At 51.4% G+C, this 71524-nt stretch overlaps 3 protein-coding genes across 5 annotated transcripts in view; 2 read left to right on the top strand and 1 right to left on the bottom strand.

The window, feature by feature from the left end:
• Positions 1 to 15771, top strand: part of LOC101735078 (tonsoku-like protein) — a 26328-nt gene extending 10557 nt beyond the window's left edge. Inside the window, exons 10-13 of the mRNA XM_031904119.1 lie at positions 4894 to 4966; positions 5052 to 5215; positions 15035 to 15155; positions 15368 to 15771. Coding sequence (XP_031759979.1) covers positions 4894 to 4966; positions 5052 to 5215; positions 15035 to 15155; positions 15368 to 15387 — 378 coding nt within the window. The 3' untranslated portion in view covers positions 15388 to 15771. The remainder of the gene's footprint in view (positions 1 to 4893; positions 4967 to 5051; positions 5216 to 15034; positions 15156 to 15367) is intronic.
• Positions 15772 to 24598: 8827 nt separating this feature from the next.
• On the top strand, positions 24599 to 44738 carry tonsl (tonsoku like, DNA repair protein). Its single transcript, XM_031903754.1, has 26 exons — positions 24599 to 24942; positions 30595 to 30690; positions 31417 to 31559; positions 31697 to 31880; positions 32611 to 32740; positions 32894 to 33065; positions 34387 to 34501; positions 34580 to 34725; positions 34872 to 35024; positions 35306 to 35431; positions 35724 to 35904; positions 36220 to 36281; positions 36367 to 36456; positions 36594 to 36666; positions 37209 to 37372; positions 37631 to 37754; positions 38409 to 39343; positions 39788 to 39882; positions 39958 to 40114; positions 40189 to 40267; positions 40503 to 40804; positions 40878 to 41049; positions 41159 to 41334; positions 41444 to 41517; positions 43133 to 43266; positions 43949 to 44738. Exons 1-26 carry the CDS (start codon positions 24921 to 24923, stop codon positions 44128 to 44130), a joined length of 4287 nt encoding a protein of 1428 aa, XP_031759614.1. The 5' UTR covers positions 24599 to 24920; the 3' UTR covers positions 44131 to 44738.
• An 8419-nt stretch (positions 44739 to 53157) lies between these two features.
• foxh1 (forkhead box H1) lies at positions 53158 to 67972 on the bottom strand. 3 transcript variants are annotated; one of them, NM_001017084.1, is given in 5 exon segments: positions 53492 to 53912; positions 54069 to 56362; positions 56684 to 56788; positions 61387 to 61888; positions 67606 to 67699. In NM_001017084.1, coding segments are annotated over 3 exon segments (1548 nt in total). In that variant the 5' UTR covers positions 61792 to 61888; positions 67606 to 67699; the 3' UTR covers positions 53492 to 53912; positions 54069 to 55324.
• Between the last annotated feature and the right edge of the window lie 3552 nt (positions 67973 to 71524).

Raw genomic sequence — 71524 nt, 5'->3', positions numbered from 1 at the left:
GGGGATGAGCTTCTCCTTGAAACTGGGTGAAATAGAAAGCAATGAGAGGATGAACTTCTGCTTGAAAGTGGGTGAAATAGAAAGCAATGAGGGGATTAACTTCTCTTTGAAACTGGGTGAAATAGAAAGCAATGAGGGGATTAACTTCTCCTTGAAACTGGGTGAAATAGAAAGCAATGAGGGGATTAACTTCTCCTTGAAACTGGGTGAAATAGAAAGCAATGAGGGGATTAACTTCTCTTTGAAACTGGGTGAAATAGAAAGCAATGAGGGGATTAACTTCTCCTTGAAAGTGGGTGAAATAGAAAGCAATGAGGGGATTAACTTCTTGAAAGTGGGTGAAATAGAAAGCAATGAGGGGATTAATTTATCCTTGAAACTGGGTGAAATAGAAAGCAATGAGGGGATTAACTTCTCCTTGAAACTGGGTGAAATAGAAAGTAATGAGGGGATTAACTTCTTGAAAGTGGGTGAAATAGAAAGCAATGAGGGGATTAACTTCTTGAAAGTGGGTGAAATAGAAAGCAATGAGGGGATTAATTTATCCTTGAAACTGGGTGAAATAGAAAGCAATGAGGGGATTAACTTCTCCTTGAAACTGGGTGAAATAGAAAGCAATGAGGGGATTGACTACTCCTTGAAAGTGGGTGAAATAGAAAGCAATGAGGGGATTAACTTCTTGAAAGTGGGTGAAATAGAAAGCAATGAGGGGATTAACTTCTCCTTGAAACTGGGCGAAATAGAAAGCAATGAGGGGATTAACTTCTCCTTGAAACTGGGTGAAATAGAAAGCAATGAGGGGATTGACTACTCCTTGAAAGTGGGTGAAATAGAAAGCAATGAGGGGATTAACTTCTCCTTCAAACTGGGTGAAATAGAAAGCAATGAGGGGATTAACTTATCCTTGAAACTGGGCGAAATAGAAAACAATGAGGGGATTAACTTCTTAAAAGTGGGTGAAATAGAAAGCAATGAGGGGATTAACTTCTTGAAAGTGGGTGAAATAGAAAGCAATGAGGGGATTAACTTATCCTTGAAACTGGGCGAAATAGAAAGCAATGAGGGGATTAACTTCTCCTTGAAACTGGGTGAAATAGAAAGCAATGAGGGGATTAACTTCTCTTTGAAACTGGGTGAAATAGAAAGCAATGAGGGGATTAACTTCTCCTTGAAACTGGGCGAAATAGAAAGCAATGAGGGGATTGACTACTCCTTCAAACTGGGTGAAATAGAAAGCAATGAGGGGATTAACTTCTCCTTCAAACTGGGTGAAATAGAAAGCAATGAGGGGATTAACTTATCCTTGAAACTGGGCGAAATAGAAAGCAATGAGGGGATTAACTTCTCTTTGAAACTGGGTGAAATAGAAAGCAATGAGGGGATTAACTTCTCCTTGAAACTGGGTGAAATAGAAAGCAATGAGGGGATTAATTTATCCTTGAAACTGGGCGAAATAGAAAGCAATGAGGGGATTAACTTCTCCTTGAAACTGGGCGAAATAGAAAGCAATGCGGAGATTAACTTCTTAAAAGTGGGTGAAATAGAAAGCAATGAGGGGATTAACTTCTTGAAAGTGGGTAAAATAGAAAGCAATGAGGGGATTAATTTATCCGTGAAACTGTGTGAAATAGAAAGCAATGAGGGGATAAACTTCCCCTTTAACTGGGTGAAATAGAAAGCAATGAGGGGATTAACTTCTCCTTGAAACTGGGTGAAATAGAAAGCAATGAGGGGATTAACTTCTCCTTGAAACTGGGTGAAATAGAAAGCAATGAGGGGATTAACCTCTCCTTGAAACTGGGTGAAATAGAAAGCAATGAGGGGATTAACTTCTCCTTGAAACTGGGTGAAATAGAAAGCAATGAGGGGATTAACCTCTCCTTGAAACTGGGTGAAATAGAAAGCAATGAGGGGATTAACCTCTCCTTGAAAGTGGGTGAAATAGAAAGCAATGAGGGGATTAACTTCTCCTTGAAACTGGGTGAAATAGAAAGCAATGAGGGGATTAACCTCTCCTTGAAAGTGGGTGAAATAGAAAGCAATGAGGGGATTAACTTCTCCTTGAAACTGGGTGAAATAGAAAGCAATGAGGGGATTAACTTCTCCTTGAAACTGGGTGAAATAGAAAGCAATGAGGGGATTAACTTCTCTTTGAAACTGGGTGAAATAGAAAGCAATGAGGGGATTAACTTCTCCTTGAAACTGGGTGAAATAGAAAGCAATGAGGGGATTAACTTCTCCTTGAAACTGGGTGAAATAGAAAGCAATGAGGGGATTAACTTCTCCTTGAAACTGGGTGAAATAGAAAGCAATGAGGGGATTAACTTCTCCTTGAAAGTTGGTGAAATAGAAAGCAATGAGGGGATTAACTTCTCCTTGAAACTGGGTGAAATAGAAAGCAATGAGGGGATTAACCTCTCCTTGAAAGTGGGTGAAATAGAAAGCAATGAGGGGATAAACTTCTTGAAAGTGGGTGAAATAGAAAGCAATGAGGGGATTAACTTCTCCTTGAAACTGGGTGAAATAGAAAGCAATGAGGGGATTAACTTCTCCTTGAAACTGGGTGAAATAGAAAGCAATGAGGGGATAAACTTCTCCTTGAAACTGGGTGAAATAGAAAGCAATGAGGGGATTAACTTCTCCTTGAAAGTTGGTGAAATAGAAAGCAATGAGGGGATTAACTTCTCCTTGAAACTGGGTGAAATAGAAAGCAATGAGGGGATTAACCTCTCCTTGAAAGTGGGTGAAATAGAAAGCAATGAGGGGATAAACTTCTTGAAAGTGGGTGAAATAGAAAGCAATGAGGGGATTAACTTATCCTTGAAACTGGGTGAAATAGAAAGCAATGAGGGGATTAACTTCTCTTTGAAAGTGGGTGAAATAGAAAGCAATGAGGGGATTAACTTCTCCTTGAAACTGGGTGAAATAGAAAGCAATGAGGGGATTAACTTCTCCTTGAAACTGGGTGAAATAGAAAGCAATGAGGGGATTAACTTCTCCTTGAAACTGGGTGAAATAGAAAGCAATGAGGGGATTAACTTCTCTTTGAAACTGGGTGAAATAGAAAGCAATGGGGGGATTAACTTCTCCTTGAAACTGGGTGAAATAGAAAGCAATGAGGGGATTAACTTCTCCTTGAAACTGGGTGAAATAGAAAGCAATGAGGGGATTAACTTCTCCTTGAAACTGGGTGAAATAGAAAGCAATGAGGGGATTAACTTCTCCTTGAAACTGGGTGAAATAGAAAGCAATATGGGGATTATAACTTGAAAATGTGGCTGTCACTGACTATTCTATTCCTCTACTATTCTAAGGGGCTGATTTACTAATCCACGAATCCGAATCCCGAACGGGAAAAAATCGGATTGGAAACGAACATTTTGCGACTTTTTCGTCACCGTCGCGACTTTTTCGTAGCAGTTACGACTTGCGCGAATTGTCACGACTTTTTCATAGCCATTATGACTTTCGTGAATTGTCGCGACTTTTTCATAGCCATTCGCAAAATAGCGATCATTACGAAAAAAAACGCATTCGGGCGCTTTTCGGACATTCGTGGATTAGTAAATGTGCCCCTAAGTTTCCATAGGTACTTGACAGATCAAACCTGATGATTTTTTTTTTTTACAAAAAAAGTTAATTAAACATTAATAAATCACAAATTATGGGATTATTTTCAAAAAATTCTAATTTTTCAGGGTAAATTTAAAAAAAAAACCTCACATTTTTTGAGAAACAATATCAGAGAAATCGAGTACTGGCAAAAATCCATTCGTAAATCTCAAAAATATCTATAAAGAAAAAAAAACTCAACTTTTCCTTATAATTTCTTAGTAAATGTGCCCCTAAAGGTTTCTGCACTTTCTGTAAGTTCTCTGGAAGAGTCTCTTTATTGAGACCTTAAAAAGTAAGTGTTCCTTCTGCAGCAGTTACATCGTTATGAAGCCCTGGGATCATGGTGGGCTGGGAACAGAAATAGGAATGGGAATAGAATGGAATGGATAGAATTGTTGTAAGCAAGATCCACCATAGGTAAGAGATTCACCCAATCATCTTGCAGGAAACATTTTAACTAGATTGCCCCAACTTTGGTTTGTTCTTTCAGTCTGTGGGAACGATACCAACCAACCCCGGCCGGCCCAATGGGCTAAATCCAAGGTCTTGTGAAGACCAGAATAGCCAAGTAGAGGAGAATCAGGGCTGAAGGGACAAAAAGACTATTTTTGAAATTTTAGATCATAGAAAACAATTAGATAGAAGGATCTTGATATAGAATTGTCTTTGATCCTGGGTGGAAGATCTTTTGTAACTGGAAGAAATGTCCAACAAACCTGTCTGGGTCTTAATCTCCTAGACATATGGAAATATTCCAAGTTCCTTTGATTGGTATTTACCAGAATAGGATGAACTGTACCCTCCAAAAGATGTCTCCACTCCCCCAAAGCCAGTGTAAATTGGTGGGCCTTCCTCAGGCTGAAAGGTTGAACTTGATGGACTCATCTTGTTATTGTGCTACCCCTGAGGCCAAGCTGGCCAGTATGTCCCTAGGTGGGATCTCCCTAAATGTTACTGTGCTACCCCTGAGGCCAAGCTGGCCGGTATGTCCCTAGGTGGGATCTACCCCTGAGGCCAAGCTGGCCAGTATGTCCCTAGGTGGGATCTACCCCTGAGGCCAAGCTGGCCAGTATGTGCCTAGGTGGGATCTACCCCTGAGGCCAAGCTGGCCGGTATGTCCCTAGTGCCTACCAGGTGGGATCTCCCTAAACGTTGAGCGTTGAAGGGGGAGCGAGGAGAATGCAGATAGAAGAGACCTAATTACTGGAAATACAGAGTTTTGATCACTTTTGGTTCAATGTTTCCTTTGAATCCTGTTGTGTTGTTGCTCCCATACAGGGCCACCCCCTCATGAAAAGAGATAACTCTGGCTGGACCCCCCTCCACGAGGCTGCCAACCATGGCCACTTGGGTACGGTAAAGATAAGTCTAAGGAATGAAGGCAGAGAACATTAGGAACAGTTATAGTGACTCCTCCTGTCCCTTCCTCCCTCCAGATATTGTGCAGCTTCTCTTGGAAAAAGGCGCCAACATTAATGATCAAGGGGGGCACTTGTGTGGGGGGATCACCCCTCTCCATGACGCCCTGTTGAATGGCAGATTCTATGTGGCCCAACTGCTAATTCTTCAAGGCGCATCTGTGACCCTGAAGAATGCCAGGGTATGTGGGTTATTACATCACTTCCTGTGTTGTTACATCACTTCCCTCTCATCTTCTGATTATTGATGACTCTATCCAAAGCAAAAAGTGTAGTTAGTTACAGTACAGTACAACATATATATTTCCTTACTGCCCCTTATACATAGTGACCCCCCCCCTTAACTGCTCCTTCCCCAGTGTAACCAATCCCAACTGGGCCAGCCTTTCCCCATAACTGAGCCCATTCCCTTTATCAGCTTAGTCGCTCTTCCCTGTACTTTCTCTATTTCATTACTGCCCCCCCCTTATATATTTATATATAGTGACCCCCCCTTAACTGCCCCCCCCCCCAGTGTAACCAATCCCAACTGGGCCAGCCTTTCCCCATAACTGAGCCCATTCCCTTTATCAGCTTAGTCGCTCTTCCCTGTACTTTCTCTATTTCATTACTGTCCCCCCTTATATATTTATATATAGTGACCCCCCCCCTTAACTGCCCCCCCCCCCAGTGTAACCAATCCCAACTGGGCCAGCCTTTCCCCATAACTGAGCCCATTCCCTTTATCAGCTTAGTCGCTCTTCCCTGTACTTTCTCTATTTCATTACTGCCCCCCCCTTATATATTTATATATAGTGACCCCCCCTTAACTGCCCCTTCCCCCCCAGTGTAACCAATCCCAACTGGGCCAGCCTTTCCCCATAACTGAGCCCATTCCCTTTATCAGCTTAGTCGCTCTTCCCTGTACTTTCTCTATTTCATTACTGCCCCCCCTTATATATTTATATATAGTGACCCCCCCTTAACTGCCCCCCCCAGTGTAACCAATCCCAACTGGGCCAGCCTTTCCCCATAACTGAGCCCATTCCCTTTATCAGCTTAGTCGCTCTTCCCTGTACTTTCTCTATTTCATTACTGCCCCCCCCTTATATATTTATATATAGTGACCCCCCCTTAACTGCCCCTTCCCCCCCAGTGTAACCAATCCCAACTGGGCCAGCCTTTCCCCATAACTGAGCCCATTCCCTTTATCAGCTTAGTCGCTCTTCCCTGTACTTTCTCTATTTCATTACTGCCCCCCCTTATATATTTATATATAGTGACCCCCCCTTAACTGCCCCCCCCCAGTGTAACCAATCCCAACTGGGCCAGCCTTTCCCCATAACTGAGCCCATTCCCTTTATCAGCTTAGTCGCTCTTCCCTGTACTTTCTCTATTTCATTACTGCCCCCCCTTATATATTTATATATAGTGACCCCCCCTTAACTGCCCCCCCCAGTGTAACCAATCCCAACTGGGCCAGCCTTTCCCCATAACTGAGCCCATTCCCTTTATCAGCTTAGTCGCTCTTCCCTGTACTTTCTCTATTTCATTACTGCCCCCCTTATATATTTATATATAGTGACCCCCCCTTAACTGCCCCTTCCCCAGTGTAACCAATCCCAACTGGGCCAGCCTTCCCCATAACTGAGCCCATTCCCTTTATCAGCTTAGTCGCTCTTCCCTGTACTTTCTCTTTTCATTACTGCCCCCCCTTATATATTTATATATAGTGACCCCCCCCCTTAACTGCCCCCCCCCAGTGTAACCAATCCCAACTGGGCCAGCCTTTCCCATAACTGAGCCCATTCCCTTTATCAGCTTAGTCGCTCTTCCCTGTACTTTCTCTATTTCATTACTGCCCCCCCTTATATATTTATATATAGTGACCCCCCCCCTTAACTGCCCCCCCCCCCCCAGTGTAACCAATCCCAACTGGGCCAGCCTTTCCCCATAACTGAGCCCATTCCCTTTATCAGCTTAGTCGCTCTTCTCTGTACTTTCTCTATTTCATTACTGCCCCCCCTTATATATTTATATATAGTGACCCCCCCTTAACTGCCCCCCCCCCCCAGTGTAACCAATCCCAACTGGGCCAGCCTTTCCCCATAACTGAGCCCATTCCCTTTATCAGCTTAGTCGCTCTTCCCTGTACTTTCTCTATTTCATTACTGCCCCCCCTTATATATTTATATATAGTGACCCCCCCTTAACTGCCCCCCCCCAGTGTAACCAATCCCAACTGGGCCAGCCTTTCCCCATAACTGAGCCCATTCCCTTTATCAGCTTAGTCGCTCTTCCCTGTACTTTCTCTATTTCATTACTGCCCCCCTTATATATTTATATATAGTGACCCCCCCTTAACTGCCCCCCCCCCCCCAGTGTAACCAATCCCAACTGGGCCAGCCTTTCCCCATAACTGAGCCCATTCCCTTTATCAGCTTAGTCGCTCTTCCCTGTACTTTCTCTATTTCATTACTGCCCCCTTATATATTTATATATAGTGACCCCCCCTTAACTGCCCCCCCCCCCCCAGTGTAACCAATCCCAACTGGGCCAGCCTTTCCCCATAACTGAGCCCATTCCCTTTATCAGCTTAGTCGCTCTTCCCTGTACTTTCTCTATTTCATTACTGTCCCCCCTTATATATTTATATATAGTGACCCCCCCTTAACTGCCCCCCCCCCCCCAGTGTAACCAATCCCAACTGGGCCAGCCTTTCCCCATAACTGAGCCCATTCCCTTTATCAGCTTAGTCGCTCTTCCCTGTACTTTCTCTATTTCATTACTGCCCCCCCTTATATATTTATATATAGTGACCCCCCCCTTAACTGCCCCTTCCCCAGTGTAACCAATCCCAACTGGGCCAGCCTTTCCCCATAACTGAGCCCATTCCCTTTATCAGCTTAGTCGCTCTTCCCTGTACTTTCTCTATTTCATTACTGCCCCCCCCCCTTATATATTTATATATAGTGACCCCCCCTTAACTGCCCCCCCCCCAGTGTAACCAATCCCAACTGGGCCAGCCTTTCCCCATAACTGAGCCCATTCCCTTTATCAGCTTAGTCGCTCTTCCCTGTACTTTCTCTATTTCATTACTGCCCCCCCCCTTATATATTTATATATAGTGACCCCCCCTTAACTGCCCCTTCCCCAGTGTAACCAATCCCAACTGGGCCAGCCTTTCCCCATAACTGAGCCCATTCCCTTTATCAGCTTAGTCGCTCTTCCCTGTACTTTCTCTATTTCATTACTGCCCCCCCTTATATATTGTAAGATTTTGACTTTATATAATAATAATATATTAATAATAATATTAATCACCCCTCTTACTAGGGTTTCGGTTCTTTTGAGAAGCAGACAAATAACCCACACGAATAAGTGTATATTAAAATGAATATATTGAGTAGCAAATCAATGGATGGTTACACTTAAATGATTAGTTAACAAACACAATATTTATACATTATTTACATTTACAGATTAATGACAAAAAGGAGATTTTATACTCACCGGAAAATCCTTTTCTCGTAGGCCCGAACTGTCAGTGCAGACGTTAGGGTTTTGTCTGTGATCACCTCTGGAGGCAGGACAGAGAATTGAACTTAGTGGCTCCTGGTCCCTCCCACTGTATATAAGGCTCATCTCCACCCTCACTCCTCAGTTCTGTTGGTAAGCTCAGTCGGTGGAGACAGTACAGATAGAAGGAAGGCCAAGAGACATAAGGTAGAGAGATAGCGAAAAGAGAGGTCCCGGTGCCCATACTAAATCAGCCTGGGTGGGACTTACTGCACTGACAGTTCGGGCCTACGAGAAAAGGATTTTCCGGTGAGTATAAAATCTCCTTTTCTCTAGCGGCCCTCCTGTCAGTGCAGACGTTAGGGGACGTTCCAAAGCTGTCCCTTAACTGGGTGGGTAAAACTGTTAGTATGCCGTGGATAGTGTTCCTGGCACTATGCCACAGCCGCTTGTAGAACTTTTCGGCCAAACACGGCTGGTTGAGAAGCGTAACTTATAGAACTTAATAAAAGTATTTGGTGAGACCCAAGTGGCTGCTCGGCAGATCTGGTCTGCTGTTGCCAAGTTCTGCAGTGCCCATGAGGTACTCTGTGCCCGTGTAGAGTGGGCCTTCACTGCGAACGGTCTAGGCACATTTGTTCTGTCGTATGCTGTATGGATAGTTTCAACTAGCCAACGGGCTATAGTTCTTTTTGATACAGCTCTTCCTTTTTGTGTAGTAGAATATGATAATAGGAGGCTCTCTGATTGTCTATAGTCTGCCGATCTTTTTAAGTAAATCCGGAGTGCCCGGACCACGTCTAATTTATGAAGCAGTCTCTCCTTCTCATTTGACGGTTTTGGACAGAAGGAAGGTAAAATTATGTCTTGGTTCATATGACGTTCTGTAACTACCTTCGGCAGGAACCCTGGTGAGGTCCTGAGTACTGCCTTGTCATGGTGAAGTGTGAGCCATGGTTCCTTGCTGGATAGTGCCGCCAACTCGGACACTCGTTTAGCTGATGTAATCGCTATTAGGAAAGTCACTTTAAATGATAGCCACTTTAGCTCACATGATGATAAAGGCTCAAAAGGTGGTTGTTGTAGTGCCGATAGGACTAGTGGTAAATTCCATGTTGCTAGGGGTTCTCTGAGGGGTGGTCGTGTTCTGGTAACACCCCTGATAAATTGTTGGATTGTAGGATCTTCAGCCCATTTAGAATGTGTCAGTGCTGTGATTGCTGAGATCTGGGTCTTTAGAGTGCGTAAACCCAGTCCTTTCTGAAACCCTTCCGTCAGGAATTCCACCACCTCGATTGTGGAGATATCCTTCCAAGAAATGTCCCTGTGTCTGCACCAATTTAGGAGGGTCCTCCAGACCCTATGATACGTTTTGTCTGTAGATTGCTTGCGGGCTCGTAAGAAGATTTTTATGGCGTTCTGTGAAAATCCTTGTCGCTGCCACCACTCGGTTTCAAGAGCCACGCAGTTAATCGGAGCATCTGCAAGTTGGGGTGCTTTATTGGCCCTTGAGATAAGAGGTCGGGTCGAAGGGGTAGTCGCCAGGGCCTGTCAATTGACAATTTGATGAGATCTGAGTACCAAACTCTGTTCGGCCAGTCCGGGGCTATGAGTATTGTGACCGTGCTGGACTGTTTCAATTTCTTGATTACCCTGGGTAAGATGGGTAGCGGTGGAAATGCATATACCATCCTGAAGTTCCATGGTATTACTAGTGCGTCCACAAACGCCGCCCTTGGATCTCTTGTTCTGGCACAGTAAAGTGGTAGCTTTGCGTTGTGCCTTGATGCCAATATGTCTATTTCCGGTGTCCCCCACCTGCGAATTAGTTGTTGGAAGACCTCCTCGTTGAGTGACCATTCTCCGTGGTCGATGGTTGTTCTGCTCAGATAGTCCGCTTACCAGTTCAGTACCCCTGGTATGAAGACTGCAGAGATGCTCGGTACTGTGCGTTCTGCCCAGGTAAGCATCCTGGAGGCCTCCTGCATAGCCATTTTGCTATGTGTGCCTCCTTGTTTGTTGATGTAAGCTACTGCAGTTGCATTGTCGGATTGCACTCGGACTGCCTGAGCTTGTAGAATTGTTGACCAGTTCTCTAGTGCTAGAGCAATTGCTCTGAGTTCTAGTACATTGATTGGTAAATGGCTTTCCTCTCTGGACCAGGTGCCCTGGAGTGTGAGATTTTTGTACACTGCCCCCCATCCTCTGAGGCTGGCATCGGTGGTTACCACTTCCCAGGTAGCGGTTGTCCAACTCCTTCCTTGTTGGAGGATGTCGTTCTCCGTCCACCAGAGAAGACTGGTCCTGGTTGTCTGAGTAATATGGATCTCCTGTTGTAGGTTCTGGTGGTTCTTGTTCCAGCACCTCAGGAAATCGAGCTGTAATGGTCTGAGGTGAAATTTGGCGAATGGTACTGCTTCCAGGGTCGATACCATGAGACCCAGGAGGCGTAGACAATCCTCTGCTGATGTTCTGTTCTTGGTCAGGAAGGCTCGAGTTGTCAAGATTAATGTGTTGATCTTGTCTTGGGTTAGGAAGACTTTTTGTGTCTTGGAGTCGAAAATTAGGCCCAGGAATAGTATCGTCTGGGATGGTGTTAGAGAGCTCTTGCGGTGGTTGATCAACCATCCGTGTTGCGTTAGGACTTGAAGACACAGGGTGGTGTCCTTTACTGCTTGTTGTGCCGTGGGTGCTTTTATTAACAGGTCGTCCAGATATGGTATGATGTGTACTCCCAGGGTTCTCAGGTATGCCACTATTGGTGCAAGCACTTTGGTAAAAATTCGTGGTGCGGTACATAGCCCAAAGGGTAGTGCTGTGAACTGGTAGTGTGAATTGTTGATTGCAAATCTGAGGTATTTGCGTGACGCTGGGTATATTGGTATGTGCAGGTAGGCATCTTGTAGATCTATTGTCGTCATGAAGATTTGAGGTTCCATGGCGGCTACTACTGATCTTACGGATTCCATTTTGAATTTGTGGTTTAGGACCATTGGGTTTAGTGGTTTCAAGTTGAGGACTGGTCTGAAGGATCCCTCCTTCTTTCGTACCAGGAACAGGTTGGAATAGAAACCCCTGTATCTGTGGTGTTCCGGGACATCCTCTATTACTCCTGAAAGTGGTAGGGTATTTACCGCTTGTTGAAGTAAGTGTTGTTTGTGCGGTGCAGTGGATGATGGGAGAAACCTTCCCTGTGGAAGCTGTGGTGTGAAAGGAATTCTGTAGCCTTGGCTGATTATGGTTAGTACCCACTTGTCCGTAACGTGTGTTTCCCATGTTCCCAGAAATTGTTGTAATCTGCCCCCAATGTTTTGTGTCCCCGGTTGCCTGGTTGAGTCAGGCTGAATTGGGTTTGGTAGTATTGGGTTTCTTGGTATTGCTGCGGGCGTGCTGCTGCCATGTAGGTCTGCCACGTCTTGCTCCCTGATCAGCTGGGGAGCTCCTGAATCCTGAACGAAAGGGCCGAAATGGTCTCGATTGTGAGTTCCATCCTCTCCTCCCAGAATATCTGTTAGAGGAATCACATTTTTGTTTCTTGCCGGTAGGTAGGAAAGTGCTTTTCCCCCCAGTAACGTCAGATATGATTTGTTTTAAGTCAGGTCCGAATAAGGACTCTCCTGTGAATTTCAGTGATAGTAACCTCCTCTTAGAAGCAGTGTCTCCCGTCCAATGCCTCAACCACAGGGCTCGGCGGGCCACTACTGCATTGGAAGTCGCTTTGGCTGCTAATCTGGTAATTTCTAGAGCGGATTCTGCTAGAAATGACAAGGTGGTGGATAATTTGTCCACCTCCAGCTGTAATTGTTGTTTAGATGCTGGTGGATGATGTGCTAACTCCAAGGCCCAATGTCTGGCTGTTCGGGCTAAGCCTGCTGATGCCACTGCGGGTCTAAGGATCACTGCTGCTTGTGTATAAGAGCGTTTTAGAATGGATTCCATCCTGCGGTCTAAGGGGTCTTTAAATGCCGCCTCCTCAGCAGGTATGGCAGTTTGCCTAGATAGCCTGGCCACTGCGGAATCAACCTTAGGTGCTCTATCCCACCTCTTCTGGTGTTCCTCTGGCACAGGGTATGTTTTGAAAAATCTTTGGGTGAGCGCAATTCGGAGCTCAGGTTGGGCCCACTCTGCCTCAATTGCCTGTGTGAGGGAATTGAATACTGGGAAAGCTAGTTTGGACTTTTTTTGAACTCCCAAAAGTTTATCAGCCCTAGATAGGGGTACAGTCTCATCCTTAATCTCCAGTGTCTGCATCATCTCCCTTAGTAACCTTTTTGAGGTTTCTGGGGAGGCAGAGGATGTTCCCTCTTCATCAGAGTCTGACTCTGATTGGGGTTGAGAATGTGTTGAAAAATCTGAATTTTGACTGAGTAAGTCGTCTGCCTCTGAGTCTGAAGCTAGCCCTTCTTCTGATTCTGAGGAGGAAGGTAGGGTGACTGTGGCCTTGCGCTTCCTATTATCACGGGCTTTAGTCTGCCCCCCCTGGGGTTGTACTGTGTTCATGATCCACTGTAGGAATTCCCCAAACTGGGCTGGTACTTGGTTAGAAGTATGGGCCAGCGGATTCTCATCCCAGGGCATGGGTATAGATGCCTGTGTTATAGGTTGGTCAGTGGCTGGGGGTGATGGGGAGTTGGCCTGAGGGGTGTTTGGCAGTGAGGCTGCATCCTGAGCCTGTAATGCTTGTGGGGAGAGAATAGGTGGCTCAGTTACAGAAGGAGTCTGTGAGACAGGTTTGCAGTCAGAACAGTAGTTTCTCTCTGATTTTCTCAGGGAGTGCTTACATACCTTGCACTTAGGTAGTTTGTCTGGTTTTTTCTGTTTTTTAGCTGACTGTATAACCTCTCTGAGGTCCTTGAGTGAATCAGCCTTCTCCATGCTGTTCTTATGGTGCTTATTGTTAATAAGGGCTCTCTTGCTGTATAGCAATTATTGAGTGCTCCTTTAGTGGGGGAGAGGAGATCTGCAGCTTCTTGTTATAATGCTGCCGTTTGGGAGCGCTCCTGTAATGGCGCTGTGTGCCTGCGGTACAGGGGCGCCTAGAGTGACGTCATCGCGCGACGTTTGGCGCGAATCCCAGGAGCGCGTTCACGTAGGGCGCGCATTCACCAGTACCCGGAAGGGCGCCTAGAGTGACGTCATCGCGCGACGTTTGGCGCGAATCCCAGGAGCGCATTCCCCAGTACCCGGAAGTGCGCTCGTGGCGCTGATACTACGAACAGGGCTTTCTCCCGCGTTAGTCAGGTAGGGCTCGCTCTGTTTATTTATATATATATATGGCCCAGGGAACTTACCTCTCCGTTTTTTTATATATTATAACGCTGCCATTTCAGCGCCTCCTGCTGTGGACCGGCGTTGGGGGTTACACTTCTGGGCAGCTCTGCGTACCCTGTGTATTGCCCCTACAAGCACTTCTGGGGGTAGCTCTGCGTACCCAAGTGCAATCAATTGGCATCTGCCAGCACCTCAATGGACAGCTCTGCGTGTCCCAGTGTCCCACTAGAACAGCTATGTGTCCTAGTATATTTCTTGTGTTAATAGGTATAAAATAAAATAAAATAAAAAATGATATATGTAACTGTCCTACACCTCCGAGGCAGGACAAAAGAACTGAGGAGTGAGGGTGGAGCCTTATATACAGTGGGAGGGACCAGGAGCCACTAAGTTCAATTCTCTGTCCTGCCTCCAGAGGTGATCCCAGACAAAACCCCTAACGTCTGCACTGACAGGAGGGCCGCTAGAGAAATCTACATTATAGCTACCGATATACAAAGAACATGGTGGTCTCGTTCCTTTTCTCTAGCCATGGCCTTTTCTCTCTGGTCTGTCTCACATCCTGCCCGGTCACTTCTGATGCCGTCCCCAGGTGCTCCTCCCAGGTGCTCCTCCCAGGTTGCTCCCCCCAGGTTGCTCCCCCCAAGTTGCTCCCCCCAAGTTGCTCTGTCCAGCACACATTTATACACCTTTCAGCCACTGCCCCCCACATACCAACTGATCAGATGGGGTTGATAAAAAACCACACCTTGCCCATTGGTCAGTAACTGTTGAGTTTTATGGCTTCTCTGAGACGTACTGTCCCACCATCCACAGAAAAACCCTTAGATATGGAGATTTGGCTTCGGGTGCAACTTGAAAAACTGGTTTATAGTAATCAGTTTAGTAATCAGTAGAGCTCCCCCCATACTCAGTGTATAACACAATAGAGCCACAAACACACATATATATATATATTTATATATATCACAAATAATGGCACCCAAATACACGATTTCTTACAATATTTATATAACTGCCCCTCCCAATGTGTGTGCTTTGCCTGTACTGTTACTGTTTGTTTGTTGTTTGATAGCAGTACTATATATATATATACTATTAACTGTGTTATTTACACTTTGGCTAATATAAATAGTAATATAAATACTTGTGTGTATATCAGGGTGTATATTGGGCTTGTTTCTGTATTTTGGCATAACACTAATAGAGACTGCCCTCTGCACCCACATTAGGGTGACACCCCCCTGGGAAGCCTCCGGGAATGGCTCGGTACCATGGAACTTCTGAATCCGGAGACCCTTAAGCTCTACAATGAAACAGAAAGCCTGCTGATGGAAGCTCAGGCCAGTCAGGGTAATATTTTGGGGGGAAATCTGAGGGTGCCGGCTTGGAGGTGGAACATTTATCAAATGGTGACTTTCACCCACTGATAAATACTCTTCTAAACATCCCATAGGAATCTGCCCCTTGTCATTTTCATGTATTTGTACCCTGAGGGGAGGGGGGGGCTCCTCTCTGTCTGCTGCCGGGGATTCTGGGTAATTATTTCGCCTTCTTTTCTGCAGAAGCTGCTGCACCTCCTTGAAGAGATCCTATAGGAGGAAGAGTAGGAAGACTTTCTCATCTGCAACCGCCGGAGCTGGGGGAGGGGGGGGGGGTGAGAATTTTGCATTATAAGTTGCTCAAACAGATTTGGTCTCATTCAAAAACTCTCAAAAAGAGGCCTCGATAGAACAGAAGGGAGAACTGTTGGCAGGTTTTCCCCAACTTTCACTCGAACTGAACCCGAGAAAAGAATAAGTAACCTGGCTGAATACCATAGGGATCTATAAATCCAGTTCAGTAGTCAGCGTGGTGTAAATGCCGTCTGTGCAGAACGTCTTTGGTTGGGCTAGATTTGGCCAATGGGATTCTTTGGGTGGGCTAGATTTGGCCAATGGGATTCTTTGGGTGGGCTAGATTTGGCCAATGGGATTCTTTGGTTGGGCTAGATTTGGCCAATGGGATTCTTTGGGTGGGCTAGATTTGGCCAATGGGATTCTTTGGGTGGGCTAGATTTGGCCAATGGGATTCTTTGGGTGGGCTAGATTTGGCCAATGGGATTCTTTGGGTGGGCTAGATTTGGCCAATGGGATTCTTTGGGTGGGCTAGATTTGGCCAATGGGATTCTTTGGTTGGGCTAGATTTGGCCAATGGGATTCTTTGGGTGGGCTAGATTTGGCCAATGGGATTCTTTGGTTGGGCTATATTTGGCCAATGGGATTCTTTGGGTGGGCTAGATTTGGCCAATAGGATTCTTTAGGTGGGCTAGATTTGGCCAATGGGATTCTTTGGGTGGGCTAGATTTGGCCAATGGGATTCTTTGGTTGGGCTAGATTTTTCCAATGGGATTCTTTGGGTGGCTAGATTTGGCCAATGGGATTCTTTGGGTGGGCTAGATTTGGCCAATGGGATTCTTTGGGTGGGCTAGATTTGGCCAATGGGATTCTTTGGGTGGGCTAGATTTGGCCAATGGGATTCTTTGGGTGGGCTAGATTTGGCCAATGGGATTCTTTGGGTGGGCTAGATTTGGCCAATGGGATTCTTTGGGTGGGCTAGCATGTATTAGTAATTGTTATAAAAGCTGTTACTTGTAAAGCTACATTTCAAGCTTCTGTGCAGTTACCCTGTGAGGCTGAATGCGCCCAACACTCTGTATATTTGACTTACAATAAAGCAGCCGTTTCTGCTAAACAACCTCATCTCTGAGTCTTGTTATACAAGATACGGTTCTGGTAGGGAAAATGACCAACACTGAGGGTACAAGGGTGATGCTAGAGCCGACTCCCTAATGATTCCCACAGACCTGACAGACCTGACTCGCTGGGGGAGACTGACCCCTGAAACACTGTAACACAAGGCAGCAGCCTGACAGACCTGACTCGCTGGGGGAGACTGACCCCTGAAACAGTGTAACACAAGGCAGCAGCCTGACAGACCTGACTCGCTGGGGGAGACTGACCCCTGAAACAGTGTAACACAAGGCAGCAGCCTGACAGACCTGACTCGCTGGGGGAGACTGACCCTGAAACAGTGTAACACAAGGCAGCAGCCTGACAGACCTGACTCCCTGGGGGAGACTGACCCCTGAAACAATGTAACACAAGGCAGCAGCCTGACAGACCTGACTTGCTGGGGGAGACTGAGCCCTGAAACACTGTAACACAAGGCAGCAGCCTGACAGACCTGACTCGCTGGGGGAGACTGACCCCTGAAACACTGTAACACAAGGCAGCAGCCTGACAGACCTGACTCCCTGGGGGAGACTGACCCCTGAAACAATGTAACACAAGGCAGCAGCCTGACAGACCTGACTTGCTGGGGGAGACTGAGCCCTGAACACTGTAACACAAGGCAGCAGCCTGACAGACCTGACTCGCTGGGGGAGACTGACCCCTGAAACACTGTAACACAAGGCAGCAGCCTGACAGACCTGACTCCCTGGGGGAGACTGACCCCTGAAACAATGTAACACAAGGCAGCAGCCTGACAGACCTGACTTGCTGGGGGAGACTGAGCCCTGAAACACTGTAACACAAGGCAGCAGCCTGACAGACCTGACTCGCTGGGGGAGACTGACCCCTGAAACAGTGTAAACACAAGGCAGCAGCCTGACAGACCTGACTCGCTGGGGGAGACCAACCCCTGAAACAGTGTAACACAAGGCAAGCAGCCTGACAGACCTGACTCACTGGTGGAGACCGACCCCTGAAACACTGTAACACAAGGCAGCAGCCTGACAGACCTGACTCGCTGGGGGAGACTGACCCCTGAAACAGTGTAACAACAAGGCAGCAGCCTGACAGGCCTGACTCGCTGGGGGAGACTGACCCCTGAAACACTGTAACACAAGGCAGCAGCCCTGACAGACCTGACTCGCTGGGGGAGACCGACCCCTGAACAGTGTAACACAAGGCAGCAGCCTGACAGACCTGACTCGCTGGGGGACCAAGCAGCAGCCTGACAGACTGACTCGCTGGGGGAGACTGACCCTGAAACTGTAACACAAGGCAGCAGCCTGACAGACCTGACTCGCTGGGGGAGACTGACCCCTGAAACAGTGTAACACAAGGCAGCAGCCTGACAGAACCTGACTCGCTGGGGAGACTGACCCCTGAAACACTGTAAACACAAGGCAGCAGCCTGACAGACCTGACTCGCTGGGGAGACTGACCCCTGAAACAGTGTAACACAGGGCAGCAGCCTGACAGACCTGACTCGCTGGGGGAGACTGACCCCTGAAACAGTGTAACACAAGGCAGCAGCCTGACAGACCCGACTCGCTGGGGGAGACTGACCCCTGAAACACTGTAACACAAGGCAGCAGCCTGACAGACCTGACTCGCTGGGGGAGACTGACCCCTGAAACACTGTAACACAAGGCAGCAGCCTGACAGACCTGACTCGCTGGGGGAGACTGACCCTGAAACACTGTAACACAAGGCAGCAGCCTGACAGACCTGACTCGCTGGGGGAGACTGACCCCTGAAACACTGTAACACAAGGCAGCAGCCTGACAGACCTGACTCGCTGGGGAGACTGACCCTGAAACAGTGTAACACAAGGCAGCAGCCTGACAGACCTGACTCGCTGGGGGAGACTGACCCCTGAAACACAAGGCAGCAGCCTGACAGACCTGACTCGCTGGGGGAGACTGACCCTGAAACAGTGTAACACAAGGCAGCAGCCTGACAGACCTGACCTCGCTGGGGGAGACTGACCCCTGAAACACTGTAACACAAGGCAGCAGCCTGACAGACCCGACTCGCTGGGGGAGACTGACCCCTGAAACACTGTAACACAAGGCAGCAGCCTGACAGACCTGACTCGCTGGGGGAGACTGACCCCTGAAACACTGTAACACAAGGCAGCAGCCTGACAGACCTGACTCGCTGGGGGAGACTGACCCCTGAAACACTGTAACACAAGGCAGCAGCCTGACAGACCTGACTCGATGGGGGAGACCGACCCCTGAAACACTGTAACACAAGGCAGCAGCCTGACAGACCTGACTCGCTGGGGGAGACCGACCCCTGAAACACTGTAACACAAGGCAGCAGCCTGACAGACCTGACTCGATGGGGGAGACCGACCCCTGAAACACTGTAACACAAGGCAGCAGCCTGACAGGCCTGACTCGCTGGGGGAGACTGACCCCTGAAACACTGTAACACAAGGCAGCAGCCTGACAGACCTGACTCGCTGGGGGAGACTGAGCCCTGAAACACTGTAACACAAGGCAGCAGCCTGACAGGCCTGACTCGCTGGGGGAGACTGACCCCTGAAACACTGTAACACAAGGCAGCAGCCTGACAGGCCTGACTCGCTGGGGGAGACTGATCTTTGCAACATTGTTTAAACAGTAACAACCAGGAGTCAATAAATTCATATTGGAAAGTTGTTTGGAATTATGTTTTCTTTTATTAGGCAAAAATAAAATTTTGGGTTGACACATTCTGTAAACACTAAAAAAAAAAAAATCCCCATTTCTCTGTAATAATAAAACAGTACCTGTACTTGATCCCAACTAAGATATAATTACCCCTTATTGGGGCAGAACAGCCCTATTGGGTTTATTTAATGGTTAAATGATTCCCTTTTCTCTGTAATAATAAAACAGTACCTGTACTTGATCCCAACTAAGATATAATTACCCCTTATTGGGGGCAGAACAGCCCTATTGGGTTTATTTAATGGTTAAATGATTCCCTTTTCTCTGTAATAATAAAACAGTACCTGTACTTGATCCCAACTAAGATATAATTACCCCTTATTGGGGGCAGAACAGCCCTATTGGGTTTATTTAATGGTTAAATGATTCCCTTTTCTCTGTAATAATAAAACAGTACCTGTACTTGATCCCAACTAAGATATAATTACCCCTTATTGGGGCAGAACAGCCCTATTGGGTTTATTTAATGGTTAAATGATTCCCTTTTCTCTGTAATAATAAAACAGTACCTGTACTTGATCCCAACTAAGATATAATTACCCCTTATTGGGGGCAGAACAGCCCTATTGGGTTTATTTAATGGTTAAATGATTCCCTTTTCTCTGTAATAATAAAACAGTACCTGTACTTGATCCCAACTAAGATATAATTACCCCTTATTGGGGGCAGAACAGCCCTATTGGGTTTATTTAATGGTTAAATGATTCCCTTTTCTCTGTAATAATAAAACAGTACCTGTACTTGATCCCAACTAAGATATAATTACCCCTTATTGGGGCAGAACAGCCCTATTGGGTTTATTTCATGGTTAAATGATTTTTTAGTAGACTTAAGCTATGGAGATCCAAATTACAGACAGACCATTTATCCGGAAAACCCTATGTCCCAAGCACTCTGGGTAACAGGTCCCATACCTGTAATAGATCAGATTCAGTGAATCCCTCATATAAATAAGTCACTAAGTATAATACTTCCACGTCGATATCAAAGCCACAAAACTCCAGTTTAGTCTGCATCCCACCCTGTTCCCCCCCCCCCCGGGGTGCCAGACACACTCTCCCCTGCCCCCCCCGGGGTGCCAGACACACTCTCCCCCTGCCCCCCCCCCCCGGGTGCCAGACACACTCTCCCCCTGCCCCCCCCCCGGGTGCCAGACACACTCTCCCCCTGCCCCCACCCCCGGGTGCCAGACACACTCTCCCCCTGCCCCCCCCGGGGTGCCAGACCACTCTCCCCCTGCCCCCCGGGTGGCCAGACACACTCTCCCCCTGCCCCCCCCGGGTGCGCAGAGCACACTCTCCCCCTGCCCGCCACGGGTGCCAGACACACTACTCCCCTGCCGCCCCCGGGTGCCAGACACACTCTCTCCCCTGCCCCCCCGCCCCGGGGTGCAGACCACACACCTCTCCCTGCCGCCCTCCAGGTGCAGAGCACACTCTCCCCCCCCCGCCCCCGGTGCCAGACACACTCACGCCCCCCCCCCCGCACCGGTGCCAGAGCACACTCTCCCCCCCCCCGCCTCGGTGCCACCGACACACTCTCCCCCTGCCCTCCCCGGTGCCAACACACCTCTCCCCCCCCCCCCCCCGGTGCCAGACACACTCTCCCCCTGCCCCCTCCGCCGGTGCCAGACACACTCTCTCCCTTGCCCCCTGCCTCCCCGGTGCCAGACACACTCTGCTCCCCTGCCCCTCCCCGGTGCCAGACACACTCTCACCCCTGCCCCCTCCCCGCGTGCCAGACACACTCTCCCCCCCCGCCCCCCCCCCCGGTGCCAGACACCACTCTCCGCTCCCCCCCTCCCCCGTGCCAGACAACACTCTCCCCCGCCCCCTCCCCCCGGTGCCTAGACACACTCTCCCCCCCCCCCCCGGGGTGCCAAGACACACTCTCACCCAACCATGCTGCCCCGGCCCCCGGGTGCCAGACACACTCTCCCCTGGCCCCTGCCCCCGGTGCCAGAACACACTCTTCCCCCTGCCCTCCGCCCGGTGCCAGACACACTCTCCCCCCCCCCCCCAGCGGTGCCAGACACACTCTCCCCCCCCCCCCCGGCCGGTGCCAGACACAGTCTCCCCCTGCCCCCTCCCCGGTGCCAGACACACTCTCCCCCCTGCCCCCGGTGCCAGACCACAGCAGCTTTCCCCCCCCCCCCCGGTGCCAGACACACTCTCCCCCCCCCCCGCCGCGGTGCCAGACACACTCTCCCCCCCCCCCTCCCCGGTGCCAGACACACTGCTCCCCCCCCCCCCCGGTGCCAAGACACACTCTCTCCCCCGCCCCCCCGGTGGCCATGACACACTCTCCCCCCCCCCCCGGTTGCAGAACACACTCTCCCCCCTGCCCTCAGGTGCCAGACACACTCTCCCCCCCTCCCCCGGGGTGCCAGACCACACTCTCCCCCACCCCCCCCCGGGTGCCAGACACACTCTCCCCCCCCCCCGCGGGGTGCCAGCACACTCTCCCCGCCCCCCCCGGGGTGCCAGACACACTCTCCCGCCCCCCCCCCGGTGCCAGACACACTCTCGCCCCCCGCCCCCCCCCCGGTGCCAGACAACACTCTCCCCCCCGCCCCCCCCCCCGGTGCCAGACACACTCTCCCCCCGCCCCGGTGCAGACACACTCTCCCCCCCCCCGGCGGTGGCCAGACACACTCTCCCCCCCCCCCGGTGCCAGACAAACACTCCCCCCCCGGGGTGGCCAGACACCACTCTCCCGCCCCCCGGGGTGCGCAGACATACTCTCCCTCCCCCGCGGTGCCAACACACTCTCCCGCGCCCCGGCCGGGGTGCCAGACACACTCTCCCCCCCGCCCCCCCGGGGTGCCAGACATCACTCTCCCCCGCCCCCCCCGGGGGTGCCAGACACACTCTCCCCCCCCCCCCGCCAGGGGTGCCAGACACACTCTCCCCCCCCCACCGGGGTGCCAGCACCAAACTCTCCCCCCCCGCCCGGAGTGCCAGACACACCTCTCCCCCCCCCCCCCCGGGGTGGCCAGACACACTCTCCCCCCCTCGCCGTCCCCGGGGGTGCCAGACACACTCTCCCCCCCCCCCCCGGGGGTGCCAGACAAACTCTCCCCCCCCCCCCGGGCCAGAACAGAACACTCCTCGCCCCCCCCTCCCCGGTGCCAGACACACTCTCTCCCCCCCCCCCCGGTGCCAGAACACCTTGCCTCTTCCCCCCCTCCCGGTGCCAAGACACACCTCTCCCGCCCCCACCCCGCGGTGCCAGACACAACTCTCCCCCCCCCCCCGGTGCCAGACACACTCTCCGCCCCCGGGGTGCGCAGACACACTCTCGCCCCCCCGGGGTGCCAGCACACTCTCCCCTCCCCCCCCCACTCTCCCCCCCCCCCCCGGTGCCAGACAAACTCTGCCCCCCCCCGGTGGCCAGACACACCTCCCCCCCCCCGCGGTGCAAAGACACAACATCCCCCCCCCCCCCCGCGGGTGCCAGACACACTCTCCCCCTCCGCCCCCCCGGTGCAGACACACCTCCCCCCCGGGGTGCGCAGACACACTGCTCCCCCCGCCGGGGTGCCGCAGACACACTCTCCCTCCCGCCCGGTGCCAGACACAACTCTCCCCCCCGCCCCCCCGGGGTGGCCAGAACAGCACTCTCCCCCCCGGGGTGGCCAAAGACACATTCCCCCCCCCTCCGGGGTGCGCAGACACACTCTCCCCCCGCCCCTCCCCGGGGTGCAGACACACTCTCCCCCCCCCCCGGGGTGCCTAGACACACTCTCCCCCGCCCCCCCGGGGTGCCAGACAGCACTCTCGCCCCGCCCCCCCGGGGTGCCAGAACACACTCTGCCCCCTGCCCTCAGCCCCGGTGCCAGATCAACATTCCCCCCCCCCCCCCGGGTGGCAGACCAGCACTCTGCCGCCCCCGCGGCCCACCGGGTGCCAAGACACACTTCCCCCCCCCCGCGCCCGGGGTGCCAGAACAGCAACTCTCGCCCCCCCCCCCCGGTGCCTAGACACACTCTCCCGCCCCGCCCCCCCCCGGGGGTGCCAGACACACTCTCGCCCCCCCGCCGGGGGTGCCAGACACATGCTCTCCCCCCCCCCCCCGGGGTGCCAGAACACACTCTCGCCCCCCCCCCCCCGGTGCCAAGACACACTCTCCCCCCCCCCCGCGGATGCCAGACACACTCCCCGCCCCCCCCCCGGTGCCAGACACACTGCATGCACCCCCCCCTCCTCCCGGTGCCAGACACACTCTCCCCCCCCCCCCCCCCGGTGCCAGACACACTCTCCCCCCCCCCCCCCCCGGTGCCAGACACACTCTCCCCCCCCGGGTGCCAGACACACGTCTCCCCCCCCCGGGGTGCCAGAACACACTCTCCCTCCCGCGCCGGTGCCAGACACACTCTCCCCCCTCCTCCCCCCGGGGTGGCCAGACACACTCTCCCCACCCCCCCCCCCCCGGTGCCAGACACACTCTCCCCCCCCCGCCCGGTGCCAACACACTCTCCCCCCCCCCCCCCCCAGGTGCCAGACACACTCTCGCCCCCCCCCCCGGTGCCAGAACACTCCCCCCCCCCCGCCTCGCGCGGTTGCCAGAACACACTCTCCCCCCCGTCCCCCCCGGTGCCAGACACACCTTCCCCCCCCGGTGCCAGAGCACCACTCTCGGGCCCGACCCGGGGTGCGCAGACACACCTCGCCGCCCGCCCGGTGCCCGCCAGACACACTCCTCCCACCCCCCCCGCCCGCGGGGTGCCAGACACACTCTCCCCCCCCCCCCCCCCCCCCCCCGGTGCCAGACACACTCTCCCCCCCCCCCCCCGGTGCCAGACACACTCTCCCCCCGCGGGTGCCAGACACACTCTCCCTCCCCCCGGTGCCAGACACACTCTCCCCCCCCCCCCCCCGGGGTGCCAGACACACTCTCCCCCTGCCCCCTCCCCCGGTGCCAGACACACTCTCCCCCCCCCCCCCCCCCCCCCCCCCCCCGGTGCCAGACACACTCTCCCCCCCCCGGGGTGCCAGACACACTCTCCCCCCCCCGGGGTGCCAGACACACTCTCCCCCCCCCCGGGGTGCCAGACACACTCTCCCCCCCCCCCGGGGTGCCAGACACACTCTCCCCCCCCGGGGTGCCAGACACACTCTCCCCCCCCCGGGGGTGCCAGACACACTCTCCCCCTGCCCCAAACGTATCACCTCCCGGCAGAATCCCGGGAATGTACAAGCCCCTGCGCTCCTCACAGGAACCCTAAGGAACTACAAATCCCGACATGCCTTGCGCGATATCGCTATGTTAACGAAGCTAATTTCCCATCATGCCCCGGCACAAGTACAGCGCTTGTATAACCCCGCCCATCTCTGCCAGAGACCCGGGATATTGTGTGGAGCCAAATCTCCCATTTCCCTGCCAGTAGCAATGTTGTACCGATTCCCTCAGGAGTCCGTGTGTAGCTGAACGAACCCTCTCAGCAGCCCCGGGGCAGTGCCGCTCCCGTTATAAATAGTTTCACGGGGCGGGAAAAACTCCTCATTTGAATAAAGCGCCGAAAGTCACGTGATTGAGACGCTCTGACGTCACCTGCGGTCCGATTAGTAACTGGGAACTGTGTGACCGGCACCGGCACCGGCACCGGCACCGGCACCGGGCTGAGAATGAGTGAGCGGGAAATCCGGCGTGAGTACCGCCCCCCCCCCATATACCGACTGATCAGCCCCCCATATACCGACTGATCAGCCCCCCATATACCGACTGATCAGCCCCCCATATACCGACTGATCAGCCCCCCATATACCGACTGATCAGCCCCCCATATACCGACTGATCAGCCCCCCATATACCGACTGATCAGCCCCCCATATACCGACTGATCAGCCCCCCATATACCGACGATCAGCCCCATATACCGACTGATCAGCCCCCCATATACCGACTGATCAGCCCCCCATATACCGACTGATCAGCCCCCCATATACCGACTGATCAGCCCCCCATATACCGACTGATCAGCCCCCCATATACCGACTGATCAGCCCCCCATATACCGACTGATCAGCCCCCCATATACCGACTGATCAGCCCCCCATATACCGACTGATCAGCCCCCCATATACCGACTGATCAGCCCCCCCATATACCGACTGCGACTGATCAGCCCCCCATATACCGACTGATCAGCCCCCACTGATCAGCCCCCATATACCGACTGATCAGCCCCCCATATACCGACTGATCAGCCCCCCATATACCGACTGATCAGCCCCCCCATATACCGACTGATCAGCCCCCCATATACCGACTGATCAGCCCCCCATATACCGACTGATCAGCCCCCATATACCGACTGATCAGCCCCCCATATACCGACTGATCACCCCCATATACCGACTGATCAGCCCCCCATATACCGACTGATCAGCCCCCAAATACCGACTGATCAGCCCCCCATATACCGACTGATCAGCCCCCCATATACCGACTGATCAGCCCCCCATATACCGACTGATCAGCCCCCAATATACCGACTGATCACCCCCATATACCGACTGATCAGCCCCCATATACCGACTGATCAGCCCCCCATATACCGACTGATCAGCCCCCCATATACCGACTGATCAGCCCCCCATATACCGACTGATCAGCCCCCCATATACCGACTGATCAGCCCCCCATATACCGACTGATCAGCCCCCCCATATACCGACTGATCAGCCCCCCATATACCGACTGATCAGCCCACATATACCGACTGATCAGCCCCCCATATACCGACTGATCAGCCCCCCATATACCGACTGATCAGCCCCCCATATACCGACTGATCAGCCCCCCATATACCGACTGATCAGCCCCCCATATACCGACTGATCAGCCCCCCATATACCGACTGATCAGCCCCCATATACCGACTGATCAGCCCCCCATATACCGACTGATCAGCCCCCCATATACCGACTGATCAGCCCCCCATATACCGACTGATCAGCCCCCATATACCGACTGATCACCCCCCATATACCGACTGATCAGCCCCATATACCGACTGATCAGCCCCCATATACCGACTGATCAGCCCCCCATATACCGACTGATCAGCCCCATATACCGACTGATCAGCCCCCCATATACCGACTGATCAGCCCCCCATATACCGACTGATCAGCCCCCCATATACCGACTGATCAGCCCCCCATATACCGACTGATCAGCCCCCCATATACCGACTGATCAGCCCCCCATATACCGGACTGATCAGCCCCCAATATACCGACTGATCAGCCCCCCATATACCGACTGATCAGCCCCCCATATACCGACTGATCAGCCCCCCATATACCGACTGATCAGCCCCCATATACCGACTGATCAGCCCCCCATATACCGACTGATCAGCCCCCCATATACCGACTGATCAGCCCCCCATATACCGACTGATCAGCCCCCATATACCGACTGATCAGCCCCCATATACCGACTGATCAGCCCCCATATACCGACTGATCAGCCCCCAATACCGACTGATCAGCCCCCATTACCGACTGATCAGCCCCCCATATACCGACTGATCAGCCCCCATATACCGACTGATCAGCCCCCCATATACCGACTGATCAGCCCCCCATATACCGACTGATCAGCCCCCATATACCGACTGATCAGCCCCCCATATACGACTGATCAGCCCCATATACCGACTGATCAGCCCCCCATATACGAACTGATCAGCCCCCCATATACCGACTGATCAAGCCCCCCATATACCGACTGAATCAGCCCCCATATACCGACTTGATCAGCCCCCCATATACCGACTGATCAGCCCCCCATATACCGACTGATCAGCCCCCCATATACCGACTGATCAGCCCCCATATACCGACTGATCAGCCCCATATACCGACTGATCAAGCCCCCCATATACCGACTGATCAGCCCCCATATACCGACTGATCAGCCCCCCATATACCGACTGATCAGCCCCCATATACCGACTGATCAGCCCCCCATATACGCGACTGATCAGCCCCCCATATACCGACTGATCAGCCCCCCATAATACCGACTGATCAGCCCCCATATACCGACTGATCAGCCCCCCAATTACCGACTGATCAGCCCCCCATATACCGACTGATCAGCCCCCATATACCCGATGATCAGCCCCCCCATATACCGACTGATCAGCCCCCCATATACCGACTGATCAGCCCCCCATATACCGACTGATCAGCCCCCAATACCGACTGATCACCCCCCATTACCGACTGATCAGCCCCCCATATACCGACTGCATCAGCCCCCCATATACCGACTGATCAGCCCCCCATATACCGACTGATCAGCCCCCCCCATATACCGACTGATCAGCCCCCCATATACCGACTGATCAGCCCCCCATATACCGACTGATCAGCCCCCCATATACCGACTGATCAGCCCCCATATACCGACTGATCAGCCCCCCATATACCCGACTGATCAGCCCCCCATATACCGACTGATCAGCCCCCCATATACCGACTGATCAGCCCCCCATATACCGACTGATCAGCCCCCCATATACCGACTGATCAGCCCCCCAACCGACTGATAGCCCCATATACCGACTGATCAGCCCCCCATATACCGACTGAATCAGCCCCCTATACCGACTGATCAGCCCCCCATATACCGACTGATCAGCCCCCCATATACCGACTGATCAGCCCCCCATATACCGACTGATCAGCCCCCCATATACCGACTGATCAGCCCCCATATACCGACTGATCAGCCCCCCATATACCGACTGATCAGCCCCCCATAATATACCGACTGATCAGCCCCCCATATACCGACTGATCAGCCCCCCATATACCGACTGATCAGCCCCCATATACCGACTGATCAGCCCCCCATATACCGACTGATCAGCCCCCATATACCGACTGATCAGCCCCCCATATACCGACTGATCAGCCCCCATATACCGACTGATCAGCCCCCCATATACCGACTGATCAGCCCCCATATACCGACTGATCAGCCCCCATATACCGACTGATCAGCCCCCCATATACCGACTGATCAGCCCCCCATTACCGACTGATCAGCCCCCATATACCGACTGATCAGCCCCCCATATACCGACTGATCAGCCCCCCATATACCGACTGATCCAGCCCCCATATACCGACTGATCGAGCCCCCCATATACCGACTGATACGGGAGATCAGCCCCCCATATACCGACTGATACGGGAGATCAGCCCCCCATATACCGACTGATACGGGAGATCAGCCCCCCATATACCGACTGATACGGGAGATCAGCCCCCCACATACCGACTGATACGGGAGATCAGCCCCCCACATACCGACTGATACGGGAGATCAGCCCCCCACATACCGACTGATACGGGAGATCAGCCCCCCACATACCGACTGATACGGGAGATCAGCCCCCCACATACCGACTGATACGGGAGATCAGCCCCCCACATACCGACTGATACGGGAGATCAGCCCCCACATACCGACTGATACGGGAGATCAGCCCCCCACATACCGACTGATACGGGAGATCAGCCCCCCCACATACCGACTGATACGGGAGATCAGCCCCCCACATACCGACTGATACGGGAGATCAGCCCCCCACATACCGACTGATACGGGAGATCAGCCCCCCACATACCGACTGATACGGGAGATCAGCCCCCCACATACCGACTGATACGGGAGATCAGCCCCCCACATACCGACTGATACGGGAGATCAGCCCCCCACATACCGACTGATACGGGAGATCAGCCCCCCACATACCGACTGATACGGGAGATCAGCCCCCCACATACCGACTGATACGGGAGATCAGCCCCCCACATACCGACTGATACGGGAGATCAGCCCCCCACATACCGACTGATACGGGAGATCAGCCCCCCACATACCGACTGATACGGGAGATCAGCCCCCCATATACCGACTGATACGGGAGATCAGCCCCCCATATACCGACTGATACGGGAGATCAGCCCCCCATATACCGACTGATACGGGAGATCAGCCCCCCATATACCGACTGATACGGGAGAATCAGCCCCCCATATACCGACTGATACGGGAGATCAGCCCCCCATATACCGACTGATACGGGAGATCAGCCCCCCATATACCGACTGATACGGGAGATCAGCCCCCCATATACCGACTGATACGGGAGATCAGCCCCCCATATACCGACTGATACGGGAGATCAGCCCCCATATACCGACTGATACGGGAGATCAGCCCCCATATACCGACTGATACGGGAGATCAGCCCCCCATATACCGACTGATACGGGAGATCAGCCCCCATATACCGACTGATACGGGAGATCAGCCCCCCATATACCGACTGATACGGGAGATCAGCCCCCCATATACCGACTGATACGGGAGATCAGCCCCCCATATACCGACTGATACGGGAGATCAGCCCCCCATATACCGACTGATACGGGAGATCAGCCCCCCATATACCGACTGATACGGGAGATCAGCCCCCCATATACCGACTGATACGGGAGATCAGCCCCCCATATACCGACTGATACGGGAGATCAGCCCCCATATACCGACTGATACGGGAGATCAGCCCCCCATATACCGGATGCATACGGGAGATCAGCCCCCATATACCGGGAGATCAGCCCCCCATATACCGACTGATCAGCCCCCCATATACCGACTGATCAGCCCCCCATATACCGACTGATCAGCCCCCCATATACCGACTGATCAGCCCCCCATATACCGACTGATCAGCCCCCATATACCGACTGATCAGCCCCCCATATACCGACTGATCAGCCCCCCATATACCGACTGATCAGCCCCCATATACCGACTGATCAGCCCCCCATATACCGACTGATCAGCCCCCCATATACCGACTGATCAGCCCCCATATACCGACTGATCAGCCCCCCATATACCGACTGATCAGCCCCCCAATATACCGACTGATCAGCCCCCCATATACCGACTGATCAGCCCCCCATATACCGACTGATCAGCCCCCCATATACCGACTGATCAGCCCCCCATATACCGACTGATCAGCCCCCCATATACCGACTGATACGGGAGATCAGCCCCCCATATACCGACTGATACGGGAGATCAGCCCCCCATATACCGACTGATACGGGAGATCAGCCCCCCATATACCGACTGATACGGGAGATCAGCCCCCCATATACCGACTGATACGGGAGATCAGCCCCCCATATACCGACTGATACGGGAGATTAGCCCCTACATGGACAGATTTCTGACTTTTTTGTCCTTTTGCCCCAGAATTAGAAAAGGCAAAATGCAAAGCTCAGAGGTCTCACAATTTAAAGGAGGAGGCGTCTGTGTGTAACCAACTGGGGGAGCTGCTGGCGCGGAATGGTGAGTAACCCTCTGTGTGGGACTGTATCTAAATATCTCTCATGTATTATAAGGGATAATGTACCCCCTACTGTAAATGATAAGGATATTAGCAGTCACTGAGGGGTTCTGTGCCCCCCATATAAAGGCACAAGGCTGCAGGCTGAGTTATACAGGGAACTCTGAGTATCACTCATGTATTATAAGGGATAATGTACCCCCTACTGTAAATGATAAGGATATTAGCAGTCACTGAGGGGTTCTGTGCCCCCCATATAAAGGCACAAGGCTGCAGGCTGAGTTATACAGGGAACTCTGAGTATCACTCATGTATTATAAGGGATAATGTACCCCCTACTGTAAATGATAAGGATATTAGCAGTCACTGAGGGGTTCTGTGCCCCCCATATAAAGGCACAAGGCTGCAGGCTGAGTTATACAGGGAACTCTGAGTATCACTCATGTATTATAAGGGATAATGTACCCCCTACTGTAAATGATAAGGATATTAGCAGTCACTGAGGGGTTCTGTGCCCCCCATATAAAGGCACAAGGCTGCAGGCTGAGTTATACAGGGAACTCTGAGTCAAAAACAATACAAAATGAAGACCAATTGCAAATAGCACCCCCCCCCGTCAGTACTGCCCCCCATCCCACTGACTTTTTCTTGTGAATGTTGTGCATCAGGGAGTGACCCAGGTAGAACAAAGGGCTTGAGTAACGCACCCCCCTTTGCATTCTCGTTAGGGTGCTTTCGGGAGGCTATAGAGGAGCACCGCCAGGAGCGGATGATCTGTGAGGGTTTAAGCGATGTGATTGGCTGTGCTGTGGCCAACCGGAAAATTGGAGAGTGTTTTGCTGAGTTGGGGAACTTTGAAGCAGCTCTGAAGGTAAGTGTTGGTACTGGGGTACATGGCTCCTATTCTGTGGGGGTCAGTGTGCAGAATGCCTGTGTGGGACCCCACAACGCAGAGACCACATTTGGCAGCGGGACCATTTCTTTTCATGTCCCCCCATTTCCTTACAGCACCAGAAGCTCCATTTGGATTTGGCCCGTTCTGTCTCTTCTGATATCGAGGAGCAGAGAGCCCTGGCTACCATTGGCCGCACCTACCTGTATATGTGTGACGCTGGCCGTGCCGAGGAAGCCAAGGGGCCGGCGGAGGAGGCTTTCCTGAAGAGCCTGGCCATTGTGGATGAAAGGCTGGAGGGTAAGGGGCGGAGCCTCTGGGGTTCTACCGAATCCATTGTGAGGGAGGGGTGTGTCGCGGCTGCCCCTTGCACTATTGCTCATGGGGGTAACTTGCCCTTTGTTCTAATGGATAAAATGTTGACGGGGCTAACACCGTACGGGGGTTGATCCTTGTACTGTAACGCAGGATAGTACGGGGGGGGGGGCTAATCCTTGCACTGTAACGCAGGATAGTATGGTGGGTGGGGCTAATCCTTGCACTGTAGTACAGGATAGTATGGTGGGAGGGGCTAATCCTTGCACTGTAGTACAGGATAGTATGGTGGGAGGGGCTAATCCTTGCACTATTGCTCATGGGGGTAACTTGCCCTTTGTTCTAATGGATAAAATGTTGATGGGGCTAACACCGTACGGGGGCTGATCCTTGTACTGTAACGCAGGATAGTATGGGGGAGGGGCTAATCCTTGCACTGTAACGCAGGATAGTATGGGGGAGGGGCTAATCCTTGCACTGTAACGCAGGATAGTATGGTGGGAGGGGCTAATCCTTGCACTGTACCACAGGATGATAGGGTGGGAGGGGCTAATTCTTGCATTATAACTCGGGATGATAGGGTGGGAGGAGCTAATTCTTGCATTATAACTCAGGATGATAGGGTGGGAGGGGCTAATCCTTGCACTGCATGTTAGAATGATAGGGTGGGAGGGGCTAATCTTTGCATTGAGGGGGATCTCTCTCTGTCACTTAGGAAAGGTCTGTGTGCGAGAGCTAAATGAGATGCGAGCCCGACTGTACCTGAACCTGGGGCTCCTTTATGATCAGCTGAGAAGGACTGACAAGTGCAGCTTCTACATCCGGAAAAGTGTCTTCATATCTGAGTAAGTCTCCCAGCCAGATCCCTCTCAGCTCATTATCTCTCCCACACGCCAGTCCCTCCCTTTTGTGTGTGTGTGTGTATTAGAGTGTGTGGCTTTAGTCAGTGAGCTCTATCCGTGGCTAATGCTCATCTCCCCTTCTGTGCCCTCTCGCAGGCAGAACCAGCTGTACGAGGACCTGTACCGAGCCAACTTCACCCTGGCTGGCATCCATATGCGCAATAAGGAGCATTCCAAGGCCATTAGGTGCTGGGAGGCAGCTCGAGAGTGCGCCCGCCGTATGCGCGACAAACACATGGAGAGTGAATGCTACAGCAGCATTGGGCAGGTAGGGGGCGTTTGTGTGTTCCTGGGTGAAATAATCGATTGTATTGGGCAGCAGAAAGGATAGAGCTGCCGACATAGAAGCAATGGCTAAAGGTGGCCACACACGTGGCGATTTGCGATCTTTTGTGCGACCATCAGTTGCGAGAAAGATCGTTAAATCCGCCACTAACCTTCAGGGCTGAAACAGGCAGATAAGGAGAAACAATAGGATTTCTACCTCCTTTTGCCGATTCAGCCCTGATGGCAGATTTTAATCTTTTAACCTGGCCGATCGGCGAGTCGACCGATATCAGCAGCCTCCTGCGATTGACTCGCCGACTTGCCATACACGCACCGAATATCGTACAAACGAGGTTTCCTGCAATATCATTGGTGCGTGTATGGTCAGCTTAAGGGACACACCTTACAAAAGGAATGTGGAATAACATTTTGGAAACACACAATAGGGCACTGATCAGCTCTAAAGATAAATCAATTCAGATATTTGCACAGAACATATTCCCCCACAGGCTGCACTCGATAAACCCAGACATCTGCCCCAAGTGCAGTCACACAGACTATACAGCTTACACCCAGTCTGGCATTGCCCCCATGCTCAGAATGTTTGGACATGGGTTATAGAAGAAATCAGCCACTTACTGGGCTTATTGTTCCTCTTGCCCCCACCCTGGTATTGCTGAAGCTGCCCACACACCTACATATTTAAGTCTTCTTCCGACCAACGTTGGGAAATCGGTTGTACGTTCAGCCTGAAATTGTAGGATAAAGCCTTAAAAATATTTCTTAGCACATCCGTACCCATTATAAAGGCATTTAAAAATCCCAGCTGTCAATCATATATTGCCTGTCCCGCCTCTATGCCTTAGGCAGCCAATTAATTCCCATTCAGCTCTCGCTTTCCCCCTCCTTCCTCACCATGTAATTGTGTAGCCAGTGCATGGGCATCAGGTCCCCCATTCTGGTACACAAGATTTTGGGGGAATATAAAACTTAATAACAGTGCTCACAACATGGCGCCGGCCTGCTGGCTGTACCTGTGTAATTCCAAGACTGAACCAAACAAGATATAAATAGTTTATACAGTGTAAGTGAAGTTTATTTTGCTTGACAAACACAATAGAAAAGAATTTGGAATTATTTCCCCTTCAATTGTAAAGATGTCCCCCCTAATGTGGATGTACGTTGTCAAACACCGTCTATTGTTATACTTAAATTGTTATTTGTTGGTAGGAAATATAAAAATCAATAAACATAACCTTGAAAACAAACAAACTTGGGACCTGAATGGCTGCACTTCATGCATCATATCTGATCTCTTTCAGGCGTTACTGACCCTGGGGGATTTATCTGCTGGAAAACGTTCCCTTAAGAAATCCTTCCTCCTGGGCTCTCGGGATCTGACGGACAGAGATATCGTGCGCAGGAACCTTAAATACGGTAAAAGCTCAGGGCACCCCCAGATGCTTCCTATTTGCCTTTAGTGCCACGAGTGACCTCCCTGCTCCTTCCCTGCAGCCATCAGAGGTTGCCGCCTGGAGGAGTCCCTGTCTGAGCTGAGCGAAGAGGATCAGCAGGGGGCGCTGTGTCTGTATGAGCAGCTCGGGGACCTGTATTGTAAAGTTGGCTGCTACACAAGAGCCATAGAGGACTACAGAATGCAGGTAGGTACCACAAACCCACAATTCCATTGCTGTATAGTGTTACTGCCCTATGGCCATGGTTACTGTGCTAAACAGGCCGTTCCCCTGTGCCTCTCAGAACCTGCTGCCATCTTGTTCTGCTGCTTATATTTCTCCCCTTGTACCAGCTGAACTGCGCTGAGACGCTGGGAAGGCCGGAGCGGGAACTGGCTGTTATACACGTATCCTTAGCCACCACCTTTACTGACCTTAAGGACCACGTACAGGCTGTGAAGCATTACCGGGCCGAGCTGGAACTGAGGAAGGGAAATCCATCTGAGGTACGGAACTCGAGGAAGCGTGGCCCTGCCTTTCACACAACATTTCTATAGTATTGAGCAGAGTCAGACCTGAGGGTGCTGTTGTCGCAGCCTGTGTGAAATTGTCCTTTCTGGACCATTGCTATGAATAGACAGACAGGCAATGAAGCTCCCTCTCTTTACTTTGTGACCCATTCTGTGGCAGTCTAGGTGACAACATATTGCAGCCCCATGCTACTCATTGGCTTATTTTGAAGCAGACATCCAACCTGTGTTCAAACTGTCCCTCTGTCCCTCCCCAGGAATGCAAGACTTGGATGAACATTGCTCAATCTTATGAGGAGGATGGGCGAAGGCACACCGACATACAGAGTTGCCTTTCCAATGCATTGCAGTGCGCCCAGCGGGCAGGAGAGGCTGCGCTGCAGGTAAGTAGTGCTCACCCACTGCAAATGACACTTATTGTGCCCCTTTGTGCTCATCTGCACCTGTGGTGTCCGTGCACAATTAGAGAATCATCTTTGTGCCTCTATCTCTGGGCAATAGAGCTACAGTCATGAGTCTGCAAAGGGGGTTTCTCTGGGGTATGATGTGATGGGATGGGGCTTTTGGTTTGTAGTTATGTAACCCTGAGCTCTCATAGTGCTACTCCTGCTGTACTCCTTTGGGTGCTGCCTTGCCTTTTATAACTCAGTGGGTCTATGTGCTGCTGTTTCCCAGAGGAAGGTTCTCCGCCAACTGCTGGCCGTGCAGGAGAAGTTGGGGGACCCAGAAGTGGGCGACACAGAGGCAAAACTACAGGAGCTGTGTTCAGGCCCTGGCGGGGAGAGCAGCGAGGAAGAGGAGGAGATGGAGAATAGTGAGCCCCTGCAGGAGAGTGACTTGGAACTGTCGCAGAGCGGTGAGACTCCGCCTTTCTTTAGTGCCCATGTCTGCCAGCTCAGCTCATATGTTCCTTTGCTTGTGCCATTATTTCCCCCAATGTAGTTATTGCCGTGCCGGTTATTCCCTCCTACCCCCTTTTTCATTCATCACAAGCCCAATGAAACGCTGTACTGCCCCTTTATTATCATTTGTTACACAGGCAGCGGCATTCATTACCCTGATCCATTTACCCACAAGGGGCACTATTACTAACATTCAGCCTTCTCTGCGGTTTGTTTTATTGTGAACTGGAAAGTTAATTTATTTCTCATGAAATTTCACTTCTGTGCAGAGGATGACGAGGATCTGGAAGGGTATGAAAAATTAGTTCCTGGCAAGAGAAGAGTAAACCGGGTAAGACTGTGCCCAAGGAATGATGGGTTGTAAGGGGATTGCAAGCTCTAAGGGTCACTTACTTTTGTGCTTCTTTGTCTGGCAGTGGAACCGGCGTAATGAGAAGGGTGAGACGGTGCTGCACCGCGCCTGTATTGAAGGCAACGCCAAGCTTGTCAAGACCTTAATAGAGAAGGTAGGACCCCTTTCTGTGCCAGGTTGGCCCCCCGGTATGGCCGCCATTAGTCTGTAGGACGATTGAACAAACAATGTTTTCTCCTGTTATGTGATTGGCATTCTGTGCTTTTCCTGATTGTTTTCGCTCCCTTACAGGGCCATCCTCTGTCCCCCAGAGATTACTGCGGTTGGACCCCCCTCCACGAAGCTGCTAACCATGGCCACTTGGGTATGATAAAGATAAATCGAAGGAATTAAGGCAGGATATATTGAAGTGATAGTTTACCTTTAAATTAACTTTGAATGTGCTATAAAATGGCCAGTTCTAAGTAACTTTTCAATTGGTCTTTGTTTTTTTTTATCTTAATTCTGAATTATTTACCACCTTCTTCTGCCTCTTTCCAGCTTTTAAATAGGCGTCACCGACCCCGGCAGCCAAAACCTATTGCTCTGGGAGGCTCCAGTGTTATTTCTACTTATTAATACTTATTTTATCTATTTAGCCCCTCTACTATTCATGTATCAGTCACTCTCTCAAACCACTCCCTGGTCATTAAGCTAAATTGGACCCTAGCAACCAGATTACTGCTGAACATAAATCAAAGACAAAAAGTAAAATAATTCAAAAGCTACCAATTATAAAAAAATGAAGACCAATTGCAAATTTTCTCAGAATATCACTCTCTATCTCATAGTAAAAATTTACTAAAAGGTGAACCACCCCTTTACGGAACAGTTATAGTGACGACTCCTGTCCCTTCCTCTCTCCAGAGATCGTGGAACTTCTCTTGGAAAAAGGGGCCAACATTAATGATCCTGGGGGGCCTTTGTGTGAGGGGATCACCCCCCTTCATGATGCCCTGTCCAGTGGCAACTTCCACGTGGCCCAGTTACTGATTCGCCGAGGTGCATCTGTGACCCTGAAGAATGCCAAGGTGTGTTGACTGTTAGATCACTTCCTGTGTTATTACATCACTTCCTTTTTAGTTGCTCAATATTGTCAGTGATTGTGCTGTAAAGGTTAAAGTAATGCTCTCGCTGCTGCTAAATATCGCTGGGTTGGGGATTCTGGTACATGACGCTATGGTATAGGGAGTGCAGCGCTGAAGGAAAGCAGTGGGGTTGTGCTGGGCAGGTCTGGGATTTGGCCACAGTAGAAACTGGTTTGACCAATAATCTGGCATTTCCTTTAGGGAGTCGCCCCTCTGGGAAGCCTCCAGGATTGGATCGGTACCTATGGGAAACATCTGGATCAGGAAACCAGGCAGAACTGCAAGGAAACGGAAAGCCTTCTGCGGGAAGCTCTGGCCGGCCGGGGTAAGATATTGGGGAGCAGCTGGGGGTGCACGCTCGGTGTTGGAGTTGATTAAAGGAGAACTAAAGGCTTTAGGACCAGCCCAAGGCAACCGCTGCCCTTTAGCAGGGAAGATCTGTGCCCCCAAAGATGCCCCAGTAGCCCCCATCTTCTTCCTATCTCAATATACTTCTTCTCACAATATACTGTATATATAGAATCTAAATGTAACCATATGAGGCTGATTAGTAATTCATTCAGATTCACATTATATTGCAGCTCTAAAACCAGTGCAATTAGCATCACAATTTAATAATCATCCGTGTTCAGTTTATATGACAGACCAGCCTTATTTTCTGCTCGATTATTTGCGAAGACCCCTAAGCTCAGCTTCTCACCGGCTGCCCAGGGCCCACTGAGCATGTGCAGTGTCCCAGACAGAGAAACCAAGATGGGGAGCTCCTGTGACAACTGTAAAGACCTATATCGTTACTACTAGTGGCTAGTGCAGTCGGTTTAGTATATAAAATGTGGCATTTCCAGTCATATTCATTTATAGGGTTTAGTTCCCCTTTAAGGTGTTGTAGCAGTCGCAGTAGGGTGAAGACCCCATGAGTGCGGATAACCCCCCTCTACCTCTGGTTGGGGAATATTCAATGCCTTCTTGTTTTCTGCAGTGGCTGCGGCCCCTTCTCGGCCCGAGAGCCTACAGGACAGCGAGCTGTTTGATGCTGAGGGCTCGCAGCCTGATTCGCTGGCTCCTTCCTGGGATTCTAGGGCTGATCCACAACGGACTGTACCCCAGAGAGAGCGAAGGAGGAACGACAGGGCAACCCGACCCAGCAATATCCAACTCTCAGCCCTAGAAGAGGAGCAGGATGACTTTGTGGACACGTCTCCCCCTATCTGCGCAAGCCCCCGGGCTGGGGGGGACATGGGTTTTAGTACAGAAACATTTGAACAGCTCTTGACTCCATTAAAACCTGTGAAAAAGAGGCCCCGATTTGAGGGGAAAAGGCCCTTAGCAGACTCTGCTTTGGGGAGAGAACATTTAGATGAAACTGAGGCAGAGAATCCACCTTTCCCTCCAGTTCACCAGATTAGGGCGCCCGACTGCGGCATGGAGCAGTACCAGAAAGCCATCAGGGATTTGGGCAGTGCTAAGTCCCGCCTACTCACTCAGTCTCTGGCACAGCCAATCAGCTCTACTCCAGACACTCTATCCAAGATGGCTCTGGTACCATCAGAGGAGTACCTTGATGATGATTGGCTGGAAGATGACCTCCAGGAGACGCCGCGCAGCAGAAAGAGACAGCGCACGTTTACGCAGAGCATTGAGGAGGAGGAATCGCCAGTTAGCAGCCAAGAGACAGAAGCGCCAGCCCAACTCTCTCGTGTCAGGGAGAAGCAGCCAATGCGTTCCCTCTCTGTATCCAATAAGAGGTCGCGCCAGACCAAGCTGACCCAAATAGTGGACAGGACGGTTGTGGGAAGGACCAAAAACTCCGTACAGAACAACGCTTTTATTCCCCGAGTGCAGGAGAGCGCCCCCACTAGGGGGCTGGGCTCGGCTAAAGACTCCTCAGGACTTCTGAGCCCCGTTATTCTACAGGTGGGCAGTCAGGGGGGTCCCACTAGGGAATGACCCTAGCGGCAAATCCTGAACTAAATTCTGGATTTGGTGCCTCCCTAAATTATACGTGAGCATCAGTCCCTGACCCAGTGGAGCTTACAATCTAACAGACAGACACTTGAAGGGGACCCCATGGGACAGAACTGTTCAGGAAGTTTGTTCCTCCCCTGCAAACTGATTGGTTCTGTCCCCAGTGGCCCCGTTCTAGTCGCTGACTGACAGGTTAGAGAGATGCAGAGGAGGCAGTTGGGTCCTGGCTGTGACTCTCTGGCCTTTATAGTGGAGATTTTTACCCCCTGACTCTGAGAAGATTAGTTATTTTGCCCCTCCTCTCTATTCACCCAGTTTTATAGTGGCCTGTTGTGCTGAGACCGACCCCCTCTATCCCATGGTGCCTCACTCACATTTTGCTTTATTCTGCAGCCCGCCGGGGTAGTACTCAATCCCACTGTGCCTCCACCAATCAGAGTGCGGGTCAGGGTGCAGGATAACATCTTCCTAATCCCAATACCTCACAGGTAAGCAGACCCACATGGAGATTCTCATGTTACTGAGCCAGCATTGCGAGTTCTGACCGTTCTTTCCCTTCCTAGTGACAGCGAGACCCGGGAGATCTCCTGGTTGGCCGACGAGGCTGCTCAGCGCTACTACCAGAGCTGCGGGCTGCTCCCCCGACTAACCCTAAAGAAAGAGGGCGCCCTACTGGCCCCACAAGATCTCGTCCTGCATGTTCTGCAGAGCAATGAGGAGGTCAGTATTGCCCCTGTAGCTGCCCCGTGCCTCAGTGTTACCCCCTCTTCCCTCACTAAAGTGGCTGCTTACAGGTGCTGGCTGAGGTGCATTCGTGGGACCTGCCCCCCCTCACAGACCGATACAGGAAGGCCTGCCAGAGCCTGGCTGTGGGTGAGTAGTTTATTAGGGTGCATAATGAGTTCCCAGGGGGTGGGATAAGAAAGCAGCAGAGAATTGTGGGGGGGGGGGGGTTAGAGAGAGACCATGTTGGGAAAGATGTATCTGTTCTTGGCGTTTATGCAGATTTGTGGGAGCAAGGGAATGGGTGGGATTTTAATTGTGACTCCTCCCTGTTATGTTTTCTTTCTCCTCCCCCTCTGTGACGTCCGACCCGTTTCCCTCCCAGAGGAGAATCACCTGTTGGTAAGAGCCCTGGAGCGGCAGGAATCCAGCCAATGCCTAACATTTTCCCACCTGTCTCTTCGCCCGCGAGACCTCGGCCCTCTCCTCCGAGCCTTAAAGCTGCAGAACTCCCTGCGCCAACTCCACCTTAGCGGCAACCTCCTGGGGGATACGGAAGCGGCAGAGCTGCTGGCAGTGCTAAGTACGATGCCCAACCTCACCCACCTCAATCTGTCCTCCAACCGGCTGACCCACGAGGGGATCAGGAAGCTGGCCAACATAACACAGGAGGACCGCCCCTTTAAGGTGACTGCTGCTTCTGTGTGAGGCTATTAGCTTAGCGATGCTTATTTAACATGGTTAATTTCCCCTTTAACAGAGCCTGGAGCACCTGGACCTAAGTGTCAACCCACTGGGGAATGGTCTGTCCCAGCCACTGGCTCTTCTTCTTCGCTCGTGCCCTGTACTCAGCACTTTACACCTACGGGGGTGCCAGCTCTCTGCCAAGTTCCTACAGCAGTACCGCATCCAGCTGGCAGAAGCCTTCCGAGGTGAGCCCCCCTCTTACCTCATACCCTGATTCTCGTTTGGCCCCTGCCCTACTGAGGGGCAGTTTGTTACTTTATGATGGCTGTAGGGGGCTCTCTTCTCTGTCACTAGGTGCTGTCCACCTGAAGACCCTCTCTCTATCCCACAATCCTCTGGGCTCCACTGGTTTGGAACTTGTCCTAAAGACGCTGGCACCAGAGACATTAACGAGGTTGGACATCCAAGCAGTGACTTCTGGGAATAAGGAGGGGCTTCTGATTGAGCCATTGGTGCGATACCTCTCCCAGGTGTGTGTGTGGTGTATCCACTCCTGTCACATTGGGTGCTGATGTGTTGGGCCAGTACCTGCTCCCAACTGGGGAACTGATCTCTCACTGCTCCGCTCTTATTGTACAGGATGGGTGTGTCTTGTCTCATCTGAGCCTCGCCTGCAATCACCTGACTGATGGGCCTGCGCTGGAGCTGGCCAGGTAAATTCTGCCACAGACCCATAACTGACCCATAAACACGTCACTGCCATTAGTACAGTTTGGGCCTAGGGTGGACCGACCCATAAACACGTCGGTGCCATTAGTACAGTTTGGGCCTAGGGTGGACCGACCCATAAACACGTCGGTACCATTAGTACAGTTTGGGCCTAGGGGGGACCGACCCATAAACACGTCGGTGCCATTAGTACAGTTTGGGCCTAGGGGGGACTGACCCATAAACACGTCACTGCCATTAGTACAGTTTGGGCCTAGGGGGGACTGACCCATAAACACGTCACTGCCATTAGTACAGTTTGGGCCTAGGGGGGACTGACCCATAAACACGTCACTGCCATTAGTACAGTTTGGGCCTAGGGGGGACTGACCCATAAACACGTCGGTGCCATTAGTACAGTTTGGGCCTAGGGGGGACTGACCCATAAACACGTCGGTGCCATTAGTACAGTTTGGGCCTAGGGGGGACTGACCCATAAACACGTCGGTGCCATTAGTACAGTTTGGGCCTAGGGGGGACTGACCCATAAACACGTCGGTACCATTAGTACAGTTTGGGCCTAGGGGGGACTGACCCATAAACATGTCGGTGCCATTAGTACAGTTTGGGCCTAGGGGGGACTGACCCATAAACACGTCGGTGCCATTAGTACAGTTTGGGCCTAGGGGGGACCGACCCATAAACACGTCACTGCCATTAGTACAGTTTGGGCCTAGGGGGGACCGACCCATAAACACGTCGGTGCCATTAGTACAGTTTGGGCCTAGGGTGGACCGACCCATAAACACGTCGGTGCCATTAGTACAGTTTGGGCCTAGGGTGGACCGACCCATAAACACGTCGGTACCATTAGTACAGTTTGGGCCTAGGGCGGGACCGACCCATAAACACGTCACTGCCATTAGTACAGTTTGGGCCTAGGGGGGACTGACCCATAAACACGTCGGTGCCATTAGTACAGTTTGGGCCTAGGGGGGACTGACCCATAAACACGTCGGTGCCATTAGTACAGTTTGGGCCTAGGGGGGACTGACCCATAAACATGTCACTGCCATTAGTACAGTTTGGGCCTAGGGGGGACCGACCCATAAACACGTCACTGCCATTAGTACAGTTTGGTCTAGGGGGGACTGACCCATAAACATGTCACTGCCATTAGTACAGTTTGGGCCTAGGGGGGACTGACCCATAAACACGTCGGTGCCATTAGTACAGTTTGGGCCTAGGGGGGACTGACCCATAAACACGTCGGTGCCATTAGTACAGTTTGGGCCTAGGGGGGACCGACCCATAAACACGTCGGTGCCATTAGTACAGTTTGGGCCTAGGGGGGACCGACCCATAAACACGTCGGTGCCATTAGTACAGTTTGGGCCTAGGGGGGACCGACCCATAAACACGTCGGTACCATTAGTACAGTTTGGGCCTAGGGGGGACTGACCCATAAACACGTCGGTGCCATTAGTACAGTTTGGGCCTAGGGGGGACTGACCCATAAACACGTCACTGCCATTAGTACAGTTTGGGCCTAGGGGGGACTGACCCATTACAAAAATGGATGATGCAAGAATGTTAATCTGTTATTTAATTATCTGGCAGGTGTCTCCCTGTCTGTCCTTCCCTGGTCTCTTTAGACCTGTCTGGGAATCCGGGAATTGGTGCTGATGGTCTGGAATGTCTCTTGGAGGGGATTGGCGAGAGGAGCACAGAAATGGCTGACCTTAACCTGGCAGGTTAGTTAATAAGGGAGAGGTAGGTGTGTGAGAGATTTTGGGTCGGGCAGAGTCTCTGCACTTCTCAGCTGCACCACTAGGGGCAAAAACCTGAGAGAAAGGGAAAACAAACACTGAGCAAAATGAAAGCGTACCGGGGCCAGAGCCTCTGTCTCCTCCTATCTTTAATAACAGGTTACAGTCTCAGCCTGGCAGTTATAAGCCAGTAAGTCTGACATCTGTGGGTGTGTGGGGCAAGAGTAATTATTGTTAAGGGGTCACATTCTAGGATATGTTCTGAAAAATGACATTATGGGTAACGATCAGCATGGCTTTATGGGGGCAGTTCATGTCAGACAGATTGAATAGCTTGTTATGCTGAGGTGAATAGGAACTTGGACAATAGGGGTGCAGCAGTAGTGGGGAGGGCGGGGGGGGGTGCAGCAGTAGTGGGGAGGGCGGGGGGGGGTGCAGCGGGGAGGGCGGGTGCAGCAGCAGCAGTAGTGGGGAGGGCGGGGGGGGGGGTGCAGCAGCAGCAGTAGTGGGGAGGGCGGGGGGGGTGCAGCAGCAGCAGCAGCAGTAGTGGGGAGGGCAGGGGGGTGCAGTAGTCGGAGGGCAGGGGGGCAGTAGTTGGGATCTACTTGGAGTTTGGCAAAGCGTTTCATACAGTGCCCCATAGACCTGCTGTTTTTCTGCCCCCCAGGCTGCAGTATCCGGGGGCCCCTCAGTACCTCCTGTTTGGGTGCCATCTCCTCCTCGCTGTGTGAGTTCAGACTGGCATCCCGTTGCCTCAGCAAGATGGACAGAGACTCATTGGCACAGGCCTGGCACGGGCACCCCCTCGTGCTTAATCGCCAGCACAAAATCTTCTGCAAGAGCCGCTGAGTTACGTGAATGGGAGAAATGGCGGCTGCTTGGCGCTCGGAGCCTTCCCGTGCCGCGTGGTAATAACTTGCCCCTAAGGACTGACCCCCGGGGGCTGGGGGGGGGCAGAGTGCTTGGATAGTCCGCCACACTGTCCGCCATGTTGTTTCTCGGGGTTTCAGTCGCTGTGAAGGTCCTGAGAGTTTATACTGAGAAACTCCCGAATGCCTAAAGGAGAAATTGGAATGGCCCCTCCCATTGCTCATGAAGGCCAGGAGCATTCTGGGTAATGGTACTTTGTGTCACATCCCACAGAGAATGGGGCCAAGGGAGAAATTTGTACATTGGTAACATCCCTGCTCCTCCCAGAGGTGGCGCCACCAACTGCTCTCATTCGCTGGCTTCCATTGGTGGCAGCAGGTCCCAGTTATGCGCCCTCTGGCCGCTGCTGTGTAATAACATGTATTTATATGGTTTTATTTGGCAGGTATAATGTGCAGCTCTTTTTTATACTGATATTTTTAGCTGGGTGGGTGGGGACAGTTGCTGATCCGCCCTTTATGTGAGTCTCTATTTATTTGTTTGTGTGTCTTCCTGTTGGATATAAATAAACCCATTGTGGAAATGCCTTTGGGTTGCCCTGAGAAGATGGTTCTTGGTCAGGTCTGACCCGTAGGGTAAAGTGGGCACCTGCCTGGCACAACCTCTGCTTCACATCCTCACTTCAGTTTATATTGCATTATGGGGGGCCCTAAGGAGTAGCTAGAGGGGCCCAACCTGAAGGGCAATTAGGGTGCGGTTTGGGGTGAATTACCGTATATACTCGAGTATAAGCCGATCTGAATATAAGCCGAGGTACCTAAGAAACCTGGAAAAACTTATTGACTTGAGTATAAGCCTAGGCATCCATTTCTTTTAACACCCCTGCGCGCAGTATCTATGTGGTCTGCCCAGATATTCCCATAGGATGCTCAACACCCGACACTCCCATGTAGGCACTGTTAGGTGACATTGCTGATGGCTTAAAGCGGTTACATTGCTAAATTGTATAAATGGTTGTTTTCTAACCAAGCTGTCTGCAGTAAATTGAGAGAATTCAATTTACAAACCTGATTTGGAAGAATTTGAAGACAAAATGTTTCTTGGAGCAACTACAGTACAATGTTCACTCACGACATGATCTAGTAAACATACTACTGTTCCTGAGATATTTCTGACAAGTTTAATTTGCTATTAATTATTCTGCACAGAACAAACTGATTATGATTTGGATCATAAAGAGACACTGCATGGCTACTTTAGGCATTTGCCCACCAAGTTGCTTTAGATAAAGATCCACAAGGCTGCTTTAGTTACTGCATCACCAAGCTATTTTACTTATTGTCCCAAGTTGACATACAGGTATGGAATCCATTATCTGAAAAAAACATCCAGAAAGCTCCAAATTACGGAAAGGCCATCCCCCGTAGACTCCATTTTAATCATATAATTCACTTTTTAAAAAATTATTACATTTTTCTGTGTAATAATAAACCAGAACCTTAATTCCAAGATAAAATTAATACTTATTGGGGGCAAAACAATTCTATTGGGTTTATTTAATGGTTAAATGATTCCCTTTTCTCTGTAATAATAAAACAGTACCTGAACTTGATCCCAACTAAGATATAATTACCCCTTATTGGGGCAGAACAGCCCTATTGGGTTTATTTCATGGTTAAATGATTCCCTTTTCTCTGTAATAATAAAACAGTACCTGTACTTGATCCCAACTAAGATATAATTACCCCTTATTGGGGCAGAACAGCCCTATTGGGTTTATTTCATGGTTAAATGATTCCCTTTTCTCTGTAATAATAAAACAGTACCTGTACTTGATCCCAACTAAGATATAATTACCCCTTATTGGGGGCAGAACAGTCCTATTGGGTTTATTTAATGGTTAAATGATTCCCTTTTCCCTGTAATAATAAAACAGTACCTGTACTTGATCCCAACTAAGATATAATTACCCCTTATTGGGGCAGAACAGCCCTATTGGGTTTATTTAATGGTTAAATGATTCCCTTTTCTCTGTAATAATAAAACAGTACCTGTACTTGATCCCAACTAAGATATAATTACCCCTTATTGGGGCAGAACAGCCCTATTGGGTTTATTTAATGGTTAAATGATTCCCTTTTCTCTGTAATAATAAAACTACCTGTACTTGATCCCAACTAAGATATAATTACCCCTTATTGGGGCAGAACAGCCCTATTGGGTTTATTTAATGGTTAAATGATTCCCTTTTCTCTGTAATAATAAAACAGTACCTGTACTTGATCCCAACTAAGATATAATTACCCCTTATTGGGGCAGAACAGCCCTATTGGGTTTATTTCATGGTTAAATGATTCCCTTTTCTCTGTAATAATAAAACAGTACCTGTACTTGATCCCAACTAAGATATAATTACCCCTTATTGGGGCAGAACAGCCCTATTGGGTTTATTTAATGTTTAGATATTATAATTTAGATACTTAGCAAATTTAAGGTATGTGCAGAGACAAACCCAGTAAAATGTTCAACATACTGACCAACAAAGCTGATTTAGATAATAACCCACTAGTGGAACGTGAATCCCAGATCAGTAGGATTTAGTGGCCCCTGTAAGGGAGCGTAGGAACGACTGCCCATAAATAAGAGACCGTTACAGTTTGAGGCAAACAAGTTGCAGGTAAGGCTGATGCCACACCAGGCGTAGGGCTGATTTTTTCGGCAAGCGGAAAAGCGCTTGCCGAAAATTCAGCCCTACGCCTGCTACTTGTGCCTGCACCCGAATGAATGGGATACGCTCGGGTGCAGGCACATGTAGCCGATATACGCATGTGGCATCAGTCTAAGAACAGGCTGCACCTCCTGACAATGCACTTTTCCATCTGGCCCAAGGGGCACAAAATGATCCTGGGGTGATCCCTGGGGGTGCACTCTTGACCCCCCCCCCCCATGCTGCAAACTGCACTGAGGGCTGGATGGAAAACTTACAGACTCAATATAGAGCTTGGCATGGCTGCGCTGTTGTTGTCAGACTTCTTTGGTTAAAGCTTGTTTTTCCCAGTAGTATCTCGGGACCAATAGGCACTCTCCTCTGATCCTACCATGAATAGCCTTCAGCTTGAGCCCCTGAGGAAGGGCCACCAGAGAGGGGCCACAGGGTCAGAACCACTGTCTGATGTGTAATAGCATCTTGCTGTGTACCTGTACGTAATATTGAACGTCTGGATTGTACAGTTCTATAGTAAGTAAATCTGTAAGTCAGCTAAGGTCACTGATCCATCAGTTATAATTGGATGAGATCCTTTTATTGATCCATATTCCAGAGACTAATGGGGAAGGGCCTTTGCAGACTTGAATAACATATAAAAACCTGCTTTCCTGTAGTCACAACACGCGAACACCCCTCCCGTCTGCCGCTCCAGCCGCACACTCGACGCGCATACACCCCCTGTCTGCCGGTCACTCGACGCGCAAAGCACATACACCCCCTGTCTGCCGCTCCAGCCGCACACTTGACGCACATACACCCCCTGTCTGCCGGTCACTCGACGCGCAAAGCACATACACCCCCTGTCTGCCGCTCCAGCCGCACACTTGACGCACATACACCCCCTGTCTGCCGGTCACTCGACGCGCAAAGCACATACACCCCCTGTCTGCCGCTCCAGCCGCACACTTGACGCACATACACCCCCTGTCTGCCGGTCACTCGACGCGCAAAGCACATACACCCCCTGTCTGCTGCTCCAGCCGCACTCTCGACGCACATACACCCCCTGTCTGCCGGTCACTCGATGCGTAAGGCACATACACCCCCTGTCTGCCGGTCACTCGACGCGCAAAGCACATACACCCCCTGTCTGCTGCTCCAGCCGCACTCTCGACGCACATACACCCCCTGTCTGCCGGTCACTCGATGCGTAAGGCACATACACCCCCTGTCTGCCGGTCACTCGATGCGTAAGGCACATACACCCCCTGTCTGCCGGTCACTCGACGCGCAAAGCACATACACCCCCTGTCTGCCGGTCACTCGACGCGCAAAGCAAAGCACGCACGCATCCACGGGGTGGGTCTGTGCAAGTGAGCACACGCCCGGGAGCGCAGAACGCATTACCATATATACTTGAGTATAAGCCGAGGTGCCTTTTTCAGCATATTATTGGTGCTGAAAAACTCGGCTTATATTCGAGTATATGCTCCCTGATCCTACTGGAAGCCCAGCTTGAAAAGCATATACTGTGCTGGGAACTACGGGGGTGCCCCTTGCCAACCGGCTTGTCCTGCCTCCACCAATTAGAAGGGTATGGCTTGGTGATGTCACTGGAAGGGGCATTTGTGGAAGGGCCCCCCCAATAGTGGCTCTGGGCAAGAGGGGGGAGTGGCTTCACATAAAAGGGATCCTTCCGTTGCAGTGATCCCTGTGTGCCGCAGAGTTTGGGTCAGTAGGGGGCATATTGTTCTGCCCCATTAACCACTGCCATTTGGTATTTGGGTGCAAACCCTGCCATTTTATTGGCTAATGGGCTATATATGCAAACAACAGCATGAAGGAAAGTTGGAAATAAAATGGCAATGTCGGCCCTGCCAGCGAGTAGCTAAATCCTGCCCCTGAGTAGCTCGGCCCCACCCATGAGTTACACCAGGGGGATCAGTAAATGACACCCGTCCTATGGGTTCTCTTTGCTGTGGCTGGGGGGGGCCACTGGTTAAACCAAAGCTCAAAGAATTAGAATAGAAAACGTAGACTTCATGTTTTGGGGTTCTTTCCCAGCCCAAGGCCCCCCACAGACATTTCTCAGGGAATATCTGCACCCTAAAAGGTAAGTGGTTTAGGAGGGGGCAGATCATGCCCCTTAACGGGCCTGGGGCAGTTTGAATCAATTCCTGTATCTCTGAGTTTGTGTGTGACCCCCCCTCCTCCCTCCTCCTCCTGTCTGCTGTGAGGGTCTACTGGTGAATAAAGCATCAAAGAGTTTATTGTATGGTCCAATTATATATTTATATATAGTGACCCCCCCCCCCCCCTTAACTGCCCCTTCCCCAGTGTAACCAATCCCAACTGGGCCAGCCTTTCCCCATAACTGAGCCCATTCCCTTTATCAGCTTAGTCGCTCTTCCCTGTACTTTCTCTATTTCATTACTGCCCCCCCTTATATATTTATATATAGTGACCCCCCCTTAACTGCCCCCCCCCCCAGTGTAACCAATCCCAACTGGGCCAGCCTTTCCCCATAACTGAGCCCATTCCCTTTATCAGCTTAGTCGCTCTTCCCTGTACTTTCTCTATTTCATTACTGCCCCCCCTTAACTGCCCCCCCCCCCCCCAGTGTAACCAATCCCAACTGGGCCAGCCTTTCCCCATAACTGAGCCCATTCCCTTTATCAGCTTAGTCGCTCTTCCCTGTACTTTCTCTATTTCATTACTGCCCCCCCTTATATATTTATATATAGTGACCCCCCCCTTAACTGCCCCCCCCCCCCAGTGTAACCAATCCCAACTGGGCCAGCCTTTCCCCATAACTGAGCCCATTCCCTTTATCAGCTTAGTCGCTCTTCCCTGTACTTTCTCTATTTCATTACTGCCCCCCCCTTATATATTTATATATAGTGACCCCCCCCCTTAACTGCCCCTTCCCCAGTGTAACCAATCCCAACTGGGCCAGCCTTTCCCCATAACTGAGCCCATTCCCTTTATCAGCTTAGTCGCTCTTCCCTGTACTTTCTCTATTTCATTACTGCCCCCCCTTATATATTTATATATAGTGACCCCCCCTTAACTGCCCCCCCCCCCCCGTGTAACCAATCCCAACTGGGCCAGCCTTTCCCCATAACTGAGCCCATTCCCTTTATCAGCTTAGTCGCTCTTCCCTGTACTTTCTCTATTTCATTACTGCCCCCCCTTATATATTTATATATAGTGACCCCCCCCTTAACTGCCCCTTCCCCAGTGTAACCAATCCCAACTGGGCCAGCCTTTCCCCATAACTGAGCCCATTCCCTTTATCAGCTTAGTCGCTCTTCCCTGTACTTTCTCTATTTCATTACTGCCCCCCCTTATATATTTATATATAGTGACCCCCCCTTAACTGCCCCCCCCCCCCAGTGTAACCAATCCCAACTGGGCCAGCCTTTCCCCATAACTGAGCCCATTCCCTTTATCAGCTTAGTCGCTCTTCCCTGTACTTTCTCTATTTCATTACTGCCCCCCCTTATATATTTATATATAGTGACCCCCCCTTAACTGCCCCCCCCCCCCCCCCCCCCCCCGTGTAACCAATCCCAACTGGGCCAGCCTTTCCCCATAACTGAGCCCATTCCCTTTATCAGCTTAGTCGCTCTTCCCTGTACTTTCTCTATTTCATTACTGCCCCCCCTTATATATTTATATATAGTGACCCCCCCTTAACTGCCCCCCCCCCCCCCCCCCCCCCCCCCGTGTAACCAATCCCAACTGGGCCAGCCTTTCCCCATAACTGAGCCCATTCCCTTTATCAGCTTAGTCGCTCTTCTATGGACTCTAATTCAATAATATTCAATTTGAGCACTGGAGACAAAAACTGCATGAAATCCCCCCTAACTGGCCTTCAGGCTGGGCCCCCTTAGCCCATAACAAGGTTACAGATATATAGAAACATTGGGGTAACAGTCACCCTGCTATAGTTCCAGGGGTACCCAGGGCACAAATGAGCACTCACCCCAAATCCCCCCCTAACTGGCCTTCAGGCTGGGCCCCCTTAGCCCATAACAAGGTTACAGATATATAGAAACATTGGGGTAACAGTCACCCCGCTATAGTTCCAGGGGTACCCAGGGCACAAATAAGCACTCACCCCAAATCCCCCCCTAACTGGCCTTCAGGCTGGGCCCCCTTAGCCCATAACAAGGTTACAGATATATAGAAACATTGGGGTAACAGTCACCCTGCTATAGTTCCAGGGGTACCCAGGGCACAAATAAGCACTCACCCCAAATCCCCCCCCCTAACTGGCCTTCAGGCTGGGCCCCCTTAGCCCATAATAAGGTTACAGATATATAGAAACATTGGGGTAACAGTCACCCCACTATAGTTCCAGGGGTACCCAGGGCACAAATAAGCACTCACCCCAAATCCCCCCCTAACTGGCCTTCAGGCTGGGCCCCCTTAGCCCATAATAAGGTTACAGATATATAGAAACATTGGGGTAACAGTCACCCCGCTATAGTTCCAGGGGGACCCAGGGCACAAATAAGCACTCACCCCAAATCCCCCCCTAACTGGCCTTCAGGCTGGGCCCCCTTAGCCCATAACAAGGTTACAGATATATAGAAACATTGGGGTAACAGTCACCCCGCTATAGTTCCAGGGGTACCTGGGGTTGAGAGGGCAGATTAGAGGAGGGCAATGGGAGGGAGATGAGAAGCTGTGAAACAAATGGATTCATGTCAGACACCCCACAATCCCAGCAGGTGGGCCCCCGTGCCAGGAGATGAGACTGAACAGCTGGGGGGGGGGGCTTTTATATGCAAAGTGTGGGGGTTATTGGGAGTGTCGGACAGGCCAGTAAATCATTATACCTGGCAGGGAGCTCATAAAGGGATCAGTCACTTGTTCCTGTGTGGTACTGGCAGATACATTAGATAGGTACAAGGAAGGGGAGTTACAGGGGGGGCTGGGAAGTTGTGGGATCCCCCCCCCCTGAATCAGTGGTACTGGCAGATACATTAGATAGGTACAAGGAAGGGGAGTTACAGGGGGAGCTGGGAAGTTGTGGGATCCCCCCCCCTGAATCAGTGGTACTGGCAGATACATTAGATAGGTACAAGGAAGGGGAGTTACAGGGGGGGCTGGGAAGTTGTGGGATCCCCCCCTGAATCAGTGGTACTGGCAGATACATTAGATAGGTACAAGGAAGGGGAGTTACAGGGGGGCTGGGAAGTTGTGGGATCCCCCCCCGAATCAGTGGTACTGGCAGATACATTAGATAGGTACAAGGAAGGGGAGTTACAGGGGGGGCTGGGAAGTTGTGGGATCCCCCCTGAATCAGTGGTACTGGCAGATACATTAGATAGGTACAAGGAAGGGGAGTTACAGGGGGGCTGGGAAGTTGTGGGATCCCCCCCCCCTGAATCAGTGGTACTGGCAGATACATTAGATAGGTACAAGGAAGGGGAGTTACAGGGGGGGCTGGGAAGTTGTGGGATCCCCCCCCCTGAATCAGTGGTACTGGCAGATACATTAGATAGGTACAAGGAAGGGGAGTTACAGGGGGGGGCTGGGAAGTTGTGGGACCCCCCCCCCCCTGAATCAGTGGTACTGGCAGATACATTAGATAGGTACAAGGAAGGGGAGTTACAGGGGGGCTGGGAAGTTGTGGGATCCCCCCCCTGAATCAGTGGTACTGGCAGATACATTAGATAGGTACAAGGAAGGGGAGTTACAGGGGGGGCTGGGAAGTTGTGGGATCCCCCCCCTGAATCAGTGGTACTGGCAGATACATTAGATAGGTACAAGGAAGGGGGGTTACAGGGGGAGCTGGGAAGTTGTGGGATCCCCCCCCCTGAATCAGTGGTACTGGCAGATACATTAGATAGGTACAAGGAAGGGGAGTTACAGGGGGGGCTGGGAAGTTGTGGGATCCCCCCCCTGAATCAGTGGTACTGGCAGATAGAGAATAACTGCCCCTAACAAGGTTTAATGATCACTCAGTTTCATTGGGATTTGCGAGTGCCATTGCCCTATCCTACTGCCCCAAGCAGCATATACCCCTGTATATTATTGGCTGTTCTAAATACCCCCACTGCCCCCAACTCACATACAGGACTGGGCTGCACCATAGGGCATGACTAGTGTACAAAGTATCTGCCCAACTCACAGGGGTGAATAGTATACAAAGTCCATGTAATCAGTGTGTAAGGGAAGGAATAGTGGAACAGAGGAGGTGGTTCTGGAGTAACGGACCGTTCTACACGGAGCCCATTTGCCCCCAGGGGCCCCACAATGTGCAAGAGAAGGAATCGCGGAGCCAATTAAAGTGCAAGCGCGGTTTTATTCATGGCACAAAGTACAGGCGGGAACTCGGGTCACACAAACACACAATCAAGTATTTCCAGGATATAAACAGGCTTTTCTATTGCACAGAGATCCATAGAGCCCGGGGCCCAGAGGAAGGGGGATACTGCATGGGGCCCGGGGGCCCGCTACCACGAGAACATTTTATTAGGCAAAACAATGTAAGAAACCCAAATGTCCAATCCAAAATGGCTTCCGGCGCCACATCAGTAGAGATTAAAGGGGAACTACACCCAAGTACTATTGTCTGTATTATTCTGTGCAGCTTCCCAATATCCATTCATCCCTCACTGCATTTACAGTTTCATCTTACAACAGATTCCCAGAGCCAGATTCCCATCAATATCTCCAGGCCCAAAGCTCGGCCCAGTGTATAAGTACCGGCATTGCTTGGATCCGGCACTAGGGGGCACTATCAGTCTATAGGGAAATCACAACAGACAATTCCATGTTTGGGAACACACAGAGGCCAATGGACCCCAGGGTGAAGATCCCCTGAGCTTATTATATTGCCCCTTTTATTAAGGTTTGTGGGCCCCCCATATATAGCTCAGGGCCTGTGCCCCTCTCCTCCTTATCCTTTGTCCCCCAAGAGTACAGGGGGTACAGCACAGGAGAGAGGGGGGTTAATGTGGCTTAGACGTGGGAAATTTGACCTTTAAAAGCACTTTTGAACCCGCTCATTTTTTTTGGTCATTGTCCCAAACTAAAACCCATTCAGGGACCAGGGCTAAAGCTCTCGTCCCAAACTAAAACCCATTCAGGGACCAGGGCTAAAGCTCTCGTCCCAAACTAAAACCCATTCAGGGACCAGGGCTAAAGCTCTCGTCCCAAACTAAAACCCATTCAGGGACCAGGGCTAAAGCTCTCGTCCCAAACTAAAACCCATTCAGGGACCAGGGCTAAAGCTCTCGTCCCAAACTAAAACCCATTCAGGGACCAGGGCTAAAGCTCTCGTCCCAAACTAAAACCCATTCAGGGACCAGGGCTAAAGCTCTCGTCCCAAACTAAAACCCATTCAGGGACCAGGGCTAAAGCTCTCGTCCCAAACTAAAACCCATTCAGGGACCAGGGCTAAAGCTCTCGTCCCAAACTAAAACCCATTCAGGGACCAGGGCTAAAGCTCTCGTCCCAAACTAAAACCCATTCAGGGACCAGGGCTAAAGCTCTCGTCCCAAACTAAAACCCATTCAGGGACCAGGGCTAAAGCTCGTCCCAAACTGAACCCATTCAGGGACCAGGGATAAAGCTCTTGTCCAAAACTAAAAACATTCAAATAAAAAAAAGTATAAAACAAATTTTCCCGACTGGTGTTCATGATCCCTAAAGGCCGCGCAGTGGGAGGGGCAAACTTCACGTAATAAATAAAAATAACCCTCAATATCAGGCAGATCTTCCCCTTCATCCATACAAAGTCCCAGAATTCCATTAGCCTTTGCCCCTGGGAGATGCTGGGACTAATGCCCGACTGCCCACAGATGTGCCAGTCCCAGTCAGGGAAGCGCAGGCTTGTAAGCCCGACCAGTCATTTCTCCTACTGACACTCAGATTTGGGAAAGTCAGACTAGGGGCGTCGGATTCCAGCGTTGGGGGCCCTCTCAGAAGCCCCTTATATATACACACACACACACACACACACGCTACTGGTCTTTAGTGCAAGGGGCATCGGTACCAGCAGCCTGTGGGCCAATCTGTACTGGTACCCACTGGCACCAGTGGGTATCCTGCCTTTCAGCCTCCACTGGCATCCCTGGCAAGTTAAAGGCTACTGGTTATTATAATGGTGCCCACAGAAGCTATGTGGCCTCAGTCATACCCACCATCTAGGGCAACTGTGCCCATGCCCAGACTGCCCCTGGGTAGGGAGAGTATAAGAACAGCATCTCAGCATTAGTGCAATAATATGTAGGGCACAAGGCCCCCCGTCAGAATCATAACAGCAGGGGGCAGCATAAAAATAGCAGCAATATACAAAAACTCAAGGTCTCTTCCTCCCTCCCCCCCCTCAAATAGGGGCCACATTATCTACATATAATATATGAACTCAGTAAAGAAGGACCACCTGCTATCCAGGTTCAATTTCATGCATTGTCCACTCCAGGTCAGGCCAGGAGGCCTTTGTCTCTACATTAGACCTTGCCTGCTTGGGTAGGGGCTGCCACTGCTGCCCAAGCACTGACCGAGGAAGGAAGGATGGACAAGGTCACCAGGGTGACTGGTTAACACATCAAAAACACTCTTGTTGGGTGGCACAGTCTTTAACATGTTGTCTAAATCCAGGGAAGTTTGGGGTCCACGTGGGCTATCCCCACCAGGATTTGTAGGACGAGGAAAACCCCAGTATGGTGGGGTCATGTAGGGGGAAGGTCCATAATTATAGTAGGTGAAGCGAGGAAAGTGGAAGAAGGGCAGGACACTGGGTGGTGCCACTACATTGGGTGCCACACTCTTTGTGTAAGAAGTGGGCAAGTCCAAAGAAAGCAGGGGCATCTTTTTGGGGGGCTCAGTGGGAGAATAGTTCCCTGCGTCAGTATCTGATGATGGGGTGCTGCAGCCATCATCCTCTCTCGGCCGTTTGGTGGGAAAGCCAAGCCTTTGAGTTTGCCGACCAAGCAAGTCTTCACTCCTCTCCTGCGTCTCCTGAAACCCAACAGGGGAGATTGTGGAAATGCTGGAGCTGGAAGAGGAGTATGTGGAATGACTGGCGGAGAAGCCAGGGCCCCTGCCATTCCTCGTTGGCTTGGACTGCGGGTAGAGAAGAGGAGCCGAGCTCCACATATTGTTTATGGCTACGGCCGGAGAGATCCTTTGGCTCTCAATGTTCCTGGGGACATCAGGCAGGTCCACATCCTGCAGGTCATTGAGTAGGGAATCAATCATGAAGGAGGTGTTGAGTTTGCCGCCAGTGTTGGTCTGGTGAGGGTCCTCTGCCAGGGGAAGGGAGCTGGCATGACTTGGCATATGGTGAGGAGCATACACCCCTACGTTGTGCTCATATTTATAGTTATGTAGGATGTATGGAGCCAAGTCCTGGACAAAGTAGTCTGATCCACCACGGGTCAACGCAGTGTTCTGCAGCTTCATAGCATCCAGAGGTATCCGGGAAACGTCGACCGTCCAGAAGTTACCCTTGGCCTGGGGCTTTCCAGGGTCCTTGAGAACCTGTAGATGAGACAAGAGAACAAGTTATTGGTGGCGCAGCTGTTCCTGGGCCAACAGAATTCAAAGTCATGCCCAAGGTCTTTTGCCGTGTCCTTGATGGTGACATTAAAGGCAATGTTTTTGTTATATTTTACCCCCCCCTTAGGCAAAACTAGAGAAGTCAAACTCAAATCACCCAACCATCCAATACCTGGGGACTGTAGCCCACCCACAGCTGATATAGACCTACCCCAGTAAATACCCCTACGTATCACCATAGAAAGGCTATGAGGGACCCACAGCCCAAGTTACTGAACTCCCACCCCGTCCCCTCACACTCACCTTCTTGAAGCAGTCGTTGGAGGACAAGTTGTGCCTGATGGAGTCTTTCCAACCCATGTAGTCCCCTTTAAAGAAGGGAAAAAGTGTACTGACCTCCTTCAGAATCTGCACAGGGAGAGAGCTCAGTGAATTGGGGTCAGACCTCTCTAGCGAGGAGAAAGATCTTAACATTATGTGTAGAACCAACCCACGGCACACTGTGGGGACCCCCCCCACATGCTAATAAAGGGGCTTCCCATGAATGGGGCCAAGAGACAGGCGATTGGCCCCCTGAAAGGGAAGGCACGGAAAGGAGCCCCAGTTTTGTTACCTACAGCCCTGTTTGGGGGTTTGTACCCAACACCTGGGGTATCATGGGTAACAAACATGTCTTTACAGCCAGCCAATAACCCCCCCCCCCCAGTAACCAGATGCTGGGTCAGACACGTAGAACAGCGCCACCAACAGGTCACAATACTGCAGATTCTCTCGCCGATGTGGATCAAAATCTCAGATCATTGAACTCAGTAACTAAATAGGAGAGAATCTCCACCCCCCCAAACCCATCACCGGCAGGTGCCCCCCCCCCCCACCTGGGGGCAGTGGGGTCCAACTTAGTACAAGTAGTGGGTCAGTTATATCCCATACTGTAAGTGAAATGTCATACAGTGAAGCCTATGGGACCTCTGATCAGGGGGGGGAGGGGGCTCATCCGGCCCATTGGCCTCCAGTTGTACAGTCCAGCTCCCAGCAGACCATTGGCACCAAACTTAGATTACAGATTTATCTATAAAATCTCCCGGGGGGGTATGAATGGGGGCCAGGAGTTGTAAATAAACAACTGGAGAGAGAATTGGGCCCCCCAGCCCAGGGGCCCCTCGATGCCTCCGGCCTTATCTCAGAGCTGTCACTCAGCAGCCCAGATAGGAGCCGCCCTACAGAGTGCAGACCCCCGGCCCCCTGCTGGGAATCCCTGGGGGGCCGCACATTTCTTATTTGGTTTGACCTTTGCACTTTGGCTTTCGTTTACAGTAAGGAGTTAGATACACAGAGCGGGGGGGGGGTTATCTGCTGCCCAACTGTATGGGAAAAATAAATGGAGCCTCCTTCTGAATAATCCCTGCCCCCTCCCCCCCCCACCCATCTAATCATTTACCCCCCCCACCTCTAGCAGACACCTCCCAAAGCCTGGGGAGCAGCCATTCCTACACAGGGACTGGGGGTCCCAGCCTGAACCCCCCTAGGAGCCCCAGGGAAGTACTGACACGATTGGGCCCAACAGAACCTTCCAGGGATATATAGGAGCTGCCATATAGACTCACATCGGTTATCTAACCATTCCCCCAGGGTGTTCCTGTCTGAACCCCAGTAATCCTGGAGTCCCCCCCAAAAACTCTACAGGCACCCACTGAATATTCATTCCAAATGAAAGCAACAGGCAAAATAGCATCAAAGGGGAACTAAACCCAACAAAAGGTTTTTTGCCTAATACTGATGTGTAACTGTCATTGCTACCGAAAGCGGTTTGTCTGGCAGTTTATATTCTCTGTACTGCCGGTTCTTACTTCTACTACCTAGTTCCAGGAGTCAGAACCAGATAACAGAAAGGGAAAGGGACAGACACAGTGACAGTTACACATAACTATAAACCCAGTGAGAATGAGGAATGAATGGATATTGGGGAGTTGTATCAGGAGTCAGAACCAGCAGTGCAGGGAAGGGAAAGGGACAGACACAGTGACAGTTACACATAACTATAAACCCAGTGAGAATGAGGAATGAATGGGTATTGGGGAGTTGTATCAGGAGTCAGAACCAGCAGTGCAGGGAAGGGAAAGGGACAGGCACAGTGACAGTTACACATAACTATAAACCCAGTGAGAATGAGGGATGAATGGATATTGGGGAGTTGTATCAGGAGTCAGAACCAGCAGTGCAGGGAAGGGAAAGGGACAGACACAGTGACAGTTACACATAACTATAAACCCAGTGAGAATGAGGGATGAATGGGTATTGGGGAGTTGTATCAGGAGTCAGAACCAGCAGTGCAGGGAAGGGAAAGGGACAGACACAGTGACAGTTACACATAACTATAAACCCAGTGAGAATGAGGGATGAATGGGTATTGGGGAGTTGTATCAGGAGTCAGAACCAGCAGTGCAGGGAAGGGAAAGGGACAGACACAGTGACAGTTACACATAACTATAAACCCAGTGAGAATGAGGGATGAATGGATATTGGGGAGTTGTATCAGGAGTCAGAACCAGCAGTGCAGGGAAGGGAAAGGGACAGACACAGTGACAGTTACACATAACTATAAACCCAGTGAGAATGAGGGATGAATGGATATTGGGGAGTTGTATCAGGAGTCAGAACCAGCAGTGCAGGGAAGGGAAAGGGACAGGCACAGTGACAGTTACACATAACTATAAACCCAGTGAGAATGAGGGATGAATGGATATTGGGGAGTTGTATCAGGAGTCAGAACCAGCAGTGCAGGGAAGGGAAAGGGACAGACACAGTGACAGTTACACATAACTATAAACCCAGTGAGAATGAGGAATGAATGGATATTGGGGAGTTGTATCAGGAGTCAGAACCAGCAGTGCAGGGAAGGGAAAGGGACAGACACAGTGACAGTTACACATAACTATAAACCCAGTGAGAATGAGGAATGAATGGGTATTGGGGAGTTGTATCAGGAGTCAGAACCAGCAGTGCAGGGAAGGGAAAGGGACAGGCACAGTGACAGTTACACATAACTATAAACCCAGTGAGAATGAGGGATGAATGGATATTGGGGAGTTGTATCAGGAGTCAGAACCAGCAGTGCAGGGAAGGGAAAGGGACAGACACAGTGACAGTTACACATAACTATAAACCCAGTGAGAATGAGGGATGAATGGATATTGGGGAGTTGTATCAGGAGTCAGAACCAGCAGTGCAGGGAAGGGAAAGGGACAGACACAGTGACAGTTACACATAACTATAAACCCAGTGAGAATGAGGAATGAATGGATATTGGGGAGTTGTATCAGGAGTCAGAACCAGCAGTGCAGGGAAGGGAAAGGGACAGACACAGTGACAGTTACACATAACTATAAACCCAGTGAGAATGAGGAATGAATGGATATTGGGGAGTTGTATCAGGAGTCAGAACCAGCAGTGCAGGGAAGGGAAAGGGACAGACACAGTGACAGTTACACATAACTATAAACCCAGTGAGAATGAGGAATGAATGGATATTGGGGAGTTGTATCAGGAGTCAGAACCAGCAGTGCAGAGGCCAATATAACAAGCCCAAAATGGGGAAAGAGTTGTTGTAACTTTGTTCTCTGCATTCATTTCCAACTGCCCCCAGAACCGCAATCAAAAGACCCAGTTGCAGCAGAGTAAGGAGAGAGTGAGTGGAAGCCCCTTGATACAATGTGTCATTATGGAGAACCCTTGGCACAGACACTCACTGAGCAGTGATACAAATCTAATTACTAACTAATTAACCAGCAAACGTCATTACCTGGGTCAGTGATAAAGTGTAACAGTGGTTCTGACACACAAATGTACTTGGGTCAGTACCGGCAGGGATACAGTGTAAGTGGGTCCGACACACTCCTGTACTTGGGTCAGTACCGGCAGGGATACAGTGTAAGTGGGTCCGACACACTCCTGTACTTGGGTCAGTACCGGCAGGGATACAGTGTAACAGGGGGTCTGATACACTCCTGTACTTGGGTCAGTACCGGCAGGGATACAGTGTAAGTGGGTCTGACACACTCCTGTACTTGGGTCAGTACCGGCAGGGATACAGTGTAAGTGGGTCCGACACACTCCTGTACTTGGGTCAGTACCGGCAGGGATACAGTGTAAGTGGGTCCGACACACTCCTGTACTTGGGTCAGTACCGGCAGGGATACAGTGTAACAGGGGGTCTGATACACTCCTGTACTTGGGTCAGTACCGGCAGGGATACAGTGTAAGTGGGTCCGACACACTCCTGTACTTGGGTCAGTACCGGCAGGGATACAGTGTAACAGGGGGTCTGATACACTCCTGTACTTGGGTCAGTACCGGCAGGGATACAGTGTAAGTGGGTCCGACACACTCCTGTACTTGGGTCAGTACCGGCAGGGATACAGTGTAACAGGGGGTCTGATACACTCCTGTACTTGGGTCAGTACCGGCAGGGATACAGTGTAACAGGGGGTCTGATACACTCCTGTACTTGGGTCAGTACCGGCAGGGATACAGTGTAAGTGGGTCCGACACACTCCTGTACTTGGGTCAGTACCGGCAGGGATACAGTGTAACAGGGGGTCTGATACACTCCTGTACTTGGGTCAGTACCGGCAGGGATACAGTGTAAGTGGGTCTGACACACTCCTGTACTTGGGTCAGTACCGGCAGGGATACAGTGTAAGTGGGTCTGACACACTCCTGTACTTGGGTCAGTACCGGCAGGGATACAGTGTAAGTGGGTCTGACACACTCCTGTACTTGGGTCAGTACCGGCAGGGATACAGTGTAACAGGGGGTCTGATACACTCCTGTACTTGGGTCAGTACCGGCAGGGATACAGTGTAACAGGGGGTCTGACACCCATATACCCGGGTTGGGACTATAATAAAGTGCTTCAGGGCCAATCACAGTAGAAGCCCAAAAGGAAGGTGCCACATACCCAAGGGATATCCCCCCCCCCTCCTCAAGTTGCCCCTCGGGCCCCTTACCTGGGAGAGTTTGAGCCGTTTCTCGGGGGAGTTCTGGATGACCAGGGCGATCATGGCCAGGTAGGAATATGGTGGCTTGGCGTAGCGATGGTAATTCTTCTTCTTGCTCTTCCTCGACAGGGTCTCGTCCCCTCCCAGCGAGTCCTTGGTGCCCTCGGCCTGGGTACAGGAGCCCTCCTGGGTGCCCGGGGAAAGCCCATGCATGCTGCCTCTGTCTGGGCTCCAGGTGCCCCCCTCTCGGTACAAGGGCGGCCAAGGCTGGGCACACTGCTCATAGGAATGGCCGGGGGCGGCCGGGACCTGCTCCTGGTATATGGAGCTCAGCAGGGCAAGGCTGGGAGGCTCCACACTTTCATACTGGGATCCAACTGGGAATCCTGCGTACAGACTGGAGGGGTCTCTCATCCTGAGGCTCCGCCCTCTCTAATTAGCCCCTTTGTTACGCAAACGAACCTTCAGCAAGTGGATCCACAGACTCCCGGCTCCTGGGCTGGGGGGGTTTCTGTGTGCGGAGACAAGAAACCATCAATTGGGAGATAGGGACTTACCCCTGGGGGGGGGGGGACTGGCCCTGTCCCACGTCTGTCATCACTCTCCCCACAGCCACAGGGTCCGAACTATAGGGGAGCCCCCACCCCAAACTGTACTAATGGCACCGACGTGTTTATGGGTCAGTCCCCCCTAGGCCCAAACTGTACTAATGGCAGTGACGTGTTTATGGGTCAGTCCCCCCTAGGCCCAAACTGTACTAATGGCACCGACGTGTTTATGGGTCAGTCCCCCCTAGGCCCAAACTGTACTAATGGCAGTGACGTGTTTATGGGTCAGTCCCCCCTAGGCCCAAACTGTACTAATGGCACCGACGTGTTTATGGGTCAGTCCCCCCTAGGCCCAAACTGTACTAATGGCACCGACGTGTTTATGGGTCAGTCCCCCCTAGGCCCAAACTGTACTAATGGCAGTGACGTGTTTATGGGTCAGTCCCCCCTAGGCCCAAACTGTACTAATGGCAGTGACGTGTTTATGGGTCAGTCCCCCCTAGGCCCAAACTGTACTAATGGCACCGACGTGTTTATGGGTCAGTACCCCCTAGGCCCAAACTGTACTAATGGCAGTGACGTGTTTATGGGTCAGTCCCCCCTAGGCCCAAACTGTACTAATGGCAGTGACGTGTTTATGGGTCAGTCCCCCCTAGGCCCAAACTGTACTAATGGCACCGACGTGTTTATGGGTCAGTCCCCCCTAGGCCCAAACTGTACTAATGGCAGTGACGTGTTTATGGGTCAGTCCCCCCTAGGCCCAAACTGTACTAATGGCACCGACGTGTTTATGGGTCAGTCCCCCCTAGGCCCAAACTGTACTAATGGCACCGACGTGTTTATGGGTCAGTCCCCCCTAGGCCCAAACTGTACTAATGGCACCGACGTGTTTATGGTCAGTACCCCCTAGGCCCAAACTGTACTAATGGCACCGACGTGTTTATGGGTCGGTCCCCCCTAGGCCCAAACTGTACTAATGGTACCGACGTGTTTATGGGTCAGTCCCCCCTAGGCCCAAACTGTACTAATGGCAGTGACGTGTTTATGGGTCAGTCCCCCCTAGGCCCAAACTGTACTAATGGCAGTGACGTGTTTATGGGTCAGTCCCCCCTAGGCCCAAACTGTACTAATGGCAGTGACGTGTTTATGGGTCAGTCCCCCCTAGGCCCAAACTGTACTAATGGCAGTGACGTGTTTATGGGTCGGTCCCCCCTAGGCCCAAACTGTACTAATGGTACCAACGTGTTTATGGGTCGGTCCCCCCTAGGCCCAAACTGTACTAATGGCACCGACGTGTTTATGGGTCGGTCCCCCCTAGGCCCAAACTGTACTAATGGCACCGACGTGTTTATGGGTCGGTCCCCCCTAGGCCCAAACTGTACTAATGGCACCGACGTGTTTATGGGTCAGTCCCCCTAGGCCCAAACTGTACTAATGGTACCGACGTGTTTATGGGTCGGTCCCCCCTAGGCCCAAACTGTACTAATGGCACCGACGTGTTTATGGGTCAGTCCCCCCTAGGCCCAAACTGTACTAATGGCAGTGACGTGTTTATGGGTCAGTCCCCCCTAGGCCCAAACTGTACTAATGGCACCGACGTGTTTATGGGTCAGTCCCCCCTAGGCCCAAACTGTACTAATGGCACCGACGTGTTTATGGGTCAGTCCCCCCTAGGCCCAAACTGTACTAATGGCAGTGACGTGTTTATGGGTCAGTCCCCCCTAGGCCCAAACTGTACTAATGGCAGTGACGTGTTTATGGGTCAGTCCCCCCTAGGCCCAAACTGTACTAATGGCACCGACGTGTTTATGGGTCAGTCCCCCCTAGGCCCAAACTGTACTAATGGCAGTGACGTGTTTATGGGTCAGTCCCCCCTAGGCCCAAACTGTACTAATGGCAGTGAGGTGTTTATGGGTCAGTCCCCCCTAGGCCCAAACTGTACTAATGGCACCGACGTGTTTATGGGTCAGTCCCCCCTAGGCCCAAACTGTACTAATGGCACCGACGTGTTTATGGGTCAGTCCCCCCTAGGCCCAAACTGTACTAATGGCACCGACGTGTTTATGGGTCAGTCCCCCCTAGGCCCAAACTGTACTAATGGCACCGACGTGTTTATGGGTCAGTACCCCCTAGGCCCAAACTGTACTAATGGCACCGACGTGTTTATGGGTCGGTCCCCCCTAGGCCCAAACTGTACTAATGGCACCGACATGTTTATGGGTCAGTCCCCCCTAGGCCCAAACTGTACTAATGGCACCAACGTGTTTATGGGTCAGTCCCCCCTAGGCCCAAACTGTACTAATGGCAGTGACGTGTTTATGGGTCAGTCCCCCCTAGGCCCAAACTGTACTAATGGCACCAACGTGTTTATGGGTCAGTCCCCCCTAGGCCCAAACTGTACTAATGGCAGTGACGTGTTTATGGGTCAGTCCCCCCTAGGCCCAAACTGTACTAATGGCACCGACGTGTTTATGGGTCAGTCCCCCCTAGGCCCAAACTGTACTAATGGTACCGACGTGTTTATGGGTCAGTCCCCCCTAGGCCCAAACTGTACTAATGGCACCAACGTGTTTATGGGTCAGTCCCCCCTAGGCCCAAACTGTACTAATGGCACCGACGTGTTTATGGGTCAGTCCCCCCTAGGCCCAAACTGTACTAATGGCACCGACGTGTTTATGGGTCAGTCCCCCCTAGGCCCAAACTGTACTAATGGCACCGACGTGTTTATGGGTCGGTCCCCCCTAGGCCCAAACTGTACTAATGGCACCAACGTGTTTATGGGTCGGTCCCCCCTAGGCCCAAACTGTACTAATGGTACCAACGTGTTTATGGGTCAGTCCCCCCTAGGCCCAAACTGTACTAATGGTACCAACGTGTTTATGGGTCAGTCCCCCCTAGGCCCAAACTGTACTAATGGCAGTGACGTGTTTATGGGTCAGTCCCCCCTAGGCCCAAACTGTACTAATGGCAGTGAGGTGTTTATGGGTCAGTCCCCCCTAGGCCCAAACTGTACTAATGGCAGTGAGGTGTTTATGGGTCAGTCCCCCCTAGGCCCAAACTGTACTAATGGCACCGACGTGTTTATGGGTCAGTCCCCCCTAGGCCCAAACTGTACTAATGGTACCGACGTGTTTATGGGTCGGTCCCCCCTAGGCCCAAACTGTACTAATGGCACCGACGTGTTTATGGGTCAGTCCCCCCTAGGCCCAAACTGTACTAATGGCAGTGACGTGTTTATGGGTCGGTCCCCCCTAGGCCCAAACTGTACTAATGGCACCGACGTGTTTATGGGTCAGTCCCCCCTAGGCCCAAACTGTACTAATGGTACCGACGTGTTTATGGGTCGGTCCCCCCTAGGCCCAAACTGTACTAATGGCACCGACGTGTTTATGGGTCAGTCCCCCCTAGGCCCAAACTGTACTAATGGTACCGACGTGTTTATGGGTCGGTCCCCCCTAGGCCCAAACTGTACTAATGGTACCGACGTGTTTATGGGTCAGTCCCCCCTAGGCCCAAACTGTACTAATGGTACCGACGTGTTTATGGGTCGGTCCCCCCTAGGCCCAAACTGTACTAATGGCACCGACGTGTTTATGGGTCAGTCCCCCCTAGGCCCAAACTGTACTAATGGCACCGACGTGTTTATGGGTCGGTCCCCCTAGGCCCAAACTGTACTAATGGCAGTGACGTGTTTATGGGTCGGTCCCCCCTAGGCCCAAACTGTACTAATGGCACCGACGTGTTTATGGGTCAGTCCCCCCTAGGCCCAAACTGTACTAATGGCACCGACGTGTTTATGGGTCAGTCCCCCCTAGGCCCAAACTGTACTAATGGCACCGACGTGTTTATGGGTCAGTCCCCCCTAGGCCCAAACTGTACTAATGGCACCGACGTGTTTATGGGTCAGTCCCCCCTAGGCCCAAACTGTACTAATGGCACCGACGTGTTTATGGGTCAGTCCCCCCTAGGCCCAAACTGTACTAATGGCAGTGACGTGTAGACCTGGGGGCCAAATCACTGGGTCACACCAATGAGATCCGGTTGAATGGCAGCGGAGGAGCCGATTGGCACATAGGGCAGAATTAGGGTAAGAAGTTGTTGCAATGCGGCAGTTGTGGAATTGGCGCTAATGAGCTGGGGGTGAGGGCATTTCTCTGCTCATCCACAACTGGATGTTACTGCGTTTCTGGGGCAGGAGGTTCCCCCGGGGCCCCCCAGCCTTAGGGCCCAGTCACCTGCAGCCAATGAGGCCAAACGGCAGGAATTTGTGAATGAATTGACAGCAACGGTTTGTAAATACTGATACTGGGAGGAACAAATTGTCCCCGAGCTGGTAGCCCCCACCTTCCCAATATTTGTATTGAGCCCCTCCCTGCCTGCCCCCGGGGCAACACTCACTGGCCTCAGGCACGAACATCTGACTTGTGGTTAAACTACATATCCCAGCAACCTCTGCAAGGCGTGTGAGGCCCAACGGCAGCCTAACGGATTGGGCTCAGAGTCTCTCGCTAGCTGCCTACTCTCCCTGTAATAAGGGGGGGGGGGGAAGAGGGGGCCCCCCAATAACGGAAGAACTCAGGGACCGGGGGGCCTGACTGAAAGGGGTTAAGTAACCTTTATCAGGGTCCGACCTGCAGCCACACAGTGCGAGAAGCAGGGAGTTACTCCCCAATATCAGCCTTCAGTGTATATATACTATAATTATATAACAAATATTACTTGCCCTTCATACATTCTTGTTACAACTGTTTGTGCCTCAGGGATGCAGGGAAAGCTGAACTGAACCATGAGACTACAGGGCTCCATACAGTCAGAACCAGCAGTGCAGGGAAGGGAAAGGGACAGACACAGCGACAGTTACACATAACTATAAACCCAGTGAGAATGAGGAATGAATGGATATTGGGGAGTTGTATCAGGAGTCAGAACCAGCAGTGCAGGGAAGGGAAAGGGACAGACACAGTGACAGTTACACATAACTATAAACCCAGTGAGAATGAGGAATGAATGGATATTGGGGAGTTGTATCAGGAGTCAGAACCAGCAGTGCAGGGAAGGGAAAGGGACAGACACAATGACAGTTACACATAACTATAAACCCAGTGAGAATGAGGAATGAATGGATATTGGGGAGTTGTATCAGGAGTCAGAACCAGCAGTGCAGGGAAGGGAAAATGACAGACACAGTGAGGAAAGAATGGATTTTGGCTGTGAGTGAAGTTCCCCTTTAATACTGTACAAAGAGGAGCTGCCACAGAACACACAAATGGGAGTCTGCCCCTAGTGGGCACATTCTGTAAGTGACACGAGTTCCCTACTGAAAAACCATTACCAGGTCAGGTGACAGAGAAGGGACCCCGCGGGGCAAACAATGACACCCAGTATCTATAAGGAGCCTCCGCCTTAGGCACAACCTCAGGTCCCACTGTGGCCCCAAAGCTCAGGGGATGGAACATTAGGGCCAAATGGATTAGGAGTAACAATACAATACAATACAATACGCCTCTCAGGGCTGCTGAGTGACCCATGGGCCCCCATGTGGGTGTGTAACGTCCATGTGTTGCAATGAGCCCACAGCCACACGGGGCCCCAATACATTAAGGCTGAATTAACCCAATCCAATAAGATACTTCACAGGGTTAATATGATAGAGGGTCCCTGTACCCATAAATATACTCACAGTTTGGGGGTCCAACCTCTGTTACACAAATAAAATCCAAAAGCCAAATGGCTGCAAAGTGCACACAGGGCTCCTTAAGCAGCAGTGCAGCCTGCGCCTCCCCTAACGAGCTGCTAATTAGCCAGCAGGATGTGGAGTTATATGGGCAGGGAGGCCGGGGTACATAATGCACCCCAAGAGCGGGCCCTTCCCCCACCCATTAGGTTATATCTCCCACAAGAGCTCAGAGGGGAGGGAGCAACTGGGCCTAAGGTTCTGGGAGTTACCTGGGAGTCCGGCTCAGTCAGAACACACAGTGAGCGGCACCAAAGCCTCGGGGTTAAAGGTCATTCTGGGGCAACTCAGGTGCAAGTTATTAACTCTAACTGCCCCACCTGTAGGCAGATTCAGGCAGCACTTAAAGAGACTGTAGCACTAATATATCACTAGGGTTGAACAGAGCTGGGGGGGGGGCACTGGGAAACACCTGGTGAGCCCCACCGGCCCAAACCTGCTCCTCCTCCTCCTCAGGATCTGCAGCCCCCCCCACCCAGACTGCAGCTGAATGTAGTGAAAGGAAGTAAAAGGTACACGGTGCCAGGAGGGGGCATGCTGGGTAACACGGGCAGGAGATTGCAATGGGGGTGCTGGGAGTGGGTCCTAGAGGTGGCAGCCCCGGTGTCATACTCTATACTGTTAGTGTTACATAAATACCCCGGACCTGAGCCCCCAACATCAGAGAGACCCTTTGTGTATTAAATTCATCAAAATAATGACGAATAATAGATATTAATGTTGCCTCTAGTTGAGTAATACTGTATTGTGGCCAGCAGGGGTCAGGCTGTGTTACTGTTATGGGATAGAAATGTTCCCTCTAGTGGAGTAATACTGCAATGTGGCCAGCAGGGGTCAGGCTGTGTTACTGTTATGGGATATTAATGTTCCCTCTAGTGGAGTAATACTGCAATGTGGCCAGCAGGGGTCAGGCTGTGTTACTGTTATGGGATATTAATGTTGCCTCTAGTTGAGTAATACTGCAATGTGGCCAGCAGGGGTCAGGCTGTGTTACTGTTATGGGATAGAAATGTTCCCTCTAGTTGAGTAATACTGCAATGTGGCCAGCAGGGGTCAGGCTTTATTACTGTTATGGGATATTAATGTTGCCTCTAGTTGAGTAATACTGCAATGTGGCCAGCAGGGGTCAGGCTGTGTTACTGTTATGGGATAGAAATGTTCCCTCTAGTGGAGTAATACTGCAATGTGGCCAGCAGGGGTCAGGCTGTGTTACTGTTATGGGATATTAATGTTCCCTCTAGTGGAGTAATACTGCAATGTGGCCAGCAGGGGTCAGGCTGTGTTACTGTTATGGGATATTAATGTTCCCTCTAGTGGAGTAATACTGCAATGTGGCCAGCAGGGGTCAGGCTGTGTAACTGTTATGGGATATTAAAGTTGCCTCTAGTTGAGTAATACTGCAATGTGGCCAGCAGGGGTCAGGCTGTGTTACTGTTATGGGATATTAATGTTCCCTCTAGTGGAGTAATACTGCAATGTGGCCAGCAGGGGTCAGGCTGTGTTACTGTTATGGGATATTAATGTTGCCTCTAGTTGAGTAATACTGCAATGTGGCCAGCAGGGGTCAGGCTGTGTTACTGTTATGGGATATTAATGTTGCTTCTAGTGGAGTAATACTGCAATGTGGCCAGCAGGGGTCAGGCTGTGTAACTGTTATGGGATATTAAAGTTGCCTCTAGTTGAGTAATACTGCAATGTGGCCAGCAGGGGTCAGGCTGTGTTACTGTTATGGGATAGAAATGTTCCCTCTAGTTGAGTAATACTGCAATGTGGCCAGCAGGGGTCAGGCTTTGTTACTGTTATGGGATATTAATGTTGCCTCTAGTTGAGTAATACTGCAATGTGGCCAGCAGGGGTCAGGCTGTGTTACTGTTATGGGATAGAAATGTTGCCTCTAGAGGAGTAATACTGCAATGTGGCCACAGGGGTCAGGCTGTGTAACTGTTATGGGATAGAAATGTTGCCTCTAGTTGAGTAATACTGCAATGTGGCCAGCAGGGGTCAGGCTGTGTTACTGTTATGGGATATTAATGTTGCCTCTAGTGGAGTAATACTGCAATGTGGCCAGCAGGGGTCAGGTTGTGTTACTGTTATGGGATATTAATGTTGCCTCTAGTGGAGTAATACTGCAATGTGGCCAGCAGGGGTCAGGTTGTGTTACTGTTATGGGATATTAATGTTACCTCTAGTGGAGTAATACTGCAATGTGGCCAGCAGGGGTCAGGCTGTGTTACTGTTATGGGAGATTAATGTTACCTCTAGTGGAGTAATACTGCAATGTGGCCAGCAGGGGTCAGGCTGTGTTACTGTTATGGGATATTAATGTTACCTCTAGTGGAGTAATACTGCAATGTGGCCAGCAGGGGTCAGGCTGTGTTACTGTTATGTGATATTAATGTTCCCTCTAGTTCAGTAATACTGCAATGTGGCCAGCAGGGGTCAGGCTGTATTACTGTTATGGGATATTAAAGGAACAGTAACACCAAAAAATGAAAGTGTATAAAAGTAATAACAATATAATGTACTGTTGCCCTGCACCGGTACAGCTGGGGTGTTTGCTACAGAAACCCTACTATAGTTTATATAAATACCCCGCTGTGTAGCCCCGGGGGCAGCCATTCCTGCACCGGTACAGCTGGGGTGTTTGCTACAGAAACCCTACTATAGTTTATATAATAAGCTGCTGTGTAGCCCCGGGGGCAGCCGTTCCTGCACTGGTACAGCTGGGGTGTTTGCTACAGAAACCCTACTATAGTTTATATAAATACCCCGCTGTGTAGCCCCGGGGGCAGCCATTCCTGCACCGGTACAGCTGGGGTGTTTGCTACAGAAACCCTACTATAGTTTATATAAATACCCCGCTGTGTAGCCCCGGGGGCAGCCATTCCTGCACCGGTACAGCTGGGGTGTTTGCTACAGAAACCCTACTATAGTTTATATAAATACCCCGCTGTGTAGCCCCGGGGGCAGCCATTCCTGCACCGGTACAGCTGGGGTGTTTGCTACAGAAACCCTACTATAGTTTATATAAATACCCCGCTGTGTAGCCCCGGGGCAGCCATTCCTGCACTGGTACAGCTGGGGTGTTTGCTACAGAAACCCTACTATAGTTTATATAAATACCCCGCTGTGTAGCCCCGGGGGCAGCCGTTCCTGCACCGGTACAGCTGGGGTGTTTGCTACAGAAACCCTACTATAGTTTATATAAATACCGCTGTGTAGCCCCGGGGGCAGCCATTCCTGCACCGGTACAGCTGGGGTGTTTGCTACAGAAACCCCTACTATAGTTTATATAAATACCCCGCTGTGTAGCCCCGGGGGCAGCCGTTCCTGGCACTGGTACAGCTGGGGTGTTTGCTACAGAAACCCTAACTATAGTTTATATAAATACCCCTCCGCTGTGTAGCCCCGGGGGCAGCCATTCCTGCACTGGTACAGCTGGGGTGTTTGCTACAGAAACCCTACTATAGTTTATATAAATACCCCGCTGTGTAGCCCCGGGGGCAAGCCATTCCTGCACCGGTACAGCTGGGGTGTTTTGCTCACAGAACCCTACTATAGTTTATATAAATACCCCCGCGTGTAGCCCCGGGGCAGCCATTCCTGCACTGGTACAGCTGGGGTGTTTGCTACAGAAACCCTACTATAGTTTATATAAATACCCCGCTGTGTAGCCCCGGGGCAGCCCGTTCCTGCACTGGTACAGCTGGGGTTTTGCTACAGAAACCCTACTATAGTTTATATAAATACCCCGCTGTGTAGCCCCGGGGGCAGCCATTCCTGCACTGGTACAGCTGGGGTGTTTGCTACAGAAACCCTACTATAGTTTATATAAATACCCCACTGTGTAGCCCCGGGGGCAGCC

The sequence above is a fragment of the Xenopus tropicalis genome, chromosome 6 (genome assembly GCF_000004195.4).
Source record: "Xenopus tropicalis strain Nigerian chromosome 6, UCB_Xtro_10.0, whole genome shotgun sequence".
In the NCBI taxonomy this organism is placed as follows: domain Eukaryota; kingdom Metazoa; phylum Chordata; class Amphibia; order Anura; family Pipidae; genus Xenopus; species Xenopus tropicalis.
The sequence above is the reverse complement of the archived record's forward strand: the minus strand, read 5'-3'. Positions and strand labels throughout refer to the sequence as shown.

Excerpts from the sequence above, each read along its gene's own strand:
- foxh1 (XM_012953921.3), bottom strand. The coding sequence starts at position 61,791 with ATGAGAGACCCCTCCAGTCTGTACGCAGGATTCCCAGTTGGATCCCAG. Across the intron at positions 56,789-61,386 it reads AACGGCTCAAACTCTCCCAG|ATTCTGAAGGAGGTCAGTAC; the intron begins GTAAGGGGCCCG and ends CTCCCTGTGCAG. Across the intron at positions 56,363-56,683 it reads CCAACGACTGCTTCAAGAAG|GTTCTCAAGGACCCTGGAAA; the intron begins GTGAGTGTGAGG and ends TCTCATCTACAG.
- tonsl (XM_031903754.1), top strand. The coding sequence starts at position 24,921 with ATGAGTGAGCGGGAAATCCGGC. Across the intron at positions 34,502-34,579 it reads GCGCAGGAACCTTAAATACG|CCATCAGAGGTTGCCGCCTG; the intron begins GTAAAAGCTCAG and ends CCTTCCCTGCAG. Across the intron at positions 36,282-36,366 it reads GCAAGAGAAGAGTAAACCGG|TGGAACCGGCGTAATGAGAA; the intron begins GTAAGACTGTGC and ends TTTGTCTGGCAG.